Source organism: Hyperolius riggenbachi, chromosome 8, assembly GCF_040937935.1.
Source record: "Hyperolius riggenbachi isolate aHypRig1 chromosome 8, aHypRig1.pri, whole genome shotgun sequence".
NCBI lineage: Eukaryota > Metazoa > Chordata > Amphibia > Anura > Hyperoliidae > Hyperolius > Hyperolius riggenbachi.
Window position 1 is genome coordinate 39,352,525 of NC_090653.1, and position 72,089 is coordinate 39,424,613.

At 44.4% G+C, this 72,089-nt stretch overlaps 1 protein-coding gene across 1 annotated transcript; it reads left to right on the forward strand.

Moving 5' to 3' along the window:
* The first annotated feature begins 3,415 nt into the window (after nt 1–3,415).
* On the forward strand, nt 3,416–48,912 carry LOC137527286 (uncharacterized). Its single transcript, XM_068247795.1, has 8 exons — nt 3,416–3,570; nt 16,087–16,203; nt 21,290–21,405; nt 25,641–25,712; nt 32,507–32,605; nt 44,350–44,451; nt 46,788–46,838; nt 48,199–48,912. The coding sequence occupies exons 1-6, from the start codon at nt 3,416–3,418 to the stop codon at nt 44,406–44,408; spliced, it is 618 nt and encodes a 205-aa protein (XP_068103896.1). The 3' UTR covers nt 44,409–44,451; nt 46,788–46,838; nt 48,199–48,912.
* The last annotated feature ends 23,177 nt before the right edge of the window (nt 48,913–72,089 follow it).

Here is a 72,089-nt window from a genome sequence, read left to right on the forward strand (position 1 = left end):
AAAAAACATTCCCGTTCATTGATCTAAGCCCCCCGCAATGATCGGCTGCTTCTATGAGAAGCAGCGCGATCATTGTGAAAAAAAAAACAGTTTACCAGCCTCATAACACTTCCTGCAAGCATACTTCCTGTACGCTTGCAGGTCGCATAGGTCGCATAAACAAAAAGTTACTGTGGCCATCTTGTGGCCAAATAGTAAAACTACACCCAAAAGCATTTTTCATATACAAATCCATTAGTTTTACACTAAAAATTAACTCATTACCTCCCACACTCCACAATTTTATTTTTTTGTAATTAAAAAAAAAATGACAATAAAAAAATACATAAATAGTTACCTTAGGGACTGAACTTTTTAAATATTTATGTTAAGAGGGTATAACACTGTTACTTTATAAACTATGGGCTTGTAATTAGGGATGGACGCAAAACTGAAAAAAATGCACCTTTATTTCCAAATAAAATATTGGCACCAAACATTGTGATAGGGACATCATTTAAACAGTTTTATAACCAGGACAAATGGACAAATAAATGTAATGGGTTTTAATTACAGTAGCATGCATTATTTAAAAACTATAATGGCTGAAAACTGAAAAATAATGAATTTTTTCCCACATTTTTCCTATTTTCCCATTAAAACACATTTAGAATAAAATAATTCTTGGCATAATGTCCTACCTAAAGAAAGCCTAATTGGTGGCGACAAAAACAAGATATAGTTCATTTCATTGTGATAAGTAATAATAAAGTTATAGACAAATGAATGGAAGGAGCATTGAAAGGTGAAAATTGCTCTGGTGCTCTAGGGGTAAAACCCCTCAGTGGTGAAGTGGTTAAATAAACAGCTGAAATGTAGAGAAGATGCTTCAATTAGAGGCTGTCAAGCGGAGAGGGAAGGTACGAAGCCCCTCCTACATTTTTATCTGGGGCATTACTGCATAGCAGTGGTGCCATGGAGACCCCAATAACTATGCTGGTTAACCTCCAGCCAAAGTAGCAGCAATCTTTCTCATCAGGTCATGCTGAATCCAGGAAAGGGCTTGCAGCACACAGTTCTAGCTTGTGACAGCACTTGCCATTGCAGGAATAGAAAGGAGAGTACATATTGCTTCAGTTGGGCACTAGGTGGCACCAATATATAAAATATTGGTAATGTCATATTATCGTGCTTATGTGTTGCTTAGGTGTTAAGTATTTCCCTTACTTTTACTTCCACCCCCCCCCCCCCCCCCTTTTTCAGTTATTTATTTATTTAATTCTATTTTTGGTTGCTTTTTTGTTTTTGTGTGTTGTTTTTCTTTTTTTTCTCCTTTTTTGTTGTTTTTTTGGAATTGTAATTCCAATTTTTTATAAAACAAGGGTCTGTGGCATTCTGCAGCATTATATATACTGCTTTCTTGGAGTTGGGAGGATATGTGGGTTTAGTGTAAAGGGGTTTGCCACCTCCTTTGGAGGAGGGGGTTGTGGGGAGGGGGCGTAGAAGAATGTACAGGGCGAGAGAGATTCGGAGAAGCCCTGTAGTAAGATGTGTAGAAGTAAATCTTTCAATGGCTGTTAATTAGAATCGTGGAGCGGTGTTTTTGTTCTGTTTTGTTCTGTTTTGTGGTATCTTGCAGATTACTGTATGTAAACTATGTTGACCAAATAAAAATTATGATTGGTAAAATATCATCGTGTTTATGCTTAACTCTATTGCTTAAAGCAGACTTTAACTCAGAACTTCCTCGCCGCTCGGGAGACTTTTCACTTAGTACAGCGCTGGGATACGCAGCAGCGCTGTGCTGGGGACAGCAGTGAGACACGGCTGTCCCCTCCGTTGGCACCAGAGTGATTATCTGTCATAGGCTGAAGTGATTGGCTGGCGGGGGAGAGTGGGAGAGAGGGAGGCAACATTAAAGTAAAACACCCTTTTTAATAAAAAAAAAAATCAATAAATATTTGGCAAAAAAAATAAACACTGGGGGAGCGATCAGACCCCACCAACAGAAAGCTCTGTTGGTGGGGAGAAAAGGGGGGGGGGGGGAGAATCACTTGTGTGCAGGGGCCTAGCAATAGGGATTGCAGAGATTGCGACCGCATCGGGCCCTTGGGTCAGAGGGGCCCCGAAGGGCCCTCCCTCAACTACAGTATTAGCTCTCTACTGGTCCTGTGCTCATAATAATCACTTCTCTAGATACATTAACCTTCCTGGCGGTAAGCCCGAGCTGAGCTCGGGCTATGCCGCCGGAAGGCACCGCTCAGGCCCCGCTGGGCCGATTTGCATAAATTTTTTTTGCTGCACGCAGCTAGCACTTTGCTAGCTGCGTGCAGTGCCCGATCGCCGCCGCTACCCGCCGATCCGCCGCTATCCGTCGCGCCGCAGCCGCCCCCCCCCCAGACCCCGTGCGCTGCCTGGCCAATCAGTGCCAGGCAGCTCTATGGGGTGGATCGGAATCCCCTATGACGTCACAACGTCGTTGACGTCGGTGACGTCATCCCGCCCCGTCGCCATGGCGACGGGGGAAGCCCTCCAGGAGATCCCGTTCTTTGAATGATAGCCGATCGCGGCTATCATGTAGCGAGACTTTGTCTCGCTACATGAAAAAAAAAAAAAATTAAAAAAAAAAGATTTGCTGCCCCCTGGCGATTTTTTAGCAAACCGCCAGGAGGGTTAAATGGTGGTAATCATTAACAAACGGTTTCCCATCCCCTTCTTGCACCTCTGACACTGTAGTTGCCATTGGCAGGTTTTGGTGTGCCCTATTAATTGTTATGTATAGAGTGCTTGGGGGGCCCCATTGTAAAACTTGCATCAGGGCCCACAGCTCCTTAGCTACACCACTGCTTGTGTGCTGTGTTGTGCGGCCCTGCAACGAGCCCTTAAAGCTGCAGTGGCCATTTTAGTAAAACATGGTCTGGTCTTTAGGGGGATTTAGCACTGTGGTCCTCAAGTCGTTAAAGAAAAACATGTCTTTGTTACAGCTGATGAAAATCCTGCACTAAATCTGCACTGTTTCTACTTCCTGATTTCACGGAAGCAGACATATTATTAACATCCTGTGCTGTTAAATAACTTATCTGCTGTGGCTCGTGTGATTAGACACAGATGAGGGGGAATTAGACTAGCTAACCTCTTTAAATACATACAGGGTGCATTTCTCTAGATTTTCCTTCTGTCCTGTGCAAGAGTTCAGGTCCACTTTAAATGAAACTCTGAAAAAAAGAGTTTCACTTACCTGGGGCTTCTGCCAGCCCCCTGCAGCAGCCCTGTGCCTGTGAAATTACCAAACAATCCTCCAGTCCCGCGTCCGACTCACTTTCGCTTTCTTCAATCGCCGTCCACTGTGCCCGCGCAACGCTGGTTGCGCATGTCCTTGCTTGCACTCCCATCCCCTGGAGCGTACTGTGCAGACGCAGTAGAGATTTTCTCATACATGTATGAGGACGTTCACCGCCAGGGCCGCGCAGACACAGTGAACGTTGACTTGCAAGTCAGCAAGAGCGAAAGTGAGCCGTGGCGGGGGACCAGAGGATCATTTGGTAACATCGTGGACACAGGGCAGCTGCAGGGGGCTGGCAGAAGCCCCAGGTAAGTGAAACTTTTTTTTAGAGTCTTCAGGTCTGCTCAATTCTCCCTTCCTCTTCACTTAAAGTGGACCCAAATTAAAAATACAAGATTTCAGAAATAAAATCTATTTTCTAAATTATAATAGTAAATAGCAGCCTTTTTTCAGCTGCATGATGACAAATATAAAATATTTTACATTTATTGGAGGAACCCCTCCCTTCCTTTCAAATTGCCGGGACAAAATCCGGCAAACTGGTGAAGTAGGTGGTGTCCAGCAATGGAGGAATTGCTAATGGCTGCCCCCAGTATAACCATAGTTATGAAAAGAGAAGGGTGAAAAGCATGCACTGAAATGCTCATAGGCTTGAAGGAGTGTTTATTTATCTTTGTATGTGTCAGAGTGGTGCACAGGGGCGTAGCAATAGGGGGTGCAGAGGTAGCGACCGCATCGGGGCCCTTGGGCCAGAGGGGCCCCGAAGGGCCCTTCCTTAACTACAGAATTAGCTCTCTATTGGTCCTATGCGCATAGTAATGACTTCTGTAGATACTTTGAATAGTGGTAATCATTAACAAACTGTTCCCCATCCCCTTCTTGCACCTCTGACACTGTAGTTGCCATTGGCAGATTTTGGTGCGCCGTATAAATTGTTATGTATAGAGTGCTTGGGGGGCCCCATTGTAAAACTTGCATCGGGGCCCACAGCTCCTTAGCTACGCCACTGGTGGTGCAACTAAATATTTTTAATTAAAAAAAATGTTTGGTTTGGGTCCGCTTTAAGATGGCCATACACTGGTCGATTTCAGCAGATAGATCCCTCTCCGATCATTATCTGATCAGGGAGAGGATTTGTCTTCTTGTTTGCCCCCACACAATGGACACAGATTTTCATTCAATTTTATTATGAAATCTTTGAAAATCTGTGTGCCTGCCAGGGTCCCACGTCCCCCCCCCCCCCCCCTTCCCTTATCGTCACTGCCTCTTCTGGTCCCAGTCTGCTGGTCCCTGCCAGCTGCTGCTCTTCACTTCTTGTCCCCTGGCCCTGGCACATGTGTAGTGTAATGCAGGGGACAGACACTAGGGTTGCTGTGACCACAGGAGGCCCATAGTGTTACGTCACACAGGCTCCCGGGGACAGGAAGTGAGAGGGACGCCGGGGACCAGCAGTGACCGGGCCATGCAGCACACAGGTGAAAGTACCCTCTTGTTGGTCGCCGGATCGAACACTGCTAGCAACACACTCTCGATCCGCCACCATTCTACCAACATTTTCCGCCCAGACCAATAAACTCAGTTAAGCGATTTTGAATGGAAATTGCGGTCAATTAAGCAGGCCAAATGCTGTAGCAATTTCTCACCAATTTAATCAGATTGACCGAATTGTCTGTATTGCTAAAGGAGAAATTGTAAACAATAACAACTACCTACATCGCTGCACGCATGCACAGTAGCAGATTACCCCTCAGGCTCCGTCAGAAATAGCTTAGCTTGATTGGGTCCATTCTATTGTGTAGTAGAGCAGACCCGATCTGGCTCAACTACTTCCACCGGAGCCAGAGGGAAAGCTGATACTGTGTGCTGTGACCCCCCACCCTGGCACTTTTTCCCTTCAGGTGACTCTTACAGGTACTCTTTAAAGAGGAACTGTAAGCAACCTCTCAGCAATGTCCAGTAAAAATGCCTGGGGCGAACCATTTTAACTCCTGGCAGAGTAACAGTTTTTTTTCCCTTTATTCCAGCAGTTGTAACTGTTATACAGTGAAGGCTGTAACCACCTTTTTTTTTTTTTTTTAGCTGACTGATGTCATCAGAAGGCACCCAATGCATGTGTGGACAGAAGTGCAGTTAGAGAACTAGCTGTAAGAGAAGGGCGTTTTGTCTGTATATACATACAAAATTGAATGGTTGTTGTAAAGCAGTTTTATGCTAGGTACACACCATACAATTTTTTGGCAGATTTATCTGCCAGATCGATTTTTTTCCAACATGTCCAATCTGAATTTCCATCGATTTTTAGAACGATTCCAATAGAAGTGAACAAAAATCGATCAAAATTCAGATTGGACATGTTGGAAAAAAATCTGCCAGTAAAATCTATGGTGTGTACCTAGCATTAGTAAAGTAATTGCACCAGGGTAAATGAATGGAAAAAGGGTATTTTACTGTGATGAATAGAGAAGAAAGCAGATCAGGTCCTCAATGCCCACCTGTTAAAGGAGTTATCAGCCTAAAATAAAAAAAATTGCTTTACTCACCTGGGGCTTTCTCCAGCCCCTTGCAGCCGACTGTTCAACGCCGACCTCTCTGCTCCCCGCCGCTGTCCCGGTCTCGCTGCAGGGTGCAGAGGCCGACCGTGGGGTCGGCCTTACTGCGCCTGCGTGAACCGCCACTGTCAATCATTGCCTCGTGGTCCGCAGCGCACTGCGCAGATGCAGAACTACTGCGCCTGCGCAGTGCGCCGTGGACCACGTGGCGATGATTGACAGCGGTGCTTCACGCAGGCGCAGTAAGGCCGACCCCGTAGTCGGCCTCTGCACTGTGCGGGGAGCCCAGGACGGTGGCAGAATGTGGAGCAGTCAGAGTAGGACAGTCGGCAGTAAGGGGCTGGAGAAAGCCCCAGGTGAGTAAAGCTCATTTTTTTTATTTTAGGTTGATAACTCCTTTAACAAGCCTTCTTCTCTATCTATCTATCTAAATGTATGTGAGTTAGACAACTTAGACTGCGGCTGCGCTCACTCCCGCGCGCGCCATCGGGAGCTTAATGCAAAGGCGCTGTACAAGAAAACTTCATACTGCGCCTGCACAGTAAGCTCCCAATGGTGCGCACGGGAGTGAGCACTATTCGTCTTCTTAGATGATTATCAGACCAGGACCGACAACGGAGAACGGCGGATCGGAGGAGGACGGCGTGGGACATTACAGCTGCAGGGGGCCGATAGAAGTCCCAGGTAAGTGTCCGTTTTTATTTTCAACCCCCCCCCCCCCCCCCCACAGAACCCCTTAAAGAAGTATTTGTCTCTAAAGACAGGTAAGGTCTGTAATGCAGCCAAATTCACTTATCTCAGCTGTAATCATCCCCCCTTCCCGGTCATCAGAATCCCCTGAATACCCCTCTGACCTTGCAGAGTAGTGGGGCAGCGGAGATTCATGCTTTACCTTGTTCCAGCCACACTACTCTGCAATATACAGGAGAGAGATAGAATCTGCACACATGCGGATGGGGGGGGGGGGGTAAATGCGGGGACAGTGCATGCAGGACACCTATTTATTAGCGTGCGCAGGCAGGAGAAGGGGCCAGCGTATTAGTTATGACCCTTCAAGTGTGTGTGTGTGTGTGTGTGTATACACTAGAGATGTGAAGTTCGGATCTTTTCAATGATCCTGATGATTCGAATCGGATCATTGAAAAGATCCAGATCTTTGATCCGAATCTCGGATCATTTTACTACGGAAGCATTTCAGGGGTGAAATGACTAGCAGGACAGGAGAAGGGGAGGGGGGTGGACACACAGAGAAGGGGAGAAGATGGACAGAGGGCAGGGAGTGGACAGAGATGGGAGGAGGGACGAGCAGAGAGCAGAAATGTTTGTTTGCACACAATACCCACATGCTGAAGTCATATGCTTTACATATATTTCACCTATATGTTCATCTGTATACTCTGAATGCAAACGTCGCACAGTGAAAGAAAGCATTCCCAGAAGATAAGTGCAGGTGTTTAGAGCGAGTGCAGGAGGATCATATTGCGCTGCAATCACAGTGCCTGCAAAGTTACTGAGCTGTGCTGAGCTGAGCCAAAAGTTTCCAATGTGTTCACTGCACAACTGCGGAACAGACAGCCTATAATCAGCAGCACATTATAGCCAGTATGTGTGCTCTACACATATCTGGCAGTGGCACCCATGTCCCCTCTCTCTCATCTACCTGTCCCTGGCTCCCCTCCAACAGAGCGATCCATCTCTGCTCTGCTTCCAGGACCCCGCTGCCCGCTGAGAGGGGGGGCGTGTCGCTCCTGGCCCCACCCCTTTTGAGATCCGAATCACTCATTTTGGTGATTCGACTCACAAAATAGATTCGGATCAAAGATCCGAATCGTTCATGATCCGGACAACACTAGTATACACATAGAAGACTAGGATTGGGAAAGGATGGGGGGAGGGTTTAAAGACACACTACAAAATACACACACACTGTACACACACACACACACTCCAGGAACCACAACAGCAATTCATTGCACTCAAAACCCCATGACAGAAACTCAGAGATTACACTACACTACAAAACACACACTCACACCCTGACCTCACAAGCCCTCCGGCACTCCAGAAACCACAACAGCAACTCACTGCACTCACACACCACACAACATACACACCAGAAGGCTGCAGCTAGTACACTCAGAGCACTATGCACCTTGTTCAGACTCACTAAACTGTCTCACTTGCTGGACACTGCCAAGCTTCCATGCTGTGGTGCAGTGCATTGGTAATATGAGACATGCACAGGCACTTGCAGGCTGATGAGCTGATTGCTCTCTCTCAGCCCTGATACAGTTCAGCACCTCCGGAGAGGAGGGGGGTAGGGAGGGGGATTGCTATAGAGCACTCTTCCAGAGTTCCGTCTTCCAGCTCTGCTTTCCCAGCATCTGACTGCACTTCAGAGCTCAGCTCTACTACAAATCATCTCTCCAACTCCTGCTGTCTCTTTCTCTGCCGCGCAAAGGCTTGTCCTGCAGAGATGACGGCAATAGTGTTGTCCGGATCATGAACGATTCGGATCTTTGATCCGAATCTATTTTATGAGTCGATCATCCGAATCATCAAAATGAGTGATTCGGATCGCAAAAGGGGCGGGGCCAGGAGCGACACGCCCCCTCTCAGCGGGCAGCGGGGTCTTGGAAGCAGAGCAGAGATGGATCGCTCTGTTGGAAGGGAGGCAGCCTTGCAGGGAGACAGGTAGATGAGAGAGAGGGGACATGGGTGCCACTGCCAGATATGTGTAGAGCACACATACTGGCTGCAATGTGCTGCTCATTACAGACTGTCTGTTCCGTAGTGCTGCACAGTGAACACATGGGAAGCTTTTGGCTCAGCACAGCTCAGTAACTTTGCAGACAGTGTGATTGAAAGGCAATATAATCCTCCTGCACTCTGCACTAAACAGCTGCACTTCACTTCTGGGAATGCTTCTGGGAATGCTTTCTTTCACTGTGCGACCTTTTCTTTCAAAGTATACAGATGAGCATATAGGTGAAATATATGTAATGCATATGATTGCAGCATGTGGGTATTACGTGCAAACATTTCTGCTCTCTGCTCGTCCCTCCTCCCATCTCTGTCCACTCCCTGCCCTCTGTCCATCTTCTCCCCTTCTCTGTGTGTCCACTCCCTCCCCTTCTCCTGTCCACAGACCTGTCCTGCTGTTCATTTCACCCCCGAATGCTTCTGCTAGTAAAATGATCCGAGATTCGGATCAAAGATCCGGATCTCTTCAATGATCCGATTCGAATCATCCGGATCATTGAAAAGATCCGAACTTCCCATCTCTAGACGGCAAGCCTGGCTTTTTTTTTTTTGTTAACAACTGTCAGACCCAGAAGGCTGTGCGTCCTGGGTTAAATAATATGCAGCCGGCCAGCCGCGGATGGGCATCTTGAGGTGGGCGGGGCTACTGTCTTAAAGTTACAATAACATTTTATTTTTGCATTATTTTCCTGGAAAGACCCGGTTTTTCCTTCTAAAGTGTATGTGAGCTATGCACTGGCAGTGAGTTATTAAGGACGTTACAGTACCTCTTTAAGCTTTGTTCCAGCTGTGGCAACATTCCGCTAAAATTATTAATTTGTTCATCTTTACTTCTATGTTTAGCCTGTGCATCATTCATACCGGTCCATGTCATCATGACAGCCCTAATTCAGTTTCAGGTAGGGCTGGCAGAGACAGAGCAAGGGGAAAAAAGTTAGCAATGTTTATAAATGCTTGATGAAATGTTTACAATGATCCAGGAAGAAGATGTTTTTTAATAACCAGCAGTGTGGAACAGACCTCAGAACCCATCAATGTGACCTCGTGGAAAAGAGGAACTCCAGTGAAAATAATGTAATAAAAAAGTGCTTCATTTTTACAATAATTATGTATAAATGATTTAATCAGTGTTTGCCCATTGTAAAATGTTTTAAATCCCTGATTTACATTCTGACATTTATTACATGGTTACATTTTTACTGCTGGCAGGTGATGTAGCTGCTGCTTGCTTCTTTGGCAGTTGGAAACTGCTGTAAACAGCTATTTCCCACAATGCAACAAGGTTCACAGACAGGAAACTGCCAGGACCATGGTTCTCAGAGTTTCTTGTAGGAGGGGTTTCACCACAATATCAGCCATACAGAGCCCCCTAATGATCTGTTTGTGAAAAGGAATAGATTTCTCATGTAAAAGGGGGTATCAACTACTGATTGGGATGAAGTTCAATTCTTGGTCACAGTTTCTCTTTAAAGCACTAAATTAGGAGACTCTACCCAATGGAGATGCGCAGGCACACAACTCTCCCAGCGATGGGAGCGCGATGGGGTGCATGTGGCTGGCCTGCCCAGACTTATAAAGTTACTGGGCTGCCTACTGGATGAATCAGGCAGCGATTCTCAGTCTGCAGACTGAAGACACACGGTGCCAGGGGAATTGTGGTGACGGTTTCCTGTCCAGGCTTAAATGAGGTCACCCCTGACTCTGAGCCACGAGAGCTCTGTTCCTGCGTAGTTGCTGTATGATGTGTTACGTGTATCCGATCTATAATGCTGTCACTGAACTGGCATATTTAATTCCCCGCCCTGGGGCGAGTCCTTAACCTCACAATGTGCTATTACTGATAATCATACGTAGACATTACTGCTCAGGCATCTGCCTAACAGATTGTAAAGTGGTTTCTAGGAAGTATGGTAACATTCTCCTTATTTCCTCCCTGCTGGGAATGTTTGTTCTGTCCCATTTTAGAGCTCTCTGTTCCATCTGTCTATTTTCTGTCTTTTTATTATTACTAGCAAATATGAGGCTGTTGGGCACAGCACAAGCCATATTAAAGGACTTCCGAGGCCAAAATGAAGAAAATTACACTATACCTTTTTATTAGCAGAATCCACGGAGGACGTCCTGCACGTCCCCCACTCCATTCCGCCATCAATGCAGGCCTTTCCGTTTCCCCAGGGCATGGCCCGACCCCACCGAACGGGTCGCATCGATTCCACCTCTAAGATGGCCGCCACCTTGATCCGGAGGCGGGCTAAAGGCTGCGCAGTCGCACTCGCGGCAAAGCGTACTGCCCCATCGCGGATCAAGGCGGCGGCCATCTTAGAGGTGGAATCGATGCGACCCGTTCGGTGAAGTCGGGCCATGCCCTGGGGGAATGGAAAGGCCTGCATTGATGGCGGAACGGAGCAGGGGACGTGCAGGACGTCCTCCGTGGATTCTGCTAATAAAAAGGTATAGTGTAATTTTCTTCATTTTGGCCTCGGAAGTCCTTTAAGGCAATAAGTGGGGAAGAAGGCTGCAAGAATGTCAGTGATATTTGGGGAAAGGGAGGACCCAGTAGTGTAGCAAGAAGGGATGCAGAGGTTGTGCCTTCACCAGGGCCCCTGGACCTAAGGGGTTCGTATGGGGCCCTCTCTCCAGTCACTGCATTAGCTCTTGTGGTTGGTGCATTGGTGCGGTCATGGCAATGATCACCTCTATAAGTGCTTTGAGAAGTAGTGATCATTTAAAAACCATTCCTTTCCCCTCTGCTTACACCTCTCTTACATGGTTCCTGCCCTTATCAAGTGATTTTTTTGGATGTCCTGCATTTAATGATGCATTGCTGGGGGGAAGGGTGAGGGCAGGCATCATAGTAAAGAACTTGGGCCCATGGCTTTGTGACTGTGTCACTGAGGTTTGGTGACACAGGGAGGGTGTGCGGCCACTAGATAACAGGAAGCACTATGGGAGAGGGAGAGGAGACCACTGATCACTAGGTACAGTGTATAGGTGGAGGTGGGACTGTCATGGAACAGCCATGAAAAAACACAATTGCAATCTTTTTTATGCACCGATTGTGATTAACGGGACAATCCAAATTGGATGGGTAGTCCTAGCAGAGTGCAGGGCCTTGGGGTCTGTTCTTTTTTGTAGCTGGTAGAGCTTTCTTTTCATGAAATACTTTTGTCTCTGATCAGGCCAATGTTTGTGTTCAATTAACTGGTTCAAAAGGAGCTTCCTTCATGGGCCAATGACACCAAGGTGTAAAAGCGCTGCCAGCAGCAGCACCAAATGGCTATCTTGTCAGTAGAGGAAGCCAGCAACAGCTTTGACTTAGCAGGAGACAAGACTTGCTGGCTCCGCTGAGAGCAGATTGGAAAAAGATGTGATGTATGATTTTGGCTTCTTTAAGCAATATCGTACCTAGGATAGTTATGGGAGTCGTATCATTTGGTTTCTGGTGTCTTGCTGAGCATTTTGATACCAATATTGAGGGGCGGGGGTAAGCCACAACCAAGTTATTAAACTTCTCAGGAGCTGAACATCATACGGTAGTCATGTTTGATATCATAGGAATTGTCATATTCTGAGGATTATGAATCTGTGATTGTTATTTGTGTTGCAAAGAGTGTGCGCTGAAATATGGAAATGTCATATTTCATGGACTCAAACGTTCCGCCCAAAAGGGTAATAACACCCAGTCTAGCCCAGGGGCTGACCCTGAGATCCCGCCCGAAAAGCTGGGTCATTCAAAAGGACTCGACTGGTCTCCACCCCAGTCCTTCATCTTACCACCGTCATGAGAGCATGCTGCTAGCTTGAGGACCGAGCTAGCGGCCATCTTGTTTGAGCTCTGATCTGGAACAAAGGACTTTGACTTGCTTCGACAAAGGGACAGATTTCATCTGAACTTAAGTATTCATTTATTTCTTTCTCTTTTTGTTTTACACTGCGTTATCATTGTCTATTTGTTACTATGATTTTCTGTATATATTAATTATTTATATTGCATTATAATAAAAGACTTCTAAAGTAACTTATTTCTCAGCTGCACCTACTATTCAGACACACAGTTCGAATCCTAGCTTTCTGGAGAGACGCTACACTGTTCGTAATTGCCAGATTAGTGTGTTTTAACTGTTTTTTATTCACAGGTCTTAGATTCAGTGAGGTTAGGTCATCTGTCCTTTACAGAGGTGGCGGCAGCTTTGTACCCTGAAAAAGTGTGTAGTTTGTGTTACTGCAGCTCGCAAGCTCCTTTCTAACCTGTCTGCGGTCAAATTTCAGCTGTTTCAGCTCATCAATTGCGTCCAAGAGGATGGACAGTCTGTGGGTTGAAATAATTGGAAGGCTTTGAGCGGTCCGGCCACTAGGGGGTCTGTGATAGGAACCACTAGACACCAGGCATGTTGTATGGAAGAGGAAAGTCCCCCTAGACACCAGGTATGCTGTATGAGGTAGGGGGGCCACTAAACACCAGACACACTGTATGAGGTAAGGGGAACACTATACACCAGGTACACTGTATGAAGTAGAGGGGACAACTAAACACCAGGCACACTGGCTGTATGAGGTTGGGAGGGGGGACCACTGGACACTAGGGAATGCTATATAAGGGAGAGGGGACCACTAGACACTAGATCCGCTGTGTAGGGAAGGAAGGGCCAGTAGACACCAGGTATGCTGTGTGGTGGAGGGAGAGGGGACCACTAAAAACCAGGTAACGCTGCATGAGGCAGGGAAAGGGGACAACTGGACACCAGGGAATGCTGAATGCGGGAGGGAGAAAGGGAAGGAAGAGAGATCACTAATCACCAGGAAATGCATTGTGGGGGAGGGAGAGGGCGCTAGACCACCAGAGAAGCAATATGGGGATTCAGATGTTAAAAGTGGAGGTTTGGGTTTCTATCCTAGGTTTAAACTCAACACAACCAAGAAAGTATGCCCTATTCTGGAATAGACAATTAGTCAAAAAATAGTCAAAAACTTACTATTTCTGAGAACAGATAGTAATTTATTATGGACTGCACAATGTCTCACTGTGAGTAGGGCTCTTGCAATGATTACACCACTGTGCCCTCCTTTTATTCAGTCTACTTGGGCATGCATTGGCTTTGTGACTTTTATGCGCATGGAGGAAAACACATTTTAATCATTTATTTAGGAAAAGGTTCTTTACAGTAAGAGTGATCAAAATGTGGAATGCATTGCCACAGGACATAGTTATGGCAAATTCTATATCTGTATTTAAAGGGCGCTTAGATGCTTTCCTTGCGTTGAAAGACATCCATGGCTAAAATTACTAGGAAATGCCCGGTGGTGTTGATCCAGGGATTTTATCTGATTGCCATCTGGAGTCGGGAAGGAATTTTTCCCCTTTCGGGGCTAATTGGACCATGCCTTGTAAGGGTTTTTTGCCTTCCTCTGGATCAACAGGGATATGTGAGGGAGCAGGCTGGAGTTGTACTTCGTTTTCTGGTTAAACTCGATGGACATGTCTTTTTTCAACCCAAATAACAATATAACTATATGTAACTATGTAAATGACTACAGCTATAGTGCTGTATAGGGTGCTGGTCTTCATTACGTTATCAGTACTTGTGCTGGTACAATATTTTTCAGTGTCCTCAAAAATCCTTAACTGGGTTTTAAACTCAGTAAAATATATTTCTTCTTTTCCTTGTGTTATATGGATGGCAAAGGGTTTAAATGATTCAGGTAGGCCTTTCAGAATCAAAGCAACTATTAGTCCATTGTTGAGGGTCTCTCCTAAATTTCTACTGTAAGTGCCATAATAGCTGTTTCTGAGTGTATGATATAATCTGTAACACTTTCCCTTTCAGCTTTCCGAAGGGATGTTAGTTTAGTTTTGTATATAAGGTTAAAATACGTGGCTAACCTCTGCCAGCATAATGATCCTAAAGAATTTTCAGTGCTTTCCTACCATCATCAGCTGATTTTCTCATTATAAGAGACAGACTTTTGTCATCCAGGAAATGAATTAGCTCAGCATAAGCCCCCTCCTTCTTATTCCTGTCTACAACTGGGTCTATGTTATCTGAAGGTTCATATAGGATGGTCATCAAGCAGAGATGTCCTAGGAATGTTGTCTCCCACAGCATACGGTAATTCTTCTCAACTCCAAATGCTGTCTATTGCATGGGTCTGTTCCCTTTCTCCTGGGCCCATAACCTGTTACCATTTTGATTTAAGGCTGGTTTTACAGTGGGACGTTAAAGTCCCACGTTACAGCAGCCAGTAACGCAGCCTAACTCACAGCACTGTAAAATCAATGTGCTGTTCACAGGTGCCCACGTTGCGTTACATAGTAACGCTGCACGTTTAAACAAAGTGCTGCATGCTGTAAGTTATACTGGGCTAAGCAGCGTTAGACTGTTTGCACATGCTCAGTAATGTTGGATGAGGAGGTCTCCCCCCCTCCTCCGTGGCCAGCCACATGGCTAATTGATATTCACTGCACTGTGGTGACTCTTGGTGGAACTCCTAGTGTTGTCCGGATCATGAACGAATCGTTCATTTGATCAGGATCTTTTTTGTGAGTCGAATCATCCGGATCATCACAATGAACAATTCAGTTCACAGTGGATGTCTGTCTGGAAGAAACAGGAACATACAGAATGTACAGTGCAGGGAAAGTCCTGTTCTGCTAGTCATTTCACCCAGTCTGCTTCCCTAGTAAAATGATTCAAATGATTCGGTTCAAAGATCCGGATCTTTTCAATGATCCGATTCAAATGATCCGAATCCTTAAAAAGATCCGGACTTCCTATCACTAACCTGGAGCGGCTGCTTTGAGAGCTGCATAACGCAGCTCAATCTGACGTCCAACTTCAACACCACCATGCGTTGCGTTAGGGGTACGTTATGCGACCATAACGTCTTGGTGGGATAGTAGCCTAAAGCAGCCCATACACTCAGCCGATTTTCTGGCCGACCGATCGATCCCGATCGATCGATCAATCGATTGCAAATCGGTTGGCCAATCGACCGATCGACGGCCGATTTCGATGGATTTCCATCGAACTTGCAGGGTGGAAAATTTAGGTCGATCTGATGAGATTGCTTATCAGTTTGCATTGGCCTTAATGGAAATCTGATGGCAAAAAAATGCCATCAGATCGAATTTCAATAGATTTCAAACTGAAATCTATTGGAATTCTATCCTGGTAAAAAATGTTCTAAAAACGCATCAGATAGATCATGAGATGCATTTCTTATCTATCTGCTGCCAATCTGACGAGTGTATGGGCACCTTAAGAGGTGGACTAATCGGCCTGATGCTGCTTTCTAATCTTATCTTGAGAGTTACATCAGATATTTGATGGAGGATAAACTGCACACAGACACCCGGCTTTGGTTTCTCTCAGGAACACACACTGTTCTCTTTTTGTGTTTTTTTTTTTTTTTTTTTATTCACTTCTCTGCTCTCTGACAACATAGTCACATGACTGTAGATCAGTGGATCAGCTGTATAAGGTCATATGAATCATCATATATCTTAAAAAACAGCTTTATATTTCTCACCCCTTCTGACCTGCACTTATCTTCTGAAACTCCTCTGCAAGTTACAGCAAACTTCAGTATTCTTTCTACTCTGCAGTGCTACAGGGCTACAGACAGCAGGAGGTAAGGGGTGCTCTGTGCTGGGGCAATAACACCAGGGACCATATGCAATTCACTTTTTCACCTGTGTTTTCTCCTAGGTGAAATTTTTACAACTTGTCAATAAAATACCTTTCAAACCACCAACTAGCAAACAAATACTCACAATAATTTTGACGGCACTTTTTTACCTACCTTTTTGGTACTTTTTCCATTATAAAATGCGAAAAAGTTATTTAAAATCAAAGATGAAAATGTATCTTGTATCTAAAATCATTTTTCAGCCCTTTGCAATTAAAAAGTACCAAAAGTTGGTGAAAAAGTACTGTCAAAATGATTTTGAGTATTTTCTTACTTAGTGGTGGTTAGTGGTTTAAAAGGTGTTTTATAGGTACCGTATATTCCGGCGTATAAGATGACTGGGCGTATAAGACGACCCCCCAACTTTTCCAGTTAAAATATAGAGTTTGGGATATACTCACCGTATAAGACTACCCCTCTTGCAACGCACACCAAATTAAAATAAAAATAAAAAAAATCATGTACTGGTGCTGTGTATGAACAGATACTGGTGCAGTACTGTATGGGTTACCCAGTATATAACAGTATATAGTCAATTGACTTGTTGCATTGGTCAGCTCTCCTTGTCTACCTGTTCAGAGCGGTATGGAAGAATAGATTGCGCTCCCTCAGCATGGAGATCTGAGAGGCGGTAACAGGATAGGGCGTATCACCCGGCATCAATGACACCCGGCGTATAAGACGACCCCTGACTTTTCAGAATATTTTCAAGGGTTAAAAAGTAGTCTTATACGCCAGAATATACAGTATTTTATTAGTGGATTATTTGGAGGTATTTTATAGGTTAGTGGTTCAAAAGTTATTTTATAGACAAGTTGTGCACATCAAACATACAATGTCACAGCGCCAGGAATTATGTTGTCTCAAGCAAACAGGCAATCCAATTCAATCCACCTCCAGAGATAATACTTTAGAACTGCATTCCTCCTATGTGACTCGTGCACCAAAAATAGAGAAGCAGAGAAGGATTTCTCTCAGTGGATATCAATAAAAACTTTTATTCTTCCATACAAGGCACATCAATTGAAGATAACAGGAACACTTACATCAGGAGGGTCCTATGCCAGTATAGGACCCCCTCAGGACTATTCGCTTCCCACCCTTGTGGTACTATGGTACATCGATAAACGATCAGTGATGTCCAGCCCGCTCTCGTCCCGACTAGTTTCGGCCTTCCGCCGTCATCAGGGGATACGAGAGCAGGCAGGCTGAGGCATATATATAGAAATAAAATCATAGTCACCTGCTCCATGCTAAGCCGATGTCACCACCCGGAGCGCCCGAACACACTGAAAATCACTTCCGGTCGGCGGCCATACTACATCCGGTTGCGTCACTGGAGCGTACGGGTGACAGCAGCATGGTAACCAAGGTCATGACATCTTTGTTCTTGTACATAAAAACATTATACTTTCATTACATAAAATATGATGAATATAAAAATTAATAAAAATACACAGATAAAATTTAATAAAAAAAAGTTGTGCACATGTCAGAAGAAAACTTAATCGCATACGGGCCCCAGTTTTCTCCTAGATGATATTTTCAAACTTGATAATAAAATGCCTTTTAAACCACCAGCAAGGAACAAATACTCAAAATAATTTTGATAGTACTTTTTCCTTCTTTCTGGTACTTTTTTAATTGCAAATTGCTCAAAAATCAAAGATGAAAAATAATTTCCTAGGAGACAACTCAGGAACTTTCCAGCATTTTGCAATTAAAAAGTATTAACAGCAGTAGAAAAAGCACTATCAAATTGATTTTTTTGGTATTTTCTTCCTTGCTGTAGGGTTTAAAAGGTATTTTATTAACCTCCTTGCCGGTTACCCCGAGCTCAACTCGGGGTAACCCGCGCAGGAGGACTGCTCAGGGCCCGCCAGGCCGATTTTCTAAAAAAAAAATTCTATTGCACGCAGCTAGCACTTTGCTAGCTGCGTGCATAACGCGATCGCCGCCACTCGCCACCGATTCACTGCCGATTCGCCGCTACCCGCCGCACTGCGCCGCCCCCCCCCCCCCCCCCGACCCCTTGCGCAGCCTAGCCAATCAGTGCCAGGCAGCGCTGATGGGTGGATCGGGACTGCTTCTGGCATCACGACGTCGTTGCCGGAAGCGATCGGAGTGGGTGGGGGGATGCCGCTGCTCAGCAGCTATCATGTAGCTAGCACTAGGCTAGCTACATGGGTAACAGTAAAAAAGGGCGCAGGAGGCTAGTGGACAAATCGGGCGCCGCCATTCACTCCCATAATAAATATCGTTTAATGGGCGCCTGATAGGAAAAAAGGGCGCCGGAGAAAAATAACGTTTTAAAAGCTGCGCCCGGAGACTTAATGTTTTATTACTGCTTCTCATGATTACACATTATTTAATGATTTATACATTTTTTAATATTATTTTTAAACGAAAAACAGTACAATATTTTTTTCAAACATTATTTTTAAACGAAAAACAGTACAATTTTATTTTTTTTACATTATTTTTAAACGAAAAAAACGCACAATATGTTTTTGAAACGTTATTAATGCTTATCACAGGGGGGTCTTAGGTTTAGGCACCAACAGGGGGGTCTTAGGTTTAGGCACCAACAGGGGGTCTTAGGTTTAGGCACCAACAGGGGGGTCTTAGGTTTAGGCACTAACAGGGGGGTCTAGGGGTTAGGGGTAGGTACAGGGAGGGTTACTTAGTAATTTTTTTTTTAAACGTTATTATACGTTTCACTATTTAAACGAAAGATTAACGTTTTTACAATTGCCGATTTAATGCACATTATTTAATGATTTATAACTTTATAAAACATTAATTTTAAACGAAATACAGTACAATACATTTTTAAACGTTATCCATGCTTATCGTTTAAGACCCCGCGCCCTTTTTTCCCAGCGCCCCTTTTTAACGTACGCAGCTACATGATTTAATTTTTTTTTTTTTAAAGTGATGCGCTGCCCCCTTGCCACAATAATTGGAACGGCAAGGGGGAAAATATCACCTAAGAGAAAAAAGTGAATTGCATATGGGCCCAGGTATGGCCTTCTGTGTACCCAGAGACTATCCTGCTAGAGACAGAGTTAAGGGCCCCGGAAAGTCTGGCCTTTGGCTGTAAAAATGTATGAGTACTGCATACATTCCAACTGTCTCTCTTTAGGGGAATTGCCTTCATTTTTATAATGTAATCCCCACCCCTTCATTTTCCATCTTCTTTGTTCTGTAGTTCTTTGTGTCAGGTGTTTTGGTTGGGTTTTAAATTATATTTATCTACATTTTACATCCTACCTTTAGTAACATTAGCAGCAAAGAAAATATTATCATATTCTTATTTTCAGTTATATAGTGTTTTTTTTTTAATAACACATTGCATCATTCTCTAATATTTGCAGTTTACACACTACTCAGCATTCTAAATGATTTTAAAGAGCAGGACAGAGAACTATTGATCTGTCCTCTGCAGGAAAAAGAAGATACAGTGACCGGCAGTTGAGATAACAAGCTTCAGAAGACAGAGCTCTCTGCGACTTTGAAAGTCATGGAGAGATCAGTGGCTCTTTTGCATAGATAACAACTGGAGTTTCTTAACTCTTCCTGTACTGGAAACAATATTAGGCTTCTAATGTTTTATTTCTTAGCTGTACTACACATGCAAATCATTATATCATATATTTTTTTCACTTCAGTGTCGCTTTAAGTCATTGCATTGCTGGATTTTAGAAGCCAGTAATTTTTAGTTTTTTTCTTATCAGTTTTTTTTTTTTCTTTAGCTGATTTGGTCTTTGTAGTTATGTGTAGAAGCATGAGGATTAGCCTGTTACTGGGGCTAATTGCAGCTGAACGGCAGACCGCGGGAGGACAGCGTGGGACTCAGAAGTGTTTTTGAGATGGGAGGAAGCCCAGGGTAAGTATCAAATCTTTACTTTACAAGATCTCTGGTTTACTTTAATGTATCCTCTCAGTCTCTTCAGTAATGTAAATATATTTTATTCACAGATATGCTTGTACTTTTATGGAAGCCACTTTGGTGGATAATATAACAGCTTGCAAGCAACATTTCCTAGTTTTAGTTACTGCATGGTATAGGTTTGACCCGACTGAAAATATACATAGGTGTGCACACCATTTTTGAATTTGCATCCTTTTTGCATTGTATTAGTGAATTTATTTGTTAAAGGTGAAACTGAAAAACTTAAAGGGAACCATAGCTGAAAAAAATAAAGATTTTATACATACCTGGGGCTTCCTCCAGCCCCATACGCGCTGATGGATCCCACGCCGCCTTCCTCCTCTTCCCGCAGCTACGAGAACCAGCTCCCCACTCTGCCGTCAGTCGGAGCCAGTCTAAGCGTAGCAGAAGTGCGCTCTTTGCGTATCTCTGCAGCAGTGTATGGAGAGATACGTAGAGGGCGCACTTCTCCTCCGATGACGTCAGCGAAGGGAGCCCGTTCTCGTAGCTGCGAACAGCAGAGGATGGCGGCGTGGGAGCGATCCGGGCGTATGGGACTGGAGGAAGCCCCAGGCATGTATAAGAGCTTTTTCATTTTTTCACCTTGGGTTCCTCTCTGGTTCCCTTTAACATGATTGGTTTTTAGGGTGCATGAATTTAGTATTTGTTTTATCTGTCACCAGTGCCGTAGCTGAGGAGCTTGGGGCCCCAGTGCGAGTTTTACATGGGGCCCCTTGTACTCTATTGATATAAAGCCCCAAAACCTACCAATGATAGTTTCAGGAGATGTAATCAGAGCAAGGAGACAGTTAGTTAAGCATTACTACTATTTAATGCACATATAGAAGTGTTCATTACTAGTATAGCGCCAATGAAAAGTTAAAAAGATGGATGAAGGAGGCCCCCTAATGGGCCCCTCTGGTCCAGGGTCCCCAGTCCCGTTGCTACCTCTGCGTCCCCTGTTGCTACACCACCGTCTGTCACTACCGGCCTCCTATAATCCAGGAGAGGGCTGCGATTTCTTTTAATTGATATATACTGTAAGTCCAGTCCAGAGTCCAAGAAAAGCACTGACATTCTTCCTTTCTGTCACAGAACAGAAACACAAGACATCACTGGCATCATATCCCCCAGCATGAAGACCGCCATGGGGATACAAGGAACAATTGTGTCTATCATCTTCATAATCTGTATTGTGGGAACCAGCTGCGGTGAGTGTTCTGGCCCCGCCCCTCGCCCCACCCCCATACACTTCTGTGTGCCTCTGCTGTGTTCTGCTACGTCACATAATAGTTTAGCTAAATCCTTTATATTTTCTTTCCTTACTCAATGGGCTTGATCCACTAAATCGTGATAACTCAAATCACGCTTGTTTTCGCGTTTGTGCGCGATCGTGAATTTTCACGCGCAATTGCGGATTTTCGCACGAAAATGCATGTTTTTGCGCAAAAATTTGCGATCGCGTAAATGCGAAATCTCATGCAAAAACGGCCGTGATATGAGTTATCATGGTTTAGTGAATCAAGCTCAATGTGTGTTCTATGCAAAAAGTGCTCTGAAAGCAGAACTTCACAATGTGTAGGAAGCTTCCTCACAGTGTAACAACAAATGCCACAATTCAAGACCATACTACTAGCAGTCAGAAATGGATTAAGATGAAGTGAGGCCCAAGGCGCTAAGTAAAAATGGCGCGGGGTGATGCTGATAATGGCTTCAAGTTCTTGCTACTAAAGTTATTTAACGTTTCAGAAATGTCCTGAAACGTTAAATAACTTTAGTAGTAAGATGTGATACATGACCTGGTCCCCGGCGATACCGTCTTCTCTCCACTTCCTGTTTAGTTTGAAAGAGTCCTGCAGCCAGCCAATCACCATGTGGGGACTAAGGCCGCATGGTGATTGGCTGGCTGCTGGACTCATTCAAAATAGGTAGGAAGTGGAGAGAAGACGGGATCATCAGGGACCAGGTAATGTATACAATTCCCTCTGCCTGTGTCACCTGCTGTCACACTGCCTCAAAGCCCCCTGCCTCTCTCACACTAAACCCTCCCTCTACCTGTGCCTAAGCCCAGACTACACTCCTCGGCTGCCTACCACTAACCCCCCGCCTCCATAGGCAATAGTACAAGTCACGATTTGCGGCCAGCAGGGAGATTAAATTATGGTGCCCGATAAATAACAGGCACTAGACGCCCGCTATCTATCACACCCGCTATTTATTTCGCACCATAATTTGACCTGCTTTCCGCTAATTATGGCTTGTACTATTGCCACCTATTGTGGTGCCATTTGTCCTTTGCCTTTCTTATCTGCGCCACAAGGTAAAGGAACTAGCCGTCATTTTTCTATAGTCTTTTTGGTAAAATACAGTGGGAGAGTGGTCAGATAAGGTGGCAGCTGTGCCCCTTCACACCCACTAGCAGGGCCGTTTCTTGGGCAGTACTGGCAGGGCAACCGCCCTGGGCGCAGCCCGGCAAGTAGAAGAAGGGGGGGCCCAGGCAGAAGGCTATAACCACTAGGAAGCTGGTAACGCATGGTCCAATGGAAGAAGATTACCAGCTCAATCAACTTCCTTGACTCCTCCTGGGCTGCCTGCGTCAGACGTCAGGTCATCATCACGTCATCACCGCATGATGACACCTGATGTCCTGCACACTGTCAGTGTGTGGTGCCCATGGAGGAGTCGGCTTTCTGGGCTCTCTTCGTCTTTGTGTTTTCCAGGTCCCTGCTTCCTCCTGGGTGAGCGGCTGGTCACTGTAAGTAGGCACTGCAGATCTACTTGTGACCTGTGGCTATGTGACTGTCCCTAAAGAGTAAGTGCTCCCGAGTCTGTGGGGGGGAGGCGCAATTTTTACACCCTCACTCTGGGTGCAATTTAGCCTAGAAACTGCCCTGCCCACTAGGCCCCAGGCAGTTGCCTAGGTTGCCTTGTGGATGATCCTGCTGCTCTGCTAACTGTTACTAAATCCTCATTACACACATATCAGCAGGACATTCTACCGTAAATAAATCATGTCAAAGTTTTGAGAAAATGCCGCACAGTTCTCCACCAAGGACCCCCTACTTCCTGTAAAATATAAGTCTGCATCCTCACATAAAGGACACTAAATTTCAATGAAGTTGCTGTGCACAGGTAGCGCTCGATACTAACGGCAGGTGTGTAACGCGCAAATGGCGCAACTCACACTACTAATCACATTATTAAAGAGGAACTCCAGTGAACATTTTACTGTTGGCAGGTGATGTAGCTGCTGCATGGTTTTTGGCAGTTGGAAACAGCTGTAAACAGTTATTTCCCACATTGCAACAAGGTTCACAGACAGGAAACTGACAAAAGTTTGAACTTTTCTTATGGGAGGGGTTACTTGTGGGAGCGGTTTCACCACAATATCAGTCATACAGCACCCCCTGATGGTCTGTTTGTGAAAAGGAATAGATTTCTCATGTAAAAGGGGGTATCAGCTACTGATTGGGATAAAGTTAAATTTTTGGTCAGAGTTTCTCTTTCAGATAACATGAGGCGGGCTGTTTGCTAAACACGCTTTATACACCAGTCGTTAGTATCGGTATAATTGCTGTGCGCTGCCTGTACACAGCAACTTCACCAAAATTTAGTGTATCAACCCCAACGTGTCTTTTGTATTGCAGAGATGCTGAAAAATGTAGTTTGGTAGTTCTTCCTACTTTGGGTGTCACATGGACACAAGTGATTGCATCTCTCCCCTATCTGAATGCAAAGAGGAAAGGCAATGATCTGTACTGCAGCTTGCAAAACACACTTGATCCATGGCACAGATGCAGGGCCGGCGCTACAATGCAGGCAAAGGGGGCAATTGCCCCCAGGCCCCAGAGTCCATAGGGGCCCCCCAGGCAAATTGATTTGGTCAGTCGCAGCCTCTTATGTGCCGTGTGTTGTGTGGGTGAAGGTGGTTAGGCAGCGGCAGGCAGGGAAAGGAGGCAGGAGCTCCCTGAGTGCTCTCCCCCCAAAATGCTGTGCGGTGGGCAGTGCAACAGAAGGGCCCCGAGTGTACTACTCACTTGTCAGCATTGTCAGGAAGTCCAGAAAGTCTTTTCCAGTCCATTCAGTCACAGTGTCTCCTCTAGTGGCACCTCTCAGTACTGCACCACTGGAGGAGTCAGAGAGGAGACGCTGTGACTGTGTGAAGCAGAGAAGATTTTCTGGACTTCCTGACTATGTGAGTAGTACCCTCAGGGCCCTTCTGCTGCGCTGCCCACCGTACTGCATATGGGGGGAGGCAACTTCATCCTGGGGGACACATCTAGCTATCTATATTGGGGGAAGGGGGGGGGGCTACAATAATCATGTGGGGACACATCTGACTTCCTCTACCGGAGGTGGGAGGCTACCTATTTATGGGGGCACAACTAATCATGGGGGGCTCTTCTGGCCATCTATACTAGGGGGGAGACTACCTAAGACTGGGGAGCACAGCTGGCCATGAGGGGAGGTCCATCAGTGGTCAGGAAGGGGGAAATCAAGGGGCTCCCAAGTTACTTTTGCCCCGGGGCCCCATTGCAGCTAGAAACAGCTCTGCACAGATGGTTCACCCACCACTTTGCTTTTTCATGCTGTTTATATTCATGTATAATCTTGATTGCTGTTAGAATTTGCTTCACTCAATTTAGTTTTCATTGGGTTTTAAAAGGCAATTAAAGAAAGTATTTTATACTTAACCCCCCCCCCCCCCCCCCCCAACCAGTGGTGTAACTACAATTCATGGGATCTGCCACTCGAGGGGCGCTCTTGTCCCACTCAGCTCAAATACTCTGGGATGGGGCTCACGGGAGCCCGTTCCTGCATATCTCAGCAGTCACCCTGATACACTTCTAAGATCAACTCAATTCAAGGTGCTGCGTGATGTTACTTATCCCCAGGGATAGCCGAATCCGCTTATCCCCGGGGCTAGACGAATCCACTCCCTGGTGCGGACTATTAAGTGCGAACTGCATGTTGTACAGCATCGATTTTTTTTCTTGCATACTGCCTGCCTGTCTTTTTTGCGTGTTTTCACTGTGAACGTCTTAGTGTCAATCCTGTCTTTGTTCTATTGCCATGTGAACCACAACCAATTCCGGGTATGACTTCGGTCGCACTTGGCGAAACAAAGATTCTGATTCTGATCAAAATCAAAGTGCTAGACTTTTTCAGACACTTTGGTCCACATAGACTGATGCCATGCTGGGATAGATTTGACCTTGACATGTTCCAGTTCATGCCCATTGTCGGTCATAGTCTGACACGGGAAAACATGGCCTCCACTAGGGGAGCCATTGCCAGCCAGATCTAGTCCAGAAGGGTGCCAGGCCCTTTGGATCCAAAATCTAGTCCAACATGGCGTCTGACTATGTGGATCAAAGTCCTTGCTTGGTGATTGCTGAAGTTGTATTTAGTAGATCAATTTCTCTCGCCCTTCTCTCCTTTCCAGGGAATGTGATGGCTCCCCAGCCGGGAGTGACGCCGCCCAGCACCCACCCGCAGGAGGCTTCTTCCATCGAAGGTAAGTAACCCTTAGGGACACTTTTTTTTTTTTTACTTCAGGTTCCCTTTAGTGTACATCAGAAGTTCAAAAATACAGTCTTCACTTACAGCTTTGCCTTATTTTTTAACTCCAGTGCAATTGTTATAAAATAATTAACAAGTAATAATGTACAATGCTAAGCAGCAGCTATAACAAATTCATTTCTGGTATACATAAAACGAAATTAAAACCATGAGATACTGGAATACTACTCCCTCTGTATAACTTATTTGTGAGGCCACATCTGGAGTATGGGGTAGAGTTTTAGGCACCGCTCTATAGGAAGGACATTAGCATACTAGAACAGGTATAAAGACAAGCTACTAAATTAAGGCAGATGGTAGAATCTCACTTTCCAAGAAAGGCGGACTGAGACCGCTGAAACGCGTAAGCCCACCCTTTTTTTCCACTCATGACAACAGTTGCTATAAGTGGAACTTTCTATTCCCCCTGAAGCGCTCTAAACATAGTTCGCAAACTAAACCGCATAATAGCGGTAACCTGGCAACAGTGACGTGAGACGCAGGTGACGTCACCAGGAAGAGGATCAGCCATCATCCGGAAGCACTACACTCTACTGTGGTAGTGCGGAAGAGTCATTAGGAGTCATTGAGCTGACGGCAGGAGCTCTGACATACTACTTGAATTGGAACTTGAAGCCCTATGGAGCGTGAACAGCTGGGAGCGTGAGTATACAATACACTACACGCACAGCGCAGCACCATACTACGGAGGCAACAATTATCACAAAGGAACTGTATGTATCTATCAGTGACAATCATATGAGGAGCTGCTTACTCAAATGCTATATAAACTTCATATTAATTACACAGCTTAAACTACGCAGGAACTGCTAATGGATTTGACCATCATCTAATTGATCTAGCCAAACCGGAGCTGCACCTATAAAGAACCTACTGCAGGTCATTACTTATAATCTGACCTTTTTCATTGATTTTCATATATTTATCCAAAAATTTTCCCAATATCTATTACGACTTTTTATCGTTCACCAATTTTTACCTATTTTATAAAGCACACATTGGGTAGTCTATGTATGCATGAATGATTTTTGCATTGTGTAACAATACACATGAATTATGAAGCGGTACTGAGTTGTTATGAATTGTTGTTCTATAGATTATACCAAAAAACTTCTTCCTATTAAATTGTCAATTTTTATGTATGAGGAATAACATTTTATATACACTTTATGCACATTGGTACTATAGAATTATTATTGGTACATTTGTATTTATATACGGATCATATTTGCCCAGCGCAACCTGTTTTTGCTTCTTAGGACTGACACCCAGGTCAGATATTCACAGAAGCTTCACACTATTTTCAATCTTTATGCTCTTCATCAGGGTCCATGGACCACAAGATCTCGGTTCTCTACTCTGACTTGATCTGTTCACTTAGCACCACCTAGTTACCCCATATGATGTCCAAGTGGGACTCGTATCTCAGGCATAAGTTAGAAGGGAAGCAGTGGGAAAAAATATTTACCTTAACACACACAATGCCACTATATCTGCATCCATTCAGGAACGCAATTACAGGAGTATGGCAAGATGGTGTAGGTGCCCCATTCCAACTGCCAAATTCAAACCAGGTAAAACTGACACATGCGGGAGATCCAGATACATGTATCTATCCTCATTTTTGGTGGCAATGTCCCCTTATACAACCCTTCTGATGAGCAATTTTGATCTCAACAAATTCCTGTATTCAGAAAAACTCCCATTCAAGCCTGAAATCTCATTGTTAAACCTACTTCCGGGGAAAGTGTTTTTGAGGCCTGCTGGAATTCCCACCTTCACATCAGTCTCAATTCTCCAGTTTTCACCCTGTGTGGCGCTTCCGCACTTGAACAGGAGACAGAGCTACATCTGCCTGACTTCGGTTAAAACCAGGTTTTATTGTCCGAGGTATAAAGTCTGATAAGGAGAAGGCAATAAAACCAACAGTACCCACGCGAGCAAGTGACGGGTTTAAGCCAGGGATCCTACACAACAGATCAGAACTCATATAGAGTAATCCAATATTGTAATCCAGAGCAAGCAGAGATTGCTCCAGGCAGCAAACACGGTTAGTTAGAATCAAGCAAAAGGTAAGTTCAGTCTGCAAACACGGGAGGTCAATAGCAGACAAGAGGTCAGTCCAGGCGGCAACAAGACTAATCCAGGCACAAGCAAAGGTCAAATCTTATTGATCAACCCACAGGCATTAATAGCACAGATGAGCACCTAGCAACTAGCTATAGGTGACGCCACCATGGGCAATAGCAAATGGGAAGAGTAGTGCTTAAATACCCCAAGAATCCAATCAGGGGCCAGCCACACACACTGAGCACCAATAATACAGCAGCAACATACCTGTCTGAGTGTCGGCTGACTAGGCATGTCAGCTGACAATATCTTCATCCACCTCTCAGCAGGTATGCAGGATGGGAGGAGAGATGTGCTCATCCCCTCTGGCTGCCGCATGCACACCAAGATTCAACGGGTGCATCATCAGTGTTGGAGAGCTGCAAATAGTCGGAGGGAGAACGTGGGCACAGACGGAAGGTGAGTTCATGACTGTTTCCCAGGCCCAAAAAAACCTCACAGGTAGGGTCGAAACTAGAAATCAGAGAGCAGAACCTCCGGCGGTGGATGGAGCTATGTGTTGCTGCCCACTGCCCACTGCTGCTGCCACTGTGATAGAAGCTGGAGGGGGAGCGCTGAGGGGAGAGGCTGAGAGGAGGGAGGGGACTGTACCCCCTCCCTGCCGATGTCCAATGCTCTCCCCTCATGCTGCGACTCTTCCTGCCCCCCCAAAACAGCCCTGAGCTGCCTGGCTTGCATCCCCTATTGTTACTCCCCTACTCACAGGTACTCTAATGATCATTGTTAATAGCATGGAACTGGAAGAGTTCCTCTATCCCTACTATGCTCCAGATATTTACAGAATTAAATATTGTGAGTAGAATGGATGATCTGTTCCATAACGCTCATGACAGGATGGAGGGTTTTTGTTGGGAAATGGGCAGTTTGGTACAAATATAGGGACTTTGCAGAGGCAAAAACTCTCACAGATCAAGGTCCAACTTGATGGAGAATTGATCTCTGTGGAAATGTTTTTTGTTTTTTTTCCGAGGAGCATGATGTTTTTTACACACCTAAGAGAATGTAATATTTTGATGTATATGGTCAGCTGACCAGAGGAGAGTGTTATCTATTATTTATCCTTATCTTTTTTTCCTTCTTTCTCTGTACATTTTTACTATCCCAGACATCTCAAAACTGGTGAAGGTATTAAAGGATACCCGAAGTGACATGATGAGATAGGTATGTGTATGTACAGTGCCTATCACACAAATAACTATGCTGTGTTCCTTTTTTTCTTTCTCTGCTTGAAAGAGTTAAATATCAGGTATGTAAATGGCTGACTCAGTCCTGACTTAGACAGGAAGTGACTACAGTGTGACCCTCACTGATAAGAAATTCCCCTTTTTAACTCTTTCTTGCTCTCAGAAGCCATTTTCTGCTAGGAAAGTGTTTTATAGTTGGAATTCCTTATCAGTGAGGGTCACACTGTAGTCACTTCCTGTCTGATTCATGACTGAGTCAGCCACTTACATACCTGATATTTAACTCTTTCAGGTAGAAAAAGAAAAAAAGGAACACAGCATGGTTATTTGTGCGCTAGGCACTGTACATACACATGTTTATCTCATCATGTCACATGTCACTTCGGGTATCCTTTGACCTCCTTAGCAGTAACCCAAAGGCAGGCTCGGGCCAGAAATCCACAGATCAGAGCGATAACCCCCGAGCCAGATTTGGGGTAGCTGACTGGGAGGTATAAATACACAGCACAGCATGGCAGCGATTCTAACTCACCTCCCCCAGGACCCAGACACTGGCAGCCATTCTTCTTCTGGTCCTCAGAGGCTCTGGATCCCACCGGTGAGATTGATGACAGTCGGCAATCTCACTATAGGGGTAGAGTGCCACCTGATGGACAGAAGGAGATTTGCAGCTCTGGATCCAGGGGAGTTGAGTAATGTGCATTGTGCAGGACTGTCACAGACCTATCTAGTGGTATGATTCCCCCCCTCCCCCTGCTTTTAGGGTCTAAAAGCTTGTGAAAAAATTGCACTGCTTTTAGAGCCTAAAATCCTTAACTAATCATACTGCTGGATGAGGTTAAAGTGAACCTTAAGTGTAAAAAATAAATTGAGTTTTACTCACCTGGGGCTTACCTCAGCCCCCTGCAGCTGATCGGTGCCCACGACGAGTCGCTCTGATGCTCCGGGTCCCACTGGCGGCCACTTCCGGTTTCGCCGTCAGGACCTGTCAGGCTGGGGAACACGGCTGATACTACGCGTTTCCAGCCAAAATAGCACCCCTATGCGGCCATATGGCCGCATAGAGGTGCTATTTTTGGCTGGGAACGCGTAGTATCAGCCGTGTTCCCCAGCCTGACGGGTCCTGACGGCGAAACCGGAAGTGGCCGCCAGCGGGACCCGGAGCATCAGAGCGACTCTTCGTGGGCACCGATCAGCTGCAGGGGGCTGAGCTGAGGTAAGCCCCAGTTGAGTAAAACTCAATTTATTTTTTACACTTAAAGGGATACTGTAGGGGGGTCGGGGGAAAATGAGTTAAACTTACCCGGGGCTTCTAACGGTCCCCCGCAGACATCCTGTGTTGGCGCAGCCACTCACCGATGCTCCGGCCCCGCCTCCAGTTCACTTCTGGAATTTCTGACTTTAAAGTCTGAAAACCACTGCGCCTGCGTTGCCGTGTCCTCGATCCCGCTGATGTCATCAAGAGTGCATAGCGCAGGCCCAGTATGGTCTGTGTCTGCGCAGTACACTCCTGGTGACATCAGCGGTAGAGAGGACACGGGCGTGCAGGCGCAGTGGTTTTCTGACTTTAAAGTCAGAAATTCCGGAAGTGAACTGGAGGCGGGGCCGGAGCATCGGTGAGTGGCTGCGCCAACACAGGATGTCTGCGGGGGACCATTAGAAGCCCCGGGTAAGTTCAGCTCATTTTCCCCCGACCCCCCTACAGTATCCCTTTAAGGTTCACTTTAATGCACACTATATACATGTAAAGTGTTCTTCTTGGGGCTCACGGAATGGCCCCAATACATAGACTCCATAGTGGTTTGTGCATTTGATAAGACCAATCGTCTGTTAGGAATTGGTGTTATACCTGATGTTTCCTCACTGTTTGCTTGATATCCTCTTCATCCTACGGCATTGAAAGCTGCACATGCTGTCTGTTTGACTTTCAGCTGTTTGTATTTATATTATGTTTTAAATAAAAAGTTTTATTACAAAAAAAAATAAATGCTAGACTATCTGGGTGTCTTTAGCTTGCAGAAAATGGGGCTGAGGGGTGGCCTGATTAACATGTATAAATATAAAAGAAGACAATATAAAAGCTTGGCAGATGTGTTTTTGTCCCTAGGGTATGGACAAGGGGACATAATCTGCCGATGGGAGAAAAACGTTTTTGCCATCTATTTAGAAAGAGTAAGGCCTGGAACCCACTAGGGGCACTTGTCTGAGCGCTTTGTGATATGAAAAGCTCTTGCTAATGTAATGCTATAGGTGTGATCTCACTTGAGCGATCTGATTTTATAATCTTTTTTCAAATCACTAGGGCTTAGAAAAGGCTGCTAGTGGGTTTGAGCCCGAAGAGTTGTTAAAATCTGGAAAATCCTACCTCAGGAAGTAGTTATGGCCAAGGCTGGATTTATACTTTTTCCCCGCTATGCCAACTTTCTTGTACAGCACCCTGTGCAGCCCCCTCTTCCGTGTGTAACGTTCATGTGTACAGCAGAGCCCTTCAGTTATATACAGATCTCTTGGGCAGCAGCTCCCCTCTTCTCTGTGCTGCTCTCATTTACATTCTCTTCTTCCACATGCAGCAATCCCTCTTCCATGTCCAGCCGCCCCTCGACCTGCTGCTGCCCAAGGCCTGGGCCTTGGTGGCCTTCCCAGAAATCCAACCCTGGTCACGGCAAACTCTATTACCTGCATTTAAAGTGAACCAGAGATGAAGCACCCTCATGTATTTTACCATATATATCAATGGGGACATTAGAGAAAACACCTACCCTGCTCTCTGTTTCATTTTTAACTGTTCAGCTTGCTTCTTAGCAGCCATGATAAAATCCCCGACTGAGCATTCAGTCTGGCTTTGCTCAGGAGTTATTATAGCTCAGTCTGTGTTCTCTGGTGTCTTTTCAAGCCCAAGCCTGCCCCCTTTTGGCTCTGCTCAGGAATCATTATAGCAAAGCCAGACTGCTCAGTCGGGGATTTTATCAGCGCTGATTAGAAGCAAGCTGAATAGTTAAAAATGAAACAGACAGCAGGGTAGGTGTTTTCTCTAATGTTCCCACTGATACAGATGGTAAAATACATGAGGGTGCTTCGTCTCTGGTTCACTTTAAAGAGGGCTTCGATGCTTTCCTTTCATTGAAGGGCATCCATGGCTATAATTGCTAGGTAATTCCCTGCAGTGTTGATTCAATGTTCTGATTGGAATGCGGTCCATGGAAAAGGGTTCAACAGGCTGAATGTATTCCTCTTGCAAAGCCAAGAGGAAAAGGGATTTGAAAATGGATTGAAAGATGCAATATTGTATGACTTAGGAGATTTTTTTTCAGCCATGGAGTCCCCCTTTAAAATGAAAGGTAAGTTTTTTTTTTTTTTTGTTAAAGTTCCTTCTTTTATTCTCTCCTGTGATTTTTTTCTCTTTCTCCTCCTTCAGAATCAAAAACAGCATCCGATGTATTAATCCCCATTGTGGGTGTAGTTTGCATGGCATTGATTATCTGCCTCACTTGCATACGGGGGGCGAGTAGTGAAGGTGAGTATCTCAGAAATGCAGTCTCTGTGGAAGGCATTGCTGTGATATTTAATGTAGATCTTAGAGATTTTTTGCTCTCTAAGGTTATGTGTTTTGTCATTTACATGCCAGAAGGGTGGATCTGATGTCTCTTTTTGGCAGGTAAGTGCCATTTATAATAATATGGATTCAGAGTTCTTTTGTTTTGCCTAACAGTGTACCTCAAAGGGAACCCAAGGTGAGAGACAAATGGAGGCTTCCATATTTATTTCCTTGTAATATATATTTAATGCAGATTGCCTGCCTGGTCTACTGATCCTCTCCCTTTAATACTTCAAACCTACTCTCTGCAATACAGAACTACAACTAGATCACCTCAGGAAGGAAAACAGGAAGTGGCTAGCGATAGCTTATACTAATTCTTACAGAATGGGAGGGGGAAACAGAGGAGCATACCAATACACATAATTCAATAAGCTGCAGTGGCAGCACACTCCCCATCTGGTATCAGTAGGTACCACTATACGGACAGTGCAATACTTTGCAGTAAACACAGTAAATTGCATAATGTGTATCATAAACATACAAGTCCATAATGTAGACGCAATTGTCTTTAGGATCTGGAAAATAAAGAGAGAAAAAACAGGCATACGAACTTTCAGTGTTCTAAACTTGCCACAGCTGTAAGACCCGCTTCACACTGACAGTAAAAAAAAAAACAGTCTGAACTAAACAGATCCAAATGGATGCAAATGGATCCAATGTTAACCTATAGATCCATACACATCTGTCAGTTCAAATGGATTCGTTCTGCACGATGCGCTGAACTCCAAACTTTGGTTCTGCAGCAATTTTTCTGGACCACTGAGCCCAGCGAAACGGAAGCTGAAGTGCTGCATTCGGGGTAATGAGGAAACAGAACGTTTCTTCACACTGTAGAGGTAGTGGAAGAGAAAGCACAGGGGGTCCGGGAGCCCAATCTGGTGTAGTACGTTAATTGGTACCGAAATAGTTAAAAGACAGTAGATTTTATACTCACAAGAATGGGTTGCAAGGTGAGGCAACCACTCGTGCGCGCCTGTAGGGAAGTACCGTCCCCACTCGGCCTTTGTTCCTGGTCGCTACTCCGAAAAGTCGATGTGGATCTCCCCCTAGGACTAGGGGTTTTGATAGATTTATGGAAAGGGTAGGAGGCGCCCGGTGAACGTAGTGGTATGTCTTACTCTATATGGTAGATACAGCATTTAACAGAAATGGTGTGGTCCTACCTTCTAGAGGTCCCCTGTCGGGAAGTATACAAACGGAATTTTGTTGGTTTTTAGAATTCTATTTATTTTGCATCAAGACAACGCGTTTCACGGTCAAAACCGCTTCCTCTGGTCAGTGACAATGCCTTTAGGATTATCAAAAGAAAACATACAGCACTCAGAACTAATCAGTTTACGAACTAATCATAGAAAGCATAAGAAACATATAAAACATAAAACCGTAAAAAGTAAAAGAAGCATAAAAACAGAAAAAATAATTTAAATTGCATATCTATAGTGGAGGTATGTATATGCACATGCACATAATACATTCTAGTATCAAAATGTATAAAAATATATAAAAAAATATATAAAAAACATGGGAGTCACGATACCATTTTTAAAAAACATGACTAAGTACATATGACACACATAAATACAATTCCACATATCAGTGACTAACATCCCCATGATACATTTTGTGAAGGAAATATATAGTATAATATAATATAGGATGTGGTATGGTAAGGATAGAAGAGGCAGTACTTTCTATGCCCCATATTCTCAAAGGTCATGTGTATAGGAGTTTGGTCTCTAGAGCCTGCAAGAATCATTTAAAATAAAGATGATTGCATCTACATTACATTTACACCACATTCCTTAAGAATACTGGAAGTCCTAGGATTATTTGTAGTTTCTGTCCTCCCATCCTGTATGAGTAAGATGGATGAATCTGGGCAGTTTTAATGTGATAGCTAGGTGGTCTGCACGCATCCATCCACACACAGCTGGTGTTTGTTTGCCCGCGTGCAGGGCCATCCCGCACGAGGAGAGGGGTGTGCGTGTTTATTGGTTTATTAGTGAACAAAAGGACTGTTCTAAGGGGCAAACCCCACTTTAAAGATGGGGGGATGTGGGTAAACTGAACGGAAGCAGCGGAACGGGAACAGAATGGAAATGGTGTGAAAACGGATCCGATGATCAGATCCATTTGCCACTGTAATTCAAGTGTGAACCGGGCCTAACAGTCTCCAGGGTCAGGGTGTCAAGTCTCTTTACCAGTAGGAAAGAGATCAAACTGATGTTCCACAGGTAAAGGCAACATAACCTCTGTGATGGGTTCAAATAAGGTCTTGATTGCTCCAGCTCTCATGATTCTCACATCTACCTTATGGGATTCAAGCTGATGTAAAGCTGGTCTTAGAAATGTATCTTTTACTACAAAGGCACTGAATTTCCTCTTGAACTTTAAAGAGAATCTGTATTGTTAAAATCGCACAAAAGTAAACATACCAGTGCGTTAGGGGACATCTCCTATTACCCTCTGTCACAATTTCGCCGCTCCTCGCCACATTAAAAGTGGTTAAAAACAGTTTTTAAAAGTTTGTTTATAAACAAACAAAATGGCCACCAAAACAGGAAGTAGGTTGATGTACAGTATGTCCACACATAGAAAATACATTCATACACAAGCAGGCTGTATACACCCCTCCTTTTGAATCTCAAGAGATCATTTGTGTGTTTCTTTCCCCCTGCAGCTATCTTCCACTGAAGTGTCAGGCTGTTTCTTCCTGCAGAGTGCAGACAGCTCTGCCCGTATGTAATTCCTCAGTATGTGAAAGCCCAGCCAGCTCAGAGGAGGATTTATCCAGCTTGTAAAAGATAAGAGATAAAATAATACACAGGCAGTGTGCAGAGAGGGGCCTGGAGGGGGTAGATGCATCACAGAACCACAACACTGAAGAACTTGGCAGCCTTCCAGACACAGGCTGACAAGTCTGACAAGAGAGAGATAAGTTGATTTATTACAGAGATGGTGATAGTAGAACGTGCTGCAGTAAACCAGAACACATTAGAATAGCTTTTGGAACTTGTAGGATGATAAAAAACAGGATGCAATTTTTGTTACGGAGTCTCTTTAAAAAGCAATGCAGAATTTTGCTGACTTGGGCTGCGACTTTCAAGGTGAATTCTGACATATTTGCCACCCATGACATTTTGAGTCAACTTCAGGCTCAGAATCCATTTCAGTCTATAGGAAATCGTCAACTTCCCCAGCCAGGGCAGCTCCACATAATTCAAGTCTGGGAATAGTATGTATAGGTGTGGGAGCCAATTTGACCTTGCTATACAAGAAGCCAGAGTGAGGTTGCTCTTCTTTGTCAACAATCTTAAGGTATGCTACTGCATCAATGGTTTTAGTAGAGGTGTCACAAAATAAGTGAATTTCTCCTCTCTGAGCTATAGACACAGAAATGAGAGGGCAGCATCGTGGGATTCAAATACGTTTAAGGGTCTTTAGAGAGCCTTTCCATATCAATGGGAACTGGGTCATCCCAATTTCTTTCACCCTCGGTGAGCTGTCTCTTGGATTGTGATTGGATTTACAAAGCCCAATCTGTCATATAGGGTATTCATTACTGGTAAAGGGTCTCTGAACCTCAGAAATTCTGAAGGAGGGGGTGTCTAAAGCAACATCTCAGTGTAAGCCAAGACTACTTTGCATGGGAATCCCATCTCCTCTTTAGTCAAGATCTTTTAATTCGGAGGCATAATTATAAGGGTTGAAGGCCTTCATAACCTCACCACTGTTGGATGCAATTTTATGACATCTCAAGCTGGCCTGAGACAAGAGCCCTTTAGTTCTCTTGAGCTTCCTTTTCGGTGGTTAGAGATTTAAGCCTGTGGTTGAAATAGAAATCTCTTTCAACAAACTGTTCAACATCAGAGCCATATGTGTTCTCTCCTTCTTGGGCAGTTCTTCTTAGACCATAAGTTGCTACGGCAAGAGATAGGCTATTTCCAAAAATGTGGACACTCATACGATACTAGATAACTTAATTACTGATGTTATTATAGTGATAAGAATAAGAATCTTTAATTGTAATGGTGATGCTCTTCTCAGACGAATAAACAATGAAACATCTGTTGGACATCGACCATAAATCTGACAGATTCCTTTTTAAACTGTGCCAGTATCCCTATGAGGCTGTTAGTAAAATGTGGTCCTGTGAGATACATCTTATTCAGGAAAGCTCCTTGGAATCATGCACTTAAGTCCACCACCACAAACACCACTGTGTTTGACTCAAGTGCAGGTACCAGTATTCTTTCTTAGATTTCCAACTTGGTGTTGGCTCGGCATGTTTGTTGTCTAGTATCTTCTGCATGAATTTAAGAAAATCTATATGTATAAAATCGGATGTATGTATGTATGTGTGTGTGTGTGTGTGTGTATGTGTGTGTGTATGTGCCGCGATCACGCGAAAACGGCTTGACCGATTTGAACGGAACTTGGTACACAGATCCCTTACTACCTGGGATGATATGTTCTGGGGGTCTCGCGGCCCCCCTGCACACCTGGGCGGAGCTACAAACAGCAAATCAGATTCCACCCATTCAAGTCAATGGAAAAAATGTAAAAGGCTGCCATTCTCACAGTAATCAAGCCAGAGTCCCCACACATGGCACAGTTGGTCACTTGGTGACCGAGGTTACAAATCCAGGAAAAGTGGGTGGATCATAAAACAGCCAATCAAATTTCAGCCGTTCATTTTAAATGGGAAAATGTAAACTGCAGCCATTCTTAGACTGTTAATCACAGAGTTCTCAAACTTGCCACACTTGGTCACTGGGTGAATGCGATTAAGATTCAAGAAAATGGGTGGAGCATACAAAAGCCAATCAAAATTCACCTATTGATTTTCAAGGGGAATATTTAAACTGCTGCTATTCTTACACTTTTAATTGCAGAGGCTTCAAACTTGCTACAGCCGGTCATTGGGTGACTGGGGTCCAAATTCACTAAAGGGGCGGGGCCACATACAGCCAATCAGATTTCCTTGGTGGATAAACTGCTTCCATTCACACATTTTTGATGCCAGGAACCTGACAGCTCACAAACTTGGTCATTGAGTGACTGTGTGTAGAGGTTACAAAAAGTGGGCGGAGCCAAAACAACTTTTACTGGGAAAATATAAACTGCAGCCATTCTTACACCGTTAATGGCAGGGTTCTCAAACTTTGCACAGTTGGTCATTGGGTGACAGATTAAGATTTTGGAAGGTGGGTGGAGCCTACAACAGCCAATAAAAATTCCCCATTTGATTTTCAAAGGGAATATTTCATCTGCTACCATTCTCTTATACTGGTAAAAGCAGATGCCTCAAACCTGGTACAGTTGGTCACTGGGTGACTGGGGCCCAAATTCAGGAAGGGGGCAGAGCCACAAACAGCCAGATTTGTTTATTTTTCAATGGGAATATACAAAGTATTGATACCAAGGAACCCAAAGCTGATAAACTTGATAATTGAGTGACTGTATGTCAAGGTTAGAAAAAGTGGGCGGTGCCAACAACTTCATTTTTTACATTGCAGGGTTCTCATACTTTACACAATTGGCCACTGGGTGACTGGGATGGTGGGTGGAGCCTACAACAGCCAATAAAAATTCCCCATTTGATTTTCAAAGGGAATATTTCATCTGCTACCATTCTCTTATACTGGTAAAAGCAGATGCCTCAAACCTGGTACAGTTGGTCACTGGGTGACTGGGGCCCAAATTCAGGAAGGGGGCAGAGCCACAAACAGCCAGATTTGTTTATTTTTCAATGGGAATATACAAAGTATTGATACCAAGGAACCCAAAGCTGATAAACTTGATAATTGAGTGACTGTATGTCAAGGTTAGAAAAAGTGGGCGGTGCCAACAACTTCATTTTTTACATTGCAGGGTTCTCATACTTTACACAATTGGCCACTGGGTGACTGGGATGAACATTCAGAAATGTGGGTGGAGCCTACAACAGCCAATCAAAATGTACCTATTGATTTTCAAGGGGAATATTCACATTGCTACCATTCTTACACTGTTAGTGGCAGAGGCCTCAAACCTGATACAGTCAGTCATTGGCTGACTGGGGTCCAAATGCACTAAAGGGGTGGAGCCACAAACAGCCAATCAGATTTGTTAGATTGATTTCAGCCATTCTGTTATTGGCAGGGTTCTCAAACGTGACACAGTTGGCCACTGGGTGGCTGGGACTAATGTTCAGAAAAGTGGGTGGAGCCTACAGCAGCCAATCAAAATTCACCTTTTGATTTTCAAGGGGAATATTTACATTGCTGCCATTCATACACTCTTAATAGCAGAGGCCTAACATTTGCTACAGTCAGTCACTGGGAGACTGGGATTTAAATTCTGAAGGGAGCGGGCCAAAAACAGCCAATCAGATTTGTTTAATTTCAAAGGTAAAATGCAACTTATTGATGCCAAAGACCCCAAAGCTCATAAACTTGGTCATTAAGTGACTGTATGTCAAGATTAGAAATAGTGGGCGGAGCCAAAAACAACTAACTTTTTACATGGGGAAATGTAAACTGCAGCTTTTCTTACACTGTTAATGGCCGGGTCCTCAAACTTCACACAGTTGGTCACTGGGTGACTAGGATTAATATTCGGAAAAGTAGGTGGAGCCTACAAGAGCCAATCAAAATTCACCTATTGATTTTAAAGGGGAATATTGAAACTGCAGCCATTCTCACACTGTTAATAGCAGAGGCCTCAAACCTGCTACAGTCGGTTGTTAAGTGTTTGGGGTTCAAATTCAGTAAAGGGGCGGAGCCAAAAAGAACCAGATTTCTTTGCTGGATAAACTGCTTCCATTAGCACAATTTTGATGCCAGGAACCCAAAAGCTCACAAACTTGGTCATTGAGTAGTGACTGTGTCAAGGTTATAAAAAGTGGGTGGAGTTAAAAACAGATTTTTCTGGGAAATTGTAAACTGCAGCCCTTCTTCACTGTTAATGGCAGGGTTCTCAAACTTAGCATAGCTGGTTACTGGGTGACTGGGATTAATATTCAGAAAAGTGGGTGGAGCCTAAAAATGCCAATCAAAAATCACATGTCACTTTTCAAGGAGAATATTAAAATTGCTGCAATTCTTGCACTGTTAATGGCACAAGCCTAAAACCTGGTACAGTTGGTCATTGGGTCACTGAGGTTCAAATTCAGAAAAGGGGACAGAGCCACAAACAGTGAATCAGATTTGTTTCATTTCATGGGAAAGTACAAATTATCGATGCCAAGGACCCCAAAGCTCACAAAATTGGTCATTGAGTGACTGTGTGTCTAGGTTACAAATAGTGGGCGGAACCAAAACCAAATTTCACTGGGAAAATATAAACTGCAGCCATTCTTACACTGTTAATGGCAGGGTTCTCAAACTTTGCCCAGATGGTCACTGGGTGACTGAGATTAATATTCAGGGAAGTGGGTGGAGCCTATAATAGCCAATCAAAATTCACCTGTTGATTTTCAAGTGGAATATTTAAATTGCTGCCATTTTTACACTGTTAATAGCAGATGCCTCAAACCTGCTACAGTTGGTCATTGGGTGACTGGGGTTTGAATGCTGGAGAGGGGCGGAGCCACAAACAGCCTATCTGATTTGTTTCATTTCTATGGGAATATGCAAATTATTGATGACAAGGACCCCAAAGCTCACAAACTTGGTCATTGAGTGTTTGTGCGTTAGGGTTAGAAAGTGGCCGGAGCCAACACCAGTCAAATACATTCCCGGGCAACGCCGGATCATCAGTGGGTGGAGACAAATACACATTTCACTGGGAAAATGTAAACTGCAGCCATTCTTACACTGTTAATGGCAGGGTTTTTAAACTTTGCACAGTTGGTTACTGGGATTAATATTCAGAAAAGTGGGTGGAGCCTACAAAAGTGAATCAAACTTCATCTGTTGCTTTTCAAGGGGAATATTTAATTGCTACCATTCTTGAACTGTTAATGGCACAGGCCTCAAACCTGGTACAGTTGGTTATTGTGTGACTGGGGTTCAAATTCAGAAAAGGGGTGGAGCCACACACAGCCAATCAGATTTGTTTCATTTCAAAGCAGATCATTGATACCAAAGACCGCAGAGCTCACAAACTTGGTCAGTGAGTAATTATGTGTTAGAGTTAGAAAAAGTAGGCGGAGCCAACACCAGCCAAATACATACCCGGGCAACGCCGGGCAATCAGCTAGTAATATATATATATACTCAAATACAAGTCGACCTCATGTATAAGTCTACTCCAATATTCAACCCTCTTGAGTTGAAATGTTTATTTTTTATTGTTTCAAGTATAAGTCTACCCAGCAAAGTTAATGGCTGCACTTGGGGCTCCAGAGGGTTTAATGATTGCACTGCATACAGTATTGCAGCCATTAACCCCTCCTATCCCTTAAGTGCAGCCAATACCTCCTCCAGGCCCCCAAGTGCTGCAATTATTCACTCCCTTTTATGCAGCCATGTATTTCCCCCCTGCCCCTTTCCTTGTTAATTATTGTGGATAGGACTTTCAGACCTGGGTTTTCTTGGCCTTTCCTTATCACTTACCACAGTGTAAATTGCTGAAAATGGGAATGTCACTATTAGTACACACATTACTGATTAAATGTTGCCTGTAACTCGTGTATAAATTGACCCCTATACTTTTATGAAGTGAATCAGACTTAAATTTCTAGACTTATACTCGAGTAAATACAGTACTTCTTAATTTCTGGTTTACCTTCAAAGTGTACCTGAGATGGGGATATAAAATATTTATACATACCTGGGGCTTCCTCCAGCCCCTTCCGGCCTGATCACTACCTCACTGCCATCCCCTGCTGCCTGCAGCCCCCTCCTCTTACACAACATCGCGTCTCTCGGCTGCTGTGAATAAGCAGGGCAGCTGTTCCCCTGGTTATGGTGATATACATCGCCGCTACAGGAAGCTGCTCTTCTGCTTCCTGCTTATTCACAGCAGCCGGGAGAAGTGCTGCTGTGTAAGGAGACGGGGCATGGAAGAGGAGGCTGACCAGACATTATAAAAGATGAAGCAGCCACCAGCTAAAGTAACACAGCAGGGGGAGGGGAGGGCGGCGAGTGGCCAGAGAGACCCGCGGCCCAGCTGCAAATGGCCCACGGCCCGGCCGTGGGCCACGGATCGGGGGGTTGGGGACCCCTAGTCTAATATATCATACATTTAATGACACTTTCTGGTTGTGCTTTGGATAACACTTCAACAAGACATATTTTTGAGCAAGATTTACCACAAAGTCCTTCTCCACATACTTCTGTGCACTTAACACAGTAACAGAGGCACGCGGTTGTTCAGCACTCTCCCCACCATAATCATACATGAATACATTACCCAAGCGTATCCGCAGCCGCAAGTGGATCGCAAAACGCTGCCGAAACCACTCTGGTGTGCACTAAGCCGGATAGCATGTAGCAGGGTGACTGCTTTGTGGTATTGGTTTGTGCATGCATTTGCTTGAGCATTGCCTCATGAATATCCAATTAGGCCAGATTTGCAATGTCAGACTTGCTAGGGTAAGTTATGCCTACATTCGCCCTGTGTTTGTTTTTTTCTTCTGTGTTTTTGTTTGGTAACAAGGTAGAAAAAGCAGAGACAAAGTGCAAACCTTGCAAACATTGTGCAATATTGCAGATAAACTGCAAATGTGAACCAAGAAAGTGCAAACTTAGAATGTGAACTATCTATCTATCTATATATATAATAGACTAAGTGCCTCAACCTTCAAACAAGAAGAAGAAGTACTTTGCATGAGAAAATTTATGCGTGATCAAACACCAAGTTTAAGGCCTCTTTTCCACGGACTGTTGAGCTGTGTGCTCAGCAAGCAGTTACCAGGCAGCAGTGAGCAGTTACCAGGCAGCAACAAGCAGTTACCAGGCAGCAGCAAGCAGTTACCAGGCAGCAGCAAGCAGTTATCAGTCAGCAGTGAGCAGATACCAGGCAGCAACAAGCAGTTACCAGGCAGCAGTGAGCAGTTACCAGGCAGCAGTGAGCAGTTACCAGGCAGCAGCAAGCAGTTACCAGGCAGCAGCAAGCAGTTACCAGGCAGCAGCAAGCAGTTACCAGGCAGCAGCAAGCAGTTACCAGGCAGCAGCAAGCAGTTACCAGGCAGCAGTGAGCAGTTGTGAGAGTTTGAGAGCCATTTCACTGCCTATTCACAGTCCATGGAAAAGAGGCCTTACCCTAGCAAGTCTGACATTGCAAATCTGGCCTAATTGGATATTCATGAGGCAATGCTCAAGCAAATGCATGCACAAACCAATACCACAAAGCAGTCACCCTGCTACATGCTATCCGGCTTAGTGCACACCAGAGTGGTTTCGGCAGCGTTTTGCGATCCACTTGCGGCTACGGATACGCTTGGGTAATGTATTTCAATGGGCTGGTGCACACCAGAGCGGGAGGCGTTTTGCTGAAACGCATACTCCCGGGGTGAGGCATTTTTTTGGATTTCGGATGCGTTTCTGCCTCAATGTTAAGTATAGGAAAAACGCAAACCGCTCTGAAAAACGGCAGTTCAGAGCGGTTTTGCAGGCGTTTTTGTTACAGAAGCTGTTCAGTAACAGCTTTACTGTAACAATATATGAAATCTACTACACCAAAAACGCTTTACAAAACCGCAAAATGCTAGGTGAAATGCTACAGAAAAATAAGAAAAAGCGTTTCAAAATCTGCTAGCATTTTGCGGATCTGCTAGCAGTTTTTGGTGTGCTCCAGGCCTCCAGGAGCGCCACGGGGAGGATTCCCAATGCCCCCTTTTTATACAACTGGGGGGACCGCAGGGTCCCAGGCTCTCTCACTGCCTGGAAACCACAGCGGCACCCCGGAGGGGGAGGCTGGGTGGCGTGGACGACCCCCCCCCGAGCCGTCTGCACCCACCTCCCAATATTAAAAACAGGCACTTACCTTAACGTCCATTGCGTTCTGCTACATGCGCATTAATTTGGGGGCACCACATGAGAAAGGAGAGAAGCATGGGTCACCCCGAGCTTTAGAGCTCAGGGCTGGCTCACATACAGCACTCCAGAGGGGGGGGGGGGGGAGGACAGGCGCACTCACTCCAGGGTTCACACCACCGGAGCAAGCCATCCACCACCTGCCTCCAAAGGATACAAACTGCACAAAATGCTTTCCATGAGAAAATTAATGCGCATGTAGCAGAACCCAATGGACGTTAAGGTAAGTGGCTGTTTTTAATATTAGGAGGTGGGTGCGGACGGCTCTCCCCAGCGCTGGCCACGCTTGGGGGGGGGGGGCAGCTGCGCCACCCAGCCTCCCACTCCGGGGTGCCGCTGTGGTTCCCAGGCAGCGAGAGAGCACTTTGCAGTATTGGTTTTTTGACTCTGCATAGTTTGGCATGCGAAAGCAAATGCATATTTGCATGAGCATTGCCTCATGAATAGCCAATTAGGCCGGATTTGCAAAGCCAGACTTGCTAGGGTTAAACTTGGTGTTTGAGCATGCATACATTTTCTCATGGAAAGCCAACTTCTTCTTGCTTCAAGGTTGAGGCACGTACTCTATTAGATAGATAGATGCGGCGTATGCTACGACGCGGGTTGGCTAGTTATCTATAAAGTGCTACTGTGTTTGAAAGAAAGTGTAACCTTTTTATCCTACAAACATTAATTACAAAATGATCTTATTTTTAGCTTCAGCTTCCTGTTTGACAGTCCCCGAGCCGTGTTACCCATTAGATATCGGCATCTGAGGAAGGCCATGTGTCCAACAGAGAGGCTAATGAGAAGTTTAAGGTAAACTTTTAAATGGACACATTTGAAGTGTAAGAAACCTAAACTTTAAAGTGTACCTATAAACCTCTCACTTACAGTATGTCTGGTACACGTACACACTTTTAATAATGAGTGCCCAATCACTGACCAATTTGATCACCTCTATGTAGTATGAGGATTTAGCTATACAATAACCTAATTGTAATCAATATCTGCTGAGCCTCATCCTACATGGAGGTGGTTAGTGATTCTCCAATCACTGTCCTGTCCTAATTGTCCTCATTGCTTTGTCTCCTCACCCAGAGGCGTAACAATAGACCCTGCAAGGGATGCAGCTGCAGGGGGCCCCATGGGGGGAGAAGTTTCTTTTCCCTGTCCGAATAGACTGACAACTATGGGCAGGGAGAGAAAAAAACTTTCTGCTCTCTGAACAATTGTTCTAATGACTGTATCTGCTCAGCCACTGATAAGGAATCATACAAAATGTGTAGACAGTCCTATTCAGTGTGTAGCAGGCTCTTGTGTACAGAATCCAGCCCCCACCCTCTCTACCCCTCCCCAAGTGCTGTGTACTGTTGAGATGCTGGAGAAGTCGGCAGAGCCAGTTCTGCTCCATCAGATATGGACAGACCATGTGTGTCTGTATGTGTGTTTGTATGTGAATACATGCACATTTTATCACAGAAGCTAATGTAATTGATTGAGAAAATGCCTGCAGTGCTTCACTGCTGTCTGTTTTTATCTGCATGGGGAAAACACATTCAAGTTGTGCACGAGCCAAATGAATAACATTGGTTCTCAGTTTACCTGTGCAGAAAGCGAGAGGGGAAGGGGGGCCCATCCAAAGTTTTTCAGGGGGGCCCAGTGATTTCTAGTTACGCTCCTGTCCTCGCCACTGGTGTAAGGTCAGTGTACACAGGATTCTCCCTGACATTTTGGGTTGAATATTGTTTGGGAGTGGTTGGCTGCTCCCACGCGGTGTACTAGTCTAGCTCTTGCATATGGACCATGTGAGCTAGGATGGACACTAGAAACATCTTGCATGGGTGGGCTGTAGTATTGGTAGGGAGGATATGGCAGAGAAGGGGCATATGGGCCTGGAGCGCATGTATGTGCAATATTAAACTGATGTTCCTGTGGTACTGCTGATTCTTCTCAGTTAGGTGGCACATATCGGTCTATGCAATGCATGATTTCTTTACGCACGGCAAACTGGTGTTTTTGAGGGACTATTTCTGATCTTAGAAGCACACTCATCAGGAATTGAAAAGAAGGAGCTTGCTGACTTGTCTAAATTGCACATGACATGCTTTAAAGGGAAGGTCCAGAATAAAAAAAATGTAAAGATCTACTTACCTGGGGCATCCTCCAGCCCCTGCAGCTGTCCTGTGCCCTCGCTGCAGCTCCTGGTCCCCTCCAGGGAAGATACTGACCTTGCCAGGTCGGCACCTGCTAGCGCTTCACCATGCGGCTCACTGAGTTGCACTGACATCATCTGGACTGTACTGTGGAGGCGCAGAGCAACTGCGTCTGCGCAGTACAGTCCGGATGTCGTCAGCGCGACTACATGAGCCACACGCTGGAACGCAAGTAGGCCTCTGGTACCGGAGGGGACTCTGGGCCACCGGCGGGGAGCGGAGCTCTGGTGAGGGCCCAGGACCGCTGCCAGGGGCTGGAGGAAGCCCCAGGTAAGTGGATCTTTTATTTTTAAGTTTAGTTTTCTGGATGTATCCTTTAAGGGATGCAATTAGTTTATGGTCATATTCTGCCTCTTTGAACGGCTGAGGAGGGGTAGGAAGAAGTGATTCAGCAGCCACAGCATCCAGTGTTTCAGGACTACTGTCCATCATTTGGGTATCAGAGGCTTCACTCTCAATGTCAGTTGATTCCCTTGAGTCACAGCTTTCAGTAGTCCCATTTTAAAGTGTAACTGCGGGGCATAAAATCAATAATCAATTCTTTTATCTGGTAAACAAGTAATACGGATGATAACCAGGCAATCCAAAATGTAAAAATCACTCTTCCTTTTCTTGTTGATAAATGATCATTCCCCAGTTTACCTGACTCTTTTTTTTCTTCTTTACTTTCCCCTCAGACTTAACTAATGCAGCCTGATTTTCCTTCTGTTTTCCCCTCCCACACCTCTGTTCCTCTCTGATTGGCCAATATTTCTCATGCTGAAACAATGCACTTTCTATTGCAGAGCTGGGTGGGAGTGCCTGAAGACTGGGAGGAGGGCAATGCATATACAATCAGGCAGAGGAGGTTAAGGGAGGAAATGACATCAGGATTGGCTTCTAGATAGACATAGTGAAAATGGAGAATCCTAAGAAAGATTTTCTCTTTTTTTGCTATAGAAACATCACTAAACTCAAAACGTGGACACTACAATACATACAGTATGTTACGTAAGTAGAGCAAGTTTTTATCTACTTATATATGTGTTTTTTTTTTTTTTTTTTTTTCTGAGATAGTATGGCTGACAGCTCCAGACTGTCTTCAGTTCTGCAAAAAAAAAGTTAACATCTGTGTAAAACAGTTTTGTTTTGGTTTTTGGTAGCGTGTCAAGATTTTATATATATTTCATTTACACACGTGACTCTTGAGAAGGTCTTAAAGGGATACTGTAGGGGGGTCGGGGGAAAATGAGTTGAACTTACCCGAGGCTTCTAATGGTCCCCCGCAGACATCCTGTGTTGGCGCAGCCACTCCCTAATGCTCCGGCCCCACCTCCGGTTCACTTCTGGAATTTCAGACTTTAAAGTCTGAAAACCACTGCGCCTGCGTTGCCATGTCCTCGATTCCGCTGATGTCACCAGGAGCGTACTGCACAGACACAGACCATACTGGGCCTGCGCAGTATGCTCCTGGTGATATCAGCGAAATCGAGGACACGGCAACGCAGGCGCAGTGGTTTTCAGACTTTCTGAAATTCCAGTAGTGAACCAGAGGCGGGGCCGAAGCATCGGTGAGTGGCTGCGCGGGCACAGGATGTCTGCGGGGGACTGTTAGAAGCTCCAGGTAAGTTCAACTCATTTTCCCCCGACCCCCCTACAGTGTCCCTTTAAGAACCGGAGCATGGCAGTAAACATCTATTTTGCATATGTTGAGGCCCTAGTTAAAGAGCATAGCTACAAATCATGAAGCCCCAGCAAAACTTTGATAGAACCTTTCCTAATGTTCATACCCTTTCCCTCGCCTTCCCCTATTGACCCTCACAACCATCTTGCAAGGCTCACGGAGGCACTATGCTCAGTCTGATAATGAATCAGCTGCTCCTGTTCCACTGCCTGAGGAAGAGGGCTGAGTCCCACAAAACGCGTCACAATGTTTAAAGTACACTAGTAAAAGAATTTTTAAATGTTTATCTTGTTGAGTCGTCTATGGGGATGTGAGTACCACTTCCCCTCATTTTATTTGAACATTGTTTTATCCTTTTGGCGACTCTCTTGCTCTGCTATAAGTGTAGTCATAAAAAACACCTGATTTGAGGGATGGACCCCTTTATCAGAGGGACTGAAGTAATAGTTGGGGCCCCCTTACAGCTCTATTCCCTCATGCAGTTGCAGGGGCTACTCCCCTGTAGTTATGCCCGTCGTAGATCCTCTTTTGCTGTCAGTTTTTTCCCATGTCCAATTCCGACAGGAAATTGTCTTTGACCGACTTAGACCCAGTCTCCACCTTTTTGAGACATCTGTAACTGTGAAACAGAAAAAAAAACACTTGGTAAACATACATTAATGAACCTTTTCTCACACTTCAATACAGGCTTTTGGCTACAGGACATTCCTTTGCATCATTGCCTCTTCAGTTTTTGTCGGGAAAAAGCACGATCCGCTATATCATCATCACGGATACCTGTCATCTTATTTAGGATTTATTGCAACAAGAGTACCTACCTTTCCCTGACAAGCAGCGTTGGGAGGAAATAGCGCAACAATTTTGGGACAAGCACAAATTCCACAATTGCTTAGGAACAGTGGATAGAAAGCAAGTCCAGATGTTCACGCCTGCCTCCAGTGGAAGTTTTTACTTTAAATATAAAAAATTACTTTCCCATTATAGTGATGGCTGTAGTCGATGTAAACTTCTGATTCTTTTATGTGGACGTCGGTCCCCTTGGAAGCAGTAACGATTCTGGAATCTCTCAATGCAGCCGCTTTGGAATAAAACTAAGACCGGGACTCCTGGATATTACGTTACTTAGACCCTAGGTTATCAACATGTGGTGCGCATACCCCAACCCAAGGGGTACTTCTGATGGTTCCAGGGGGTACTTGAGCTTGATATACTTACCCAACAATAACAAATTTAGAGTTTTAGAAAATAAGTCTTATTTAAACAACACCAAATAAGTAATTTTAGCTAATTAAAAGCATTAGAAAATGCTTGTAAATTGTTTAGAACCAATTATCATGTACTACGATTTAAAATAGATTTGTCAAGAGGTACTTCTAATAATGTTTACTATGCTAGGGGATACTTGGTTAGTACAGGATTTTAAAAGGGGTACATACCAATAAGATGTTGAGAAACACTGACATAGACCATTGACGAGGCATTTGGATTATCAGAAAATCCTATGCTGCCTTATTCGAATCGAGCATATACAAACATTAACAATTTCTGGACCACGTGCATTAGATTCTGCACCGCACTTGTGGCTGTTCTAGCCTGATGCGGTGTAGAATCGCTGGCGGATCGTAGTGATCACTAACAGTGCTGCGGCAGTGGGGGGGAGGGGGGGGGAGGAAGAGGATCCACTCACCTCCCTGCCGTTTCCATGACGATCTGCGCTCCCCTACGTTCTGGCCGGCATCTCTGCTCCCTCTGACGTCAGCGCCGGGTCCTGGTTTGATGACTTCATCAAGCCGCGGCCCGGAACTGAGCGGCAGTAGGAGCAGAGATGCTGGCTGGAGCAGAAGGGTCCCCTGCAGCTCATCGCTGGAGCCTGGAAGGGGAGTGATGGCTGCCAGTGACAGGGGGGACACTGGGCTACAGGGGACACACCGTGCCCAGAAAGCACCACTAGGGATCCGGCTGCCTTCCCCCCCCCCCCCCCCCCCAAACGTGCCCTCCCCCACAGCAAAATGCCTAGTCCTTAAGAGAGGTTAGGCAGCCAGTCCCGAAAGGGTTAAAAGAGTATTCACTTACCATCTAAGCCAAGCTAAATGTGTTGTTGAATGTGCATTCAGCATCATGGAAAAAAGTGGCATATCTGCCATAGTGCTATTAAAATTTTCCCTATTATTATTATTATTTTTTATTTATATAGCACCAACATCTTCCGTAGCGCTGTACATAATACAAACAAATAATGGGGAACAAATATACATAAGAAATACAAGACACTGTACAGTCATGACATTGAATAGAATAAATACAGATACATACATAGTTGATGTGTAATTGGTACATGTACATATGTTAAAATTACAGCAGTATGAGAAACAATAGGAGGAGATCCCTGCCCTTGCGAGCTTACAATCTAAAGGGTAGTGGGGAGGAAACAAAAGGATTAGTGGGTGAGCCAGTGTGCCTTCAGTGCTGCCTATAGCAAATTACAGGCTTGTCTGAACTGGTGTGTTTTCAGAGTACGTTTAAAGGTTTCCAGACTCGTGGCATGACGAACCGGCTGAGGGAGAGAGTTCCAAAGGAAAAGGATAGCCCGTGAGAAGTCTTGGATGTGAGAATGAGAGGAGTTGACTAGGCTGGAGGACAAAAGGGTCTCCTGTGAGGAACAGAGGGTCCGGGCGGGGAGGTATCTGGAGATTAAAGAGGAAATGTATGGAGGCGATAGCTTGTGTAGAGCTTTGTATGCAAGCGTGAGAAGTTTAAACTGGATCCTTTGGGCAACTGGTAACCAATGGAGGGATTGGCAGAGAGGGGCTGCCTCAGAGGATCTAGAAGAGAGGTGGATGAGATGGGCAGCAGAGTTTAGTAGGGATTGGAGAGGTGCCAGTCTGCTTTTTGGTAGACCACAGAATAGGGTGTTGCAGTAGTCAAGACGGGAGATGATTAGGGCATGCACAAGCATTTTAGTTGCTTCTTGTGAAAGGAAGGGACGGATTCTGGAAATGTTTTTGAGATGGAAGTAGCAGGAGGTAGTTAAAGTGTTAATATGTGGTTTAAAGGAGAGCTCAGAGTCCAGAGTTACCCCTAGGCAACGAGCTTTGGGGGTTGATGCTATTGGGGTGTTATCTACATTGATTGTGACAATGTGAGGTGGAACAGAGAGCGAAGGTGGAAATATCACAATCTCCTGGGATTGTGAAGAAATAAGTGTAGAGAAGTATGACTGCTTTGCAAGTGAGAGAGCACCCCTGAGCTGGAGCAGCGTGTTTTTATAGTGGGCGAAGTCATCTGCATTGGAGCTTTTCCTCCACTGCCGTTCTGCTGCCCTGGACTGTCTTTTCAGTTGTTTGATGGGATCAGTCAGCCAGGGCTGTCTGTTGATGTGGCGGGGGCGGAAGTTGGTGAGAGGGGCGGCTGTGTTCATGACAGCGGTGACTGTCATGGAGTAGTAGATGGATGCTGACTTGGGGTTAGTGTAGGACGACAGGGAGCCCAGGGGTTTTAGAGAGTCAGCTAGGGAGCAGAGGTTGAGGTTGCGATAATTCCTGCATAAGCGTGATGGCTGCTCTATGGTAGCTGGCGGAGGCAGGGAGGGGCTGATTGTAAAAGTTATGAGATTGTGATCTGAAAGTGGGAATGAAGAGTTATTCAATGTGGAAACTGGGCAGAGCCAGGTAAAAACTAGGTCCAAAGTGTGGCCATCTTTGTGGGTGGGGGTTGAGGACCACTGGGAGAGGTCATAGGATGAGGTGAGTGAGAGGAATGTTGTGGTAGTGGAACAGTTAGTGTCTATGGGGATGTTAAAGTCCCCAATGATGATGGAAGGAATGTCGGTGGATAGAAAGTGGAGAAGCCATGTGGAAAAGTGGTCAATGAAGGTGGAGGCTGGTCTAGGAGGACGGTAGATGACAGCAACCTGGAAGGGGTGAGGGGAGTAGATGCGGACAGCATGACCCTTAAAAGAAGAGAAAGCCAGAGAAGGTGCAGGTGCAAGCGGAGTAAAGGAGCAGTGTTCAGAAAGCAGAATTCCCACCCCACCCCCATGTTTGTCACCCGATCTAGGTGTGTGGCTGAACTTGAGGCCACCGTATGAGAGGGCAGCTGGAGACATAGTATCAGATGGGGTTAGCCATGTCTCAGTGAGCCCCAGGAAGGTGAAAGCATTAGTGATGAACAGATCATGGACGTTCCCCTACTAATGCTTTATTAGCAGTGAAGGCCACATGTATCCTACACAACTTTGTCCGTGAAAGGGATTGATACCCTACGTACCTGGTGAGGATATTCCAAGGATATTCCACCAGCAATCTATATACCTTATAGTCTGAATTTGTGGCCAGATGTCCCCCAGAAGTGCATAAGCCCTCACACAGCCACGGGGTGAGAGTCCTACATTCTCCTCCTACTTCCTGTTTCTTTTGTCCTGTATTCAGCACGAGATGACCAGTGATGAGCGCTCCATCTCCCTCAGCTCTCGTCCCTGCTCTCCCTGCTGATAGCTGCTAACAGCAGTAGCTGACATCGGTGCACGCTAGAGAAATGGCTCTCTGGCTTCATCCCGATCTTCAAAGGCTTCTCCTCCATCAAAGAGTCTCTTTTGTGACACTCCTCCTCCCCCTCTCTATATGGACGCTTTGGATTCCATCTCTCCATGCACAGTCTGCAGTGAGTAGCCCAGCCATACGCAGCTTGCAGAGGTGCCCAGTCTGCATTCTTTACATTCCAGCCTGTTATCAGAGATGCTCAAAATTGAACTTTGGGTGAATCAGGATAGTTGTTATCCGGATTTCACCCTGTTAATGGCAATCACCTGTGTGGGCTGGGCAGGGGGTTCAATCTTACCTCTCTGCAGTCTTCTTCGGTCTGTCCTTCGGCGCCTACCACGATGTGTTCCATGCGGTGGTCACGTGATTACAAACACTTCCTCCTTCCGGGTTGAAGGAGGAAGTGTTTGTACTCAGGTGACGCGCGTGGAACGCATTGTGGGAGGCACCGAGGGACGCACCGAAGAAGACGGCAGAGAGGTAAGATTTAACCCCCTGCCCAGCCCGCACAGGTGATTGCCATTAACAGGGTGAAATCCAGATAACAACTATCCCGATTCACCCAAAGTTCGGATTTGAGCATCTCTGCCTGTTATCAGCTGTTCTTCCGTGTGCAGTGAGTGTGAGAAGCCCGCAGATAAAGTTTTGCTAAACTTTCTCTTTCTTGTCAGTCTCCCTGCCCTCTTATCTCTGTGTTAGTTCTGGATTCCTCTGCCAGCCTGATTACTTCACCCTTTTTCTCTGTACAAAGCACACAGCATTTTCCAAAGATCACTGCACACTTTTCACACATTTTCAAGATATCTGGCATTAACCCATGTCTTGTTTGTTCCCAGCTTCTCTAAAATAAAAGCAATTTCTAACCCTGAAAATGTTCTAGTCACATGAATACATCCTGCAGCTCACTTATGTATATTAAGTCATTAATTCATTTATTTTAATGATTTGTGTCAAGTTTTGACCATAAAATAGCAGATGGTATGAGTAGTGGAGACAGGAGGTGAAAAATGGTCACGTGGGAGTCCAGTGTAAGTTAGTGTAGGTGGGGGCAGTGTAGCTAAGATAGACAGCTTGGAAGGAAAGGTCCATAAGATGCCCCTGCACCATGGACCTGGTGTAGCTTTGGTATTTTTTTCCCCCTGGTTTTTGCCCTCTAAACCTAGGAGCGTCTTATAGTCCAGAGCGTCTTATAGTCCAAAAAATATGGTATATAAAATAGGATGTAGGTGTGTATGTATGTGCCATGATCACTCGAAAAGGCCTTGACCGATTTGAACGAAACTTAGTATACAGATCCCTTACTAACTGGGATGATATGTTCTGGGGGTTTTGCGTCCCCCCTGCACACCTGGGCTACAAACAGCAAATCAGATTTCACCCATTTATATCAATGGGAAAAATGTAAAAGGCTGCCATTCTCACAGTAATCAAGCCAGAGTCCCCACACTTGGCACAGTTGGTCACTTGGTGACGGAGATTACAAATCCAGGAAAAGTGGGCGGAGCATAAAACAGCCAATCAAATTTCAGCCATTCATTTTAAATGGGAAAATGTAAACTGCAGCCATTCTTAGACTGTTAATTGCAGGGTTCTCAAACTTGCCACAGTTGGTCACTGGGTGAATGAGATTAAGATCCAGGAAAGTGGGTGGAGCCTACAACAACCAATTCAATTTCACCTATTGATTTTAAAGGGGAATACTTAAACTGCAGCCATTCTTACACCGGGCGAGGCCACAAACAGCCAATAATATTTCCTTGCTGAATAAACTACTTCCATTCATGCATTTTTGATGTGAGGAACATGAAAACTCGCAAACTTGGTCATTGAATGACTGTGTATCAAGGTTACAAAAAGTAGGCGGAGCAAAAACAAATTTCACTGGTCAAATATAAACTGCAGCCATTTTAACACTATTAATGGCAGAGTTCTCAAACTTTGCACAGTTGGTCACTGGAAACAGGAAAATGGATAATGGGTGGAGTATACAACAGCCAATCAAAATTCACCTCTTGATTTTCAAGGAGAATAAATAAATTGCTGCCATTCTTACACTGTTAATAGCAGATGCCTCAAACCTGGTACAGTTTGTCACTGGGGTTCAAATTCATAAAGGGGGGGGGGGGGGGGGTATTAGCCAGTCGGATTTGTTTAATTTCAATGGGAATATACAAATTATTGATACCAAGGACCCTAAAGCTTACAAACGTGGTTATTGAGTTACTGTGTGTCAAGGATACAAAAACTGGGTGGAGTAAAAAAAAGATTTGCCTAGGAAAATGTAAACTGCAGCCCTTCTTCATTGTTAATGGCAGGGTTCTCAAACTTTGCACAGTTGGTCACTGGGTGACTGGGATTAATATTCAGAAAAGTGGATGGAGCTTAAAAAGCCAATCAATATTCACCTGTTTATTTTCAAGGGTAATACAATATGTATTATATTAAAATAATATTAAATTACTATACTATAATATTAAATTACTATATTAAAAACTAGTGCCATTCTTGCACTGTTAATGGAACAAGCTTCAAACCTGGTTCAGTTGGTCATTGGGTCACTGAGGTTCAAATTCAGAAAAGGGGCGGAGCCACAAAAAGCCAGTCATATTTGTTTTTATTGATGCCAAGAACCTGAAAGCTCACAAACTTGGTCATTTAGTGACTGTGTGTTCAGGTTACAAAAAGTAAGCAGAGCCAAAAACACATTTCGCTGGAAAAATATAAACTGCAAGCCTTCTTACACTGTTAATGGCAGGGTTCTCAAACTTTGCCCAGATGGTCACTGGGTGACTGAGATTAATATTCAGGGAAGTGGGTGAAGCCTATAATAGCCAATCAAAATTCACCTGTTGATTTTCAAGGTGAATATTTAAATTGCTGCCATTTTTACACTGGTAGTATCAGATGCCTCAAACCTGCTACAGTTGGTCATTAGGTGACTGGGGTTCAAATGCTGGAGAGGGGCGGAGTCAAAAACCACCAATCTGATTTGTTTATTTCTATGGGAATATACAAATTATTGATGCTAAAGTCCCAAAGCTCCCAAACTTGGTCATTGAGTATTTGTGTGTTAGAGTTAGAAAAAGTGTGCGGAGCCAAAACCAGCCAAATACATACCCGGGCAACGCCGGGCAATCGGCTAGTTCTCAATAATTTACCTCACACCATGATCTATGGGACTAATTCTGCTTTGCTTATTAGGGACAGGCTTGCTGATTTTTTCCTACTTTAATAAATTTGCTTCCCATGCTGTCCTCATAATTTGCCTATTGATTATTGCGACTGCTCATTGTTTACTTGTTTAAATTAAAAAAAAATGTTTTCTGCATCTAAGTTCTATAAACATGTTACTGCAAATAAAGTATATACTTTCTAATTCACTGTTATTTGTATATTTTACTAGGTGCATGTAATGATCCGCTCAGCTGGCTGCACAAGCAGCCAGCTGTTTGACCATTCCTTGTGTCTGAGAGATGCAGGTCTCTGGAAAAGAGACCTGGCTTCATCTGGCAACTTTCAGACTTGCTTTGCTGAGGGATTTGCATACATGCAAATTGCCCAGCTGGCTCCTTTGAGGGCTGGCAGTATATAAGCATTCTGCTGACCAGAAGGCTTCGCTGGTCATAAGGGTTAGTCCTGTGAAACACTCCTGGACTGTCACCATGCTTATTGTTTAAAGATTAGCTTAGAGTAATTCTTGGGACTGCACTAGGCAGCCTTGCTAGAACAGTCAGGATTGTATTATTTGTATTGCCTGTTCTGTCTGTCTGTGGGGTGCTAGCCAGAGCAGCGGTTGTTTCTGGTAGGCCCTTGTGTGCTGCTGTCTGTTGTTACTTGGATCGCACTAGCCTCTAGCGGTAGAGGCTGTGGATCCTTCTTATCTACTACTCTATTGCTGTACTTGGATCGCACTTGCTCTGGCGGAAAGAGCAGTGGATTCAGCTCGCTCTGGTTCTATACTTTGATCACACTCGCTCTGGCGGAAGAGCAGTGGATCCTGCTAACTCTCTTGCTGTACTTGGATTGCACTTGCTCTGGCGGAAAGAGAAGTGGATCGTATCTCGCACGTGTTTGTCTGTCGGTGGTTAGTTAGGCGTGCTTGTCTCTGTTGTGCTTAACACGCGGAGACCGCGCTGTAAACGCGTTCCCTGTTGCGAATGAGTGCGGTGTTCGCGTTTAGTTAGCGTTTATTATTTTCCTTATCTTCTCATTGTATGATTTGCTGTGCCTTTGCTACTCTCGTGCTCTGCCTTGCTGTAGCCTTGTGTCACCTCTGGCAATCGCCTCTCTCGCGATTGCGTTCCTACTTCATATCTGCTGTTGTGTATGCACCGTCGCAGGTGGGCGACTAGATAGGTGCACACACATACAATCTGTCCCTTTGCTCATTCTCACTCGCAATCGCTTCTCAGGCGATTGCATTCTCACTTGGTTTCCTCTGTTGTGTGTCCACCGTCGCAGGTTGGTGCACACACATACATTCCTCCTCTGTGCTTATTCGGTCTTGTGTCGCTGCCAGCAATCGCCATCTCCTGCGATTGTCTTCTCGCTTGCTCTTCATGGTTGTGTGTTCGTTGTCGCTGGGTGGCGACTAGATTGGTGAACACACATACCCTCTGTCGCTTTACTCTCTCTTTGAGGGCTTTCTTGCCCTGCGTTTCTTCCCTTCGTACAATTCCTGTCTGGCGTCTGTGGCGGGGTAGAGGATCTGTTCCTCTGCGCTCCACAGATCCATCTGCCGACGGGAATTTCCCTCTACAGGTGCATTGCATCTTTTGCTGGGTTCTCTCAAATTATACGCTTGTGGAGGATCTCCGCAGTGTCAGCGCGCGTCCTGTGCGCTGATCACGGAGAGAAATCCACAATCGTTACAGTGCAGGATTTAAACTATACTACTGTCAGAACACTGGTATACACTTCATATTACTGCATATCAGGGGCATAACTAGAAACCACTGGAACCCCCTGCGAAACTTTGGATGGGTCCACCCCAGCTGTCGTTGCTGGAGGGGGGAGAATTGATGGTAGCCCAAGTGAGGGAAAGCCCCCCCCTTCCCTGATGCTGTTTGTGCCTGCTGCACCCCCTTGCTGTATTACGCCACCTCATGCCCCTAAAAATAGCTCAAGCTTCTCTCCCTAAGGGCCTCCTTTGAGGGACTATTGTGTATTATACACAACAATCATTTCTTTACAAACAATCCATAATCTCGTTATGGTAAACTCTGATGTAGTGAACATTAGTGATGATCGTAATCAGCTAATTACGATTACGCGTACAATTACGATTACACGTTTCTGAGTTACACCAATACGTAATTAAAGGATACCCGAAGTGACGTGTGACATGATGAGATAGACATGTGTATGTACAGTGTCTAGCACACAAATAACTAGGCTGTGATCCTTTTTTTCTTTTTCCGCCTGAAAGAGTTAAATATCAGGTATGGAAGTGGCTGACTCAGTCCTGACTCAGACAGGCAAAACATTTTTGCAAAATTACGCAAAAATTACGCAAAAATTGCATGATAAATTACCCAAAATTACAAAGTATGACACTGACATACGAAACTAATTACGATTTTCCCTGAAATTTTGCATCACTATTATGATGCATAATTGCGAATTACGATGCATAGGCGGAATTTCTCCCCATCACTAGTAAACATTCAGATATAGTAAACTTAGTGTCCAGGTCCCAGGCCAAGTGCCAGATCATTAACAGTAGTACAATATATTAGTAATTGACAATCTTGTATGGGCTTATCTCAGATTTCCATACTTAATGCTTGTTCTATCTGAGTTTAATTATGGCTTACTAGTTGACTTAAAGAGAATCTATACTCTAAAATTCTTACAATAAAAAGCATACCAATCTATTCATTATTTTCTCCTGTGCCCCTCTGTGCTGTTTCTGCCTCTCCCTGCTGCAATCCTGGCTTGTAGTTGCCAGTTTTAGGCAGTGTTTACAGACAAAAGACATGGCTTCTAACCAGCATGTGATAGGCTGAGAGAAGCTCTGTCTGTGAGTCATACAAGCTGCATACAGAGCCGCACATTCCTGCCTGAGCCGACAAAGGAAAGAAGATTCGATTATATAACAGAGATATAACAGAGACAGAGCAACTAGAAAAGGCTGCAGTAATCCAGACCACATTAGAACAGGTATGGGAACTTATAGGATAGAAGAAATAAGGCTGAACATTTTGTTAGTCTCTTTAAGCCATTTAAAAATGGGCTCTAGGTCTCTGTGACACTGCTGCCACTGTCGCATGTTAGTGCACATGCGAGCGCCCCCATGCACCGCACGTGTGCGCACCCATCTGCCACACACACGCCCGCCCAACTCCCTGACTCTGTCCTCCTGTCCCAATGCTGTCTATGCTGCACATGTGCTATGGACCCAGGGACAGGATGACGTAGGGACAGTTAGGCTTTATTATATAGGATATTTCTAGGCTAATACACCCTTTTACATTGACCAAGTGTATCTCTACAGCAGAAATAAGGAAAAGAGGTCTCCATCTGAAGTTGTCACATGTTCTCTGTTTCTGACGTACCATTCCATTCTTAAAAGGAACCTGAGACACAGGGTATTAAAAAAAAAATATGCATACCTGGGGCTTCCTCCAGCCTGATTGCTCCCTTGCATCCTCCTGTACTGCCTGAATCCTCGCAATTCAGCTCAGAAAGTCCTCCAGTTTGCGGCATACTGTGCATGCGCACCTCCATCATGCTCTGGCGGCCTGGAGTGTTCTTCGCAGGTCCAGAACACCCCCAGCCACAGGAGCACGTGCAGTCGCACTGCGCCTGCACTGACTGTGACTGGTCCCAACTGAAGGACTTCTCTGAACTCTTGCACTGGACACAAGGAAAACATAGAGAAATGCACCCTGTATGTATTGAGAGAGTTTTGCCTGTCTAATTCTCCCTCATCTGTGTATAATCACTAGATGTAATTTGATTCCTCCATGACTGCCTATGGCAGATAAGCATAGTTACATAGTTACATAGTTATTTTGGCTGAAAAAAGACATACGTCCATCGAGTTCAACCAGTACAAAGTACAACTCCAGCCCGTCCCCCACATACCCCTGTTGATCCAGAGGAAGGCGAAAAAAAACCCACCAGGCATGGTCCAATTAGCCCCAAATGGGAAAAATTCCTTCCTGACTCCAGATGGCAATCAGATAAAATCCCTGGATCAACATCACTGGGCATTACCTAGTAATTGTAGCCATGGATGTCTTTCAACGCAAGGAAAGCATCTAAGCCCCCTTTAAATGCAGGTATAGAGTTTGCCATAACGACTTCCTGTGGCAATGCATTCCACATCTTAACCACTCTTACTGTAAAGAACCCTTTCCTAAATAAATGGCTAAAACGTTTTTCCTCCATGCGCAGCTCATGTCCTCTAGTCCTTTGAGAAGGCCTAGGGACAAAAAGCTCATCCGCCAAGCTATTATATTGCCCTCTAATGTATTTATACATGTTAATTAGATCTCCTCTAAGGCGTCTTTTCTCTAGACTAAATAAACCCAGTTTATCTAACCTTTCTTGGTAAGCGAGACCTTCCATCCCACGTATCAATTTTGTAGCTCGTCTCTGCACCTGCTCTAAAACTGCAATATCTTTTTTGTAATGTGGTGCCCAGAACTGAATTCCATATTCCAAATGTGGCCTTACTAGAGAGTTAAACAGGGGCAATATTATGCTAGCATCTCGAGTTTTTATTTCCCTTTTAATGCATCCCAAAATTTTGTTCGCTTTAGCTGCAGCGGCTTGGCATTGAGTACGATTATTTAACTTGTTGTCGATGAGTACTCCTAAGTCCTTCTCCAAGTTTGATGTTCCCAACTGTATCCCATTTATTTTATATGGTGCTAGACCATTGGTACGACCAAAATGCATGACTTTACATTTGTCAACATTGAATTTCATCTGCCATGTATGTGCCCATATAGCCATCCTATCCAGATCCTGTTGCAATATGACACTATCTTCCTGAGAGTTGATGATTCTGCACAATTTTGTATCATCTGCAAAAATAGCAACATTGCTCACTACTGCATCTACTAGGTCATTAATAAATAAATTGAAGAGCACTGGACCCAGTACAGACCCCTGTGGGACCCCACTGCTAACAGTCTCCCATTTTGAGTACGATCCATTGACCACAACTCTTTGTTTTCTGTCCATTAGCCAGTTCCCTATCCATGCACACAAACTCTTCCCCAGTCCTTGCATTCTCAACTTTTGCACCAGACTTCTGTGGGGAACAGTGTCGAAGGCCTTTGCAAAGTCCAAGTATATCACATCTACAGCATTCCCAATATCCATATTAGCATTCACTACCTCATAAAAGCTGAGCATGTTAGTCAAACAGGACCTGTCTTTAGTAAACCCATGTTGATGCTGAGAAATAAGATTATTTTCTACTATGAAGTCATGTATAGTATCTCTTAGTAACCCCTCAAATAGTTTGCATACAACTGATGTTAAGCTTACAGGTCTATAATTTCCTGGATCAGATTTTTTGCCCTTCTTAAATAATGGGAAAACGTGGGCTGTACGCCAATCCACTGGGACTCTGCTAGTTGCAAGAGAGTCACAAAAGATAAGATAAAGGGGCTTAGCTATAACTGAACTTAATTCTCTTAGGACCCGAGGATGCATGCCATCCGGGCCAGGTGCCTTGTCTATTTTTAATTTATTTAGTCTTGCCTTTACTTCTTCCTGCGTTAAGTATTTAATATTACAGTTAGAAGATTGAGACTCTTCTGCCTCTGTAATTTGCAACAGTGCTGTTTCCTTTGTGAAGACAGAAGCAAAGAAAGCATTTAATAACTCTGCCTTACCTTGGTCGTCCACCATTGAGTTCCCACCCTCATCCTTTAGGATTCCTATACAGTCAACCTTTCTTTTTTTAGAGTTGATGTACTTGTAAAACTTTTTTGGGTTAGATTTGATATCCCTAGCGATTTGATTTTCAGCTTCGATCTTTGCCAGCCTAATTTCTTTTTTACAATTTTTATTGCACCCCTTATAATTGCTTAGTGCAGCCTCAGTCCCCTCCTGTTTTAGGACCTTATAGGCATTCTTTTTCCTCTTCATTTTATCCCTAACCTTTCTATTCATCCATAGAGGCCTTTTTTTATTCCTAGACATTTTGTTTCCATATGGGATATACATACTACAATATTGATTGAGAATACGTTTAAAAGCTTGCCATTTCCCTTCAGTGTCGTCCCCTTGTAGTACATTATCCCAGTTCACCAAACTTAGTGCCTGCCTAAGCAGATAAGCCCATTTGAAAACACAGGCTGTAAACAATATGTCTGCTTCCATGAATCATCCATGAGTGAAGTAGACACACTGCAGATTTATTTTAGGATTTGTATCAGCTGTAACAAATAAATGTCCTTTGTTTTAAGGTAATTGGTCTTGATTCACTAAGACAAATAGCATGCCTTATCAAAGTTAACACGCCCTATCAGAGTAGCATAGCGAGTGCTACGAACCCGCAGGAGCTCAGGGTTGGACAAGTGGAGCTCTCGTCATTTCCAATTAGCAGGCATAAGTTCCCTATGCTACTCTGATAAGGCGTGTTAACTTTGATAAGGCATGTTATCTCTGATAAGGCATGCTATTTGACTTAGTGAATCAAGCGCATTATGCTGTTGTGTATCTTTTAGAGCAGAGAAGACATTCTGAGTCTTACCAGCGTACCAGTTAGATATGCCTTTTTTGATGTTCTGGGTAGTTGAGAGGATTTGCCGTACTTAAATTGGGACTTCTGGGGCTGAGATTTTGTACTTTAGTACTTTTTTATTTGTAGGTAGTGATGCTCAACTCCAGAATCGGATGCATTTCGGATAGTTGTTATCCGGATTTCATCTGGTTAAACTCAAATCACCTGTGCGGGGCTGGGCTGGGCTGGTAAGAAGTGTTAATCTTACCTATCATGACGTCTTCTTCGTCCGTCCCTTGGCGCCTCTCATGACACGGTCCGAGCGGCGGTCATGTGACTAAAAACACTTTCTCCTTCCTGGTTGAAGGAGGAAGAGTTTGTAGTCACGTGACGCACGTGGAGGCACCTCCATCGTGGGAGGCGCTGAGGGGCGGACGAAGAAGACGTCATGATAGGTCAGATTAACACCCCCCGCCCCCGCACAGGTGATTTGAGTTTAACCAGATGAAATCCGGATAACAACTACCCGGCCGGAATGCATCCGGTTCCAGAGTTAAGCAAAACTATTTGTAGGTATAGAAAGTGGGTATTGTTTGGCATGTTAAATTCCTCTTTTAATCGCTGAAAAGTTTTAATGTGATTATTTTCTATGATGTCATTGACAGTATGTATTCCTTGCTTTTCCCAAGGAGTGATATGCAGTATAACTCCCTGTTAAGAATGGTGAGGACTCGGTGGGGTAATGAAAGCTTTACGTAATTCCCCTCCTGGTTAGGTAGAGACAAGAGATACTTCCATGAGAGACATGCACACTAGTAGGATAAAGGCTCATACCAGGGCCGCCGTCAGGGCATCACAGGTGGGAGTACAATACAGGGCCCGAGCGAGTTAGGGCCCAGGCAAACAATGCCACAAACGTGCAATAAAAAGACTTTAACGGTCTCACACTATCTTGTGTAAATATGCCTCCTAAAGTTGCATGTCAATGATATAACGGTGTCAAAATCTGAGAAGATTTACTGTTCTTTGCTGCCATCCAGTGGTCAAGAGAATGAATTACTGCTAAATTTAATTACGAACCATATCCTATCCAACACTGACATTTAGTTGTATATAGTGATAACACTCAAAATACTTTCTCAGAAGCAATAATTCTAAAAAAAAAAATTGTGTCACTTTTTGATAATTACCAATTCATCATTCATTTATTGTTGGCTAAGGCTCGGTTCACATCTGCGTTTTGGGTCAAACCGGATCCGGTGAGCGGATCCGGCGTCCACTTCACCGGATCCGGATGGCCCAGTCTGTGGCCGTTCACATTAGTGAAAACGGATCTGATCAATGATTGATCAGGTCCGTTTTCACTCAGCAAATACATACTTAGCTTCAGCAGCAGCCGGCGGTAGAGGCTTCCTCTTCTTCCGCTGTGATTACACAGCGCGTCATGTGACTAGTCACATGACCCGGAAGAAGACGGAAGCCTCTACCGCCGGCTGCTGTGCAAGATTAGGTATGTATTTAGCTTCCCTAGCCCACCCGCCCGGCTGCTGCACCCTCCCCTCACCCTCCCGTTGCTCAGGATCACGTCGCCCATGCCCCCATCCCCCGTGGAACGGTCCGTTTCTTCACTAGTGTGAAGAAACGTTCCGTTTCCCATTGCCCGCAATGCTGCTGCATTTTTTTTCTGGCTCCGTTCCGCTGGACAGAATGGTCCGGAAAATTTGGGCCTGCGGCAATTTTTGTATCTACCTCCTATCTTGCAATGCTCAGATGGGTATCAAGGACAGTTGCTTTATTATGTTTCAAAGCTTTGATGGGTTTATCAATTTCTTCTACTGACGGTGGTACTGATAAGGGATTATTATATGTTTTTCTTGATTTTACTCCTGTAGTACTTGTTGTTGTTAATGATAAGACTCAGACCTTTGTATCTTTCCTTGGAGTTTGTGAAATTAATCCTTCCATATCTGCTTTATACTTACTGGTTCAATAACAATTTGACCATTCTCCCTTCTTCCTGTTTGTGTGCTTTAAATCGTTCTCTTAACCCTTTCTAATATTTAGGTGCCTCACTAAGATCATTTACTTTTTTTTTCAACATATCTAATCGGTTTCTCTACGTTCTTCCTTAAAGAGGAACTGTCGCGAAAATCTTAAAATGTAAAACACATACAAATAAGAAGTACTTCCTGAGTAAACTGAGCCATAAATCACTTGTCTCCTATGTTGCTGGCATTTACAGTAAGTAGAAGAAATCTGACATTGTCGACAGGTTTTGGGTTAGTCCATCTCTCCATAGGGGATTCTCAGGATGGCCTTTATTCTTTATAAAGACACTTCCTGAAAAAGATTTATGCAAAATATGCAAAGATTCAGGCCAGCCTCCCTGCTCACTGTACACTTTTTTGGCAGTTGGACAGAGCAACTGCCTATTACTAAATGCATTTTGAAAATAAAGAAATCCCTGTGAACCCCCATGAGGAGATGGACCAGTCCAAAACCTCTCGGTTCTGTCAGATTTCTACTACCTACTGTAAGTGACAGCAACATAGTAGAAAAGTAATTTATGGCTCATTTTACTCCTGAAGAAACGTACTTCCTAATTGTATATGTTTACATATATTTAAAATTTTAAGATTTTCACGACAGAGGTCCTTTAACCTCCTTGCCGGTTATCCCGAACACAGTTCGGGGTAACCTGCGCAGCAGGATTTCTCAGGCCCCGCTGGGCCGATTTGCATAATTTTTTCCCCCTACATGCAGCTAGCACTTTGCTAGCTGCGTGTAGTACGCGATCGCCGCCGCTCGCCGCCGATTCGCCGCTACCCGCCACGCCGAGCCGCCCCCCCTGCCCCAGACCCCTGCGCAGCCTGGCCAATCAGTGCCAGGCAGCGCTAAGGGGCGGATCGGGATTCCCTCTGACGTCCATGACGTCGGTGACGTCATCCCGCCCGGTCGCCTGCAGGAAATCCCGTTCTCAACCGGATTTCCTGCATACTCTGATCGCCGAAGGCGATCGGAGTGGGTGGGGGGATGCCGCCGCTCAGCGGCTATCATGTAGCGAGCCCTGGGCTCGCTACATGATTTAAAAAAAAAAAAATTAAAAAGTGCGGCGCTGCCTCCTTGCCGGATTTTTTAGAACGGCAAGGATGTTAAAGGGACCCTAAAGTAATAGAAAAAGCCAGTTTAACTTACCTTGGACTTCTACTGACCCCCTGCAGCTACCCTGTTCCTGCTCCAGCATTGAGCATTCCTCCAGTGCCCCGCAGCACCCCACTTTCACTTTTCGGGGACTCGGTCCTGTCGCTCCCGCAGGATGCTCTCAGCGATGGGATTGCGATTGAGAATGCACATGGCCAGGGCAGGTGCAGGCATAGTGGCCATCGACTCGCCAAAAGTGGGGTGCTGCGGGGGACTGGAGGAACGCTCAGTGACGGCGCAGGCACAGGGTGGCTACAAAGGGACGGTACAAGAACAAGGTAAGTTAAACTGGCTTTTTTCCTATTACTTTAGGTTGCCTTTAAAATCCTCTTTTATTTCTCTAGTTCTCTGTACATATTTACAGTTTAAATTTTTTCTAAAAATCTATTGCTTTTCTACATTCCACATTACATCCAGAGAAGGATTAACATAGAATGGGGCCCTAGGCAAGATAAATATTGGACTGCTTCTAGCCACCTGATATCTTTGGCAGAGTGAAATAGGGAGTTAGACATCAGAGAAGGAGTGAGTCAGGCCCCCGGACACCCACCAGGTCTTAGGCAGGCACCTGCCTAAGTTGCCTTATGGATACTCCAGCTCTTTTCCTTCCATTATTGTTTTTATTACCCCATTACTTCCTTTGTGCTTCCTATTGTTCATGTTTTTTAATATATTCCAGTACTATCCCATTGTGGTCTTGTTTATAGACTTTCTAGGCTTGCTTTTTCCATTGCAATTCCTCTTGAAGCATTTCTTATTTATCAGGCTTTTTAGTTTTCATGACCTTGTAATTTATTTGAGGGTTGTTAACTTATTGAACATCTAAAAATGCCCATAAATGATACGATTTTTAGTGAACAATCTTATTTTTTGTATCCAATTATTCAGATTGAATTGCATGAAAACAGAGAAGCAGTGGACCCAATCAATCCTGAATGATCGCCTTATTGATCATTTCCTTCATTTGGATCGGCATGATAGATTTTTCCAAACATACTGTTTTTAATATAGGTAATAGTTTGGTTCTGTTAATTCTGTGGATCAAATGAATACTTAAAAAGGACCTTATCGTTAAAAAAAAACAAAACAAAAAAAAACTCTTAAATGGCCACTATCACATTTTTTTTTATTTAACATACACATATCTAAAATGTACATTTCTCCCTGTAGTCTAAATAACCTTTCCAGGTGGTACTTTTGGGAAAAATCTGGGGACTATAGGGTTTGGTTTGTATCACAATAAATACAAATATATACCGTGGGATGCGAAAGTTTGGGCAATCTTGTTAATCGTCATGATTTTCCTGTATAAATTGTTGGTTGTTATGATAAAAAAGTCAAATAAATATATCATACACACAGTGATATTTGAGAAGTGAAATAAAGTTTATTGGATTTACAGAAAGTGCACAATAATTGTTTAAACAAAATTAGGCAGGTGCATACATTTGAGCACCACAAAAGAGAAATTAAATCAATATTTAGTAGATTCTCCTTTTGCAGAAATTACAGCCACTAAAAGCTTCTTGTAGGTTCCAATGAGAGTCTGGATGAAGGTATTTTGGACCATTCCTCTTTACAAAACATCTCTAGTTCATTCAGGTTTGATGGCTTCCGAGCATGGACAGCTCTCTTTAACTCACACCACAGATTTTCAGTTATATTCAGGTCTGGGGCCTGAGAGGGCCATGCCAGAACATTGTACTTGTTCCTCTGCATGAATGCCTTAGTGGATTTTGAGCAGTGTTTTGGGTCGTTGTTTCGTTGAAAGATCCAGCCCCGACGCAGCTTCAGCTTTGTCACTGATTTCTGAACATTGGTCTCCAAAATCTGCTGATACTGGAATCCATGCGTCCCTCAACTTTGACAAGATCCCCAGGCCCTGCACTGGCCACACAGCCCCACAGCATGATGGAATTACCACCATATTTTACTCTAGGTAGGAGGTGTTTTTCTTGAAATGCTGTTTTGTTTTTCTTCCATGCATAATGCCCTTGTTATGCTCAAATTGCTCAATTTTAGTTTCAGCAGTCCACAGCAGCTTATTTTATTCCAAAATGAAGCTGGCTTGTCCAAACGTGCTTTAGCATACCTCAAGTGACTCTGTTTGTGCTGTAGGTGGAGAAAATGCTTCCTCTGCATACAGTATCTCCTTGTGTAAAGTGCACCAAATGGTTGAACAATACACAGTGACTCCATCTGCAGCAAGATGATGTTGTAGGTCTTTGGTGCTGGTCTGTGGGTTGACTCTGACTATTCTCACCATTCGTCGCTTCTGTTTATCCGAGATTTTTCTTGGTCTGCCACTTCGAGCCTTAACTTGAACTGAGCCTGTGGTCTTCCACTTCCTCAATATGTTCCTAACTGTGGAAACAGACAGCTGAATTCTCCGAGACAGCTTTCTGTATCTGTCCCCTAAACCTGACGGTGAAGCAATCTTTGTCTTCAGGTCATTTGAGAGTTGTTTTGAGACCCAAATGTTGCTACTCTTCAGAGAAATTTCAAAGAGGAGGGAAACTTACAATTGACCCCCTTAAATACTCTTTCTTATAATTGAAATCACATGTGTATGTAAGTCAGGGGTCACTGAGCTAACCAAGCCAATTTAAGTTCCAATTATTAGTTCTAAAGGTTTTGGAATCAGTAAAATGACAACAGTGCCCACATTAATGCACCTGCCTAATTTTATTTAAACAATTATTGTGCACTTTCTGTAAATGCAATAAACTTCATTTCACTTCTCAAATATCACTGTGTGTGTCTCCTATATGATATATTTAACTGACATTTTTTATCGTAACAACCAATGATTTATACAGGAAAATCATGACGATTAACAATGTTGCCCAAACTTTCGCACCCCGCTGTAGATCTAAATAATCTATATTTGTATTGTGATAGTCTGCAATATTGTGTAAGTGAAGACATAGTCATTGTTACTGCATTACGGTAATTCGCCTAGTTAATTATCTGTAGACTGTCACCAAATACATATTGCATTATCAATAAAAATAAAACTATGGGGCTCATGCAAAACTATGAGGCTCATGCAAAATACATTGGACCAAATAGGCTGGTCCTCCAGTCAACCTTTATGTAGGTTGACAAAACTCAGCCCAAACCTTGCCCCCTTGCTGTGCCCTTGGATTGCAGATATATGTCATCCATAAATGCAAAATAATAGCTTTGCAGAATGAACTTGATGATCTCAATAAAAAAAAACTGCTAAACTCTGGGAACTTGGCTTAAATAGATCACCAGGTGTCTAAGGTAATCCACCTGTATGAAGGTTCCCATCCTACTTCTTCTACAACTTGCAACACATGAAATATGGGCAGCACGGTGGCTTAGTGGTTAACGCTCTCGCCTTGCATCGCTGGTTCCCCGGTTCCAATCCCAGGCAGGTCAATATCTGCAAGGAGTTTGTATGTGCTCCCTGTGTCTGCGTGGGTTTCCTCCGGGCACTCCGACTCCTCCCACATCCCATAAACATACAGAAAAGTTAATTGTCTTCTCCCTAATTTGGTCCTAGACTATGATACATGCATTACACGATACATACATAGACATATGACTATGGTAGGGACGAGATTGTGAGCTCCTCCAAGGGACAGTTAGTGACAAAACTATATATACTCTGTACAGCGCTGCAGAAGATGTTGGCACTATATAAATACTAAATAATACAAATAATATATCTTTAAGATAAGAGGGAAAGTGTTTCATCCATGTAAAGTAACGTAGTAGTAGCGATCGCGCTAGTGGAATAGCATGGTCATGCTACAAGCACATCGCGTGGCCGTTAGGAGCATCGCACGTAAGTTAAGAACACACACTACACTAGCATGCAAGTGCTAATAGTAACCCACCCTGTTTGTGCGCAGCAGATTTAGCCACTCAAACCTATACTGAGCAATCTAAATTCAGAGGAGAAAAGCATACAAGAAAATAATGTTGTTAACACTACACATCTTACAACAGTCCTTTGTTTTGAAAGTAAATACCTCTGTCCCTGTTTGCATTGCTAATATCACTGTATTTGGCCTGATGTGCAAATTTGTATAAAGAAATGTGTCTACCTATTTAACACTAGAATTACCGAGTTTTCTATTTTCTGTTGCAAGGCCAGAGGTGTTATTCACCCCTGCTGAGATTTTCACAGGTCTTCATGTTGATTATCTTCAATCTATTGTTGTGCAAACCACCCATTACCTGTAAGGCCTGGCACATTTGCATTTGTTTACACATAGTAGCTCAGAGTAGCTGTGTGAGACTTGGAAACCTTCAGAAATGCCTGCCCTATCTATACAAAATATCCCCCACATTCACTGACCTGCAAATATTAAAGACACACATTCACAATATATGGAAGAACAAGTCTTTTATAAAAAATAGTGTGAAAACAGAATGAAAAGTTGCTGATACAATGACATGAATACAATGAAAACTTGCTAACACTTCAGTCTCCAATGTACTTTACTGCTGGCAGGTGATGTCAGTGGAAGGAGATGATGCTTGCTTCTTTGGCAGTTGTAAACAGCTGTTATTTTCCACAATGCAACAAGGCTCCCACAGTGTGATGTCCAGACCTCAGATTTGTAAGGCGCTGACATTACACTGTGGAAGGGGTTTCACCACAATATCAGTCATACAGCGCCCCCTGATGATCCGTTTGGGAAAAGGAAAAAATTTCTCATAGGAAATGGGGTATCAGCTACTGATTGGGATGAAGTTCAATTCTTGGTTATGGTTACTCTTTGAACTCTCCAAGCGGGCAACTAACCTTAACCCCCCCCCCCGTCCCCGTCCCCGTAACCTTAACCTCCATCATCCTGTTTATTAGCGGGTTCCTTTTCTGCCCACCATGTCAACTGGGCTAACAATTTGCGTAGATTTGCTATAATGGCAGCCACACTTTGTAACTGCTCCTGGGGAATGGGGCTGTGTGAAGTTTGCATGAGGGATTGTGGGTTTGTACAATGGTCTAACTACAAACCGACGGGTCCTAGTCCAAGTTCTTGCGATCAGTGATGACGTATCCAATTCCACACTATAGTAAAAACAGAGTCCTTATCCCCACATTCTGTTTCTTCGGAGTCAGAGACATTATGGCGCTGGGATCTGCGTTGTAGCTTATAAAGTTTCCAGGAAGTATAAAAGCATTCAGAGAATTTACCCTGAACAAACAATAATTAGTTCCAAACTGTTCCAATTTATCGAGCTCTGTCTATATTATGCTTATGTAGTTAAATAGCACTGACATCTCCTGCAGCACTGTACACAGTACATAGTAATGTCACTGACTGTCCTCAGAGGAGCTCACAATCTAAACCCTACCACAGTCATAGTCTAATGTCCTACCATTATTATTATTATGTATTTATATAGAACCGACATGTTCTGCAGCACTTTACAGAGCACATAGTCATGTCACTGACTGTCCTCAGAGAAGCTCACAATAGATTCCTACCCTAATCATAGTCTAATGTCCTGTCTTATTATAATTATTATGTATTTCTGACATCTTCTGCAGCTCATTACTGAGTACATATTCATGATTAGAGGTGGGACGAATGCAAAATTTCTTTGAATCCGAAACCAAAAAAGTTCTCGGACATCTCAAACCTTTTGAATCTCGAATCTAATGAATCCTGTACAAAAGAATTGTGTGATCCATACAGGGGCGTTTCTAGACTTTTTGTCACTCCAAGCAAGAAGTCCTATGTCATAGAATAAGGCACAAGGGGGTCAGAAGGAGGCACAAGGGCCAGAAGGAGTGACAAAGGAGGACAGAAGGAGGCACAGGGGGACTAAAGGATGCACAAGGGGGAATAGAATGAGGCACAAAGGAGGGACAGAAAGAGGCACAGGAGGAAAGAAGGAGGCCAGAGGTCCAGAAGGAGTCACAAAGAAGGACAGAAGGAGTCATAAGGGGACTGAAGGAGGCACACAGGGGGACTGAGAGAGGCACACAGGGGGACAGAAGGAGGCTCAATGTGTGACAGAATTGAAGCACAGGAAGACAGAAGGAGAGACAAAGGGGGATAGAATTATGCACAAAGGAGGGACAGAGGGAGGCACAGGGAGATAGAAGAAGGCATAGAGGGGCACAGAGGGAGGCACAGGGGGATAGAGGTGGCACAGGGGAACTGAAGAGGCACATGGAGGCAGAAGGAGGCAGATGGTACAAAGGAAGACAGAAGGAGGCAGATGGGGACTGTTGGAGGAACATGGGGGCAGAGGTTGAACAAGGGGACAAAGGGAGGCCCAAGGAGACAGGAAGATGCACAGGGGGGCAGGAGGAGGCTCAAAGGGGCACAGAAGGTGCAGAGGTGGCACAGGGGGACTGATGGAGGCAAATGGAGACAGAAGGAGGCACAAAGGGGGACAGAAATAGGCACAGGGGGACAGAAGGACAAACAGGGAGGCAGAGGTGGCATAGGGGACTGAAAGAGGCACAAGGAAACACAAGGAGCAGCAGAAAAAGGTGATATAACACCCACGGGGGTGCAGCTTAGTATGGGGGTGGGGCTTCATTCGTGAAGGACTTAGTCCAGGGGGATGTGGCACCCCCAGAACCAATTGCACTCCAGGCAATAGCCTGTAATGCCTATGCCTGAAAACGACCATGGATCCGTGTAAGAAACCTAGTAATCCAAGCTCTGTATTCTCTTTACTTCTTTAACAAAGTGTTCTTCTACACAGAAAGAAAGTAACCTTAAAAGGACAACTGAAATAATAGGAATATGGAGGCTGCCATACTGATTTACTTAAATACCAGTTGTCTGGCTGACCAGCTGATCCACTGCCTCAAAAACAGGGGAACACTTTTAAAAATGACCGTGGCGCCCCAATTAATTATGAGTACAGTGCTGCTATGTGGGGACGAATCCTCGCATCCAGATAGTCAGATATACAGAGTTAACACAGCGCAGATATACTCTTCTTAGTAGATGATATGTCTCTCCACTCCTCCACCTGTATGCCCTCAGTGTGCAGATAGAGCAAACGGAGGCTTTTAGTGGAATATACAAGAACTGTTATTACTGGATAAAAGGCAAATGCAGGCAATCCGAGGATAGGCACTTACTTTAAGAGGGTCCTAATCCACTTAGGACCCTCCATGGCTGATAACGCTTCCCACCCAAAGT

Excerpts from the sequence above, each read along its gene's own strand:
- LOC137527286 (XM_068247795.1), top strand. The coding sequence starts at position 3,416 with ATGTATGAGGACGTTCACCGCCAGGGCCGCGCAGACACAGTGAACGTT. Across the intron at positions 3,571-16,086 it reads GGGGCTGGCAGAAGCCCCAG|CTTTATATTTCTCACCCCTT; the intron begins GTAAGTGAAACT and ends CTTAAAAAACAG. Across the intron at positions 25,713-32,506 it reads GGAGGCTTCTTCCATCGAAG|AATCAAAAACAGCATCCGAT; the intron begins GTAAGTAACCCT and ends CTCCTCCTTCAG.